Below are 72,089 nucleotides of genomic sequence, written 5' to 3' on the forward strand. Positions count from 1 at the left end.
CTTCGAGAGGAATGTCTCGGACGACTCCCTTGACTGTATAGTCGGGCGCAGTTTCATATGCCCGTATCTCGAACTGGTGTCCGTCGACCTCAAACCTGTCGAGTCGGCGGTACCGTTCTGCATTAGGAGAGTGAGGGGTACTCACAACGATGATATTTTGCTGAATATTTGGGCAGACAATGTCTTCCGTGGCGTCTTGTGGAGATACGTTTGCTGCCCTATATAGGGCCGAAGCGAGGCGGATGACCCCGACTTTTGCAACGTTCAAGCCGCCCCGTGGCCTGATAACTACTTTGTGGTGATCACGTGGAAGAGTGGGCATCTTCTCTGCCTTCAGAACTTGCTGCTTGTGAGTGCCCGGGCCTCGCTGCGCCTTGTTCGTGTCTCCAACGCCGGTTTAGGAGGGTGATGCAATGTTAGGGTTAGCGCGCTTGCCCCAAGGAGAAAGTCGTTCACGCGGGCCAATGGTGCACCATCCTGCTTCTTCGGAAATCTCGGTGGGGGAGATGTCAGTTCCTGCAACTTGTATTTCCATAGCGGCTTGAAGAAATTGGATGCGCAGCCGTAACTGCGGCTCACGTAGTGGCCGGAGCACTAAGCTTAGCAGTAAGCTTAGCTCGGCGGTGCAGCGGCTCGGCAGAAATGGTCCAATAAAGCGGTGAAAATGCAGTTCCCACCTTGAAGACGAATATCGGTGGAGTCGGGATAACTTGCGGGAGATGATGGTGCAAAATTACAGAGATATTTTGCATAAACACTGCGAAATCATTTACGAAAGACAGAGCCGGCGTGAAGTGCATCCGCTCCTTTCGGCTTCTTCTTCATCCCACCTCCCTGACCGCTGTTACGCTTTCCGGCAACCGCAGCTTTCCTGCGGATGCGCGGAGCCGAGGCAATGGTGTTGTAAGAAAATGAGCCGGCCGTGGCGCCTGGAAACGGGGTTTGTGTTTGAGTTTCCGCGCAACAGAATTATGTTTTATAATATTGTTGCGGGAAGAAAGCACGCCCACGAGTGTAAAATAACTTATATTTACAAATGATGGATATGGCGTTCAGGCAACCGCCAGACTTCGTCTTTCTCTAGTCCAATTCAACGTCTTCCTTCACTTCACCGTAACATCACCCTCCCGGTGGGGGAGCTCCGTCCCGGTGCAAGTTAAACAGCCTCACTTATTGGGGGGACATAGGGCTTGAGCCTGGTGACGTGAACAACATCACTGGTTAAGTTGGGAGGCACGGAAGGCTGACCGAGTGGGGCGATCTCGTAGGTCACGTCGGACAGTTGGCGTAAGATCTGGTACGGACCAGAAAAACGGGACAGTAATTTTTCCGACAAGCCGACACGACGTGAAGGCGTCCAGAGAAGGACAAGGGAACCAGGTGAAAAATGGTGGTCTCGGTGCCGAAGGTCGTAGCGTCGCTTTTGAGAAGCTTGCGAGACTGTGAGGCGATGACGGGCGACATCTCGGGCCTGGGCGGCTAAGTCAATAGCATCGCGAGCGTAAGCAGTGCTGGGTGACTGTACTGCGGAAGGTAGCAACGTGTCAAAAGGCAAGGTGGGGTCGCGGCCGTACAAAAGGAAAAATGGTGAAAATCCGGCAGTGTCGTGACGGGACGAGTTGTATGCGAAAGTGACGTATGGTAAAGCGACGTCCCAGTCGCGGTGATCGTTGGAAACGTACATGGCGAGCATTTCAGTGAGTGTGCGGTTGAGTCGCTCGGTGAGGCCGTTCGTTTGAGGGTGGTACGCGGTAGCAATCCGATGTTCTGTAGAACAGGAGCGGAGCAGATCATCAACGACCTTCGATAGAAAGTAGCGGCCGCGATCCGTCAGCAACTGGCGAGGGGCGCCGTGGTGCAGGATGACGTCTTTTAGTAAGAAGTCAGCGACATCTGTAGCGCAGCTGGTTGGCAGGGCTCGTGCGATGGCATATCTAGTGGCATAATCGGTTGCTACAGCAATCCATTTGTTTCCTTTGATGGAAAGTGGAAACGGACCAAGGAGGTCGAGGCCCACACGGAAGAAGGGCTCTGTAGGTATATCAATGGGTTGAAGCAAACCAGCGGGAGGCATAGCAGGCGTCTTCCGGCGCTGACACAGGTCGCAAGAAGCGACATAACGGCGCACAGAGCGATAAATGCCAGGCCAGAAGAAGCGGCGCCGCAGGTGGTCGTAAGTACGAGTGACGCCCAGATGTCCAGCAGTAGGAGCGTCATGAAGTTGCTGGAGCACGGTGAGTCGAAGGTGCTTGGGGACGACTAGGAGGAGCTCCGGGCCGTCAGGACGAACGCTACGACGGTATAAAGTTCCATCGCGCAAGGTGAACATCCGAAGGGACGGGTCATTGGGCGAGGAGCTTAGGCGGTCCATAAGTGTTCGAAGAACAGGATCCTTGCGCTGCTCGTCGCCAATGTGGAGGAAGCGGGAGAGGGACAGAATACTGATGTCCGAGTTTGCATCGGTATCGTCCGGTTGATCCACGGGATTGCGGGACAGGCAGTCAGCGTCTTTATGCAGGCGTCCTGACTTATATATAATAGAAAATGTATATTCTTGTAGGCGCAATGCCCAACGTGCAAGTCGTCCAGTTGGGTCCTTCAAAGAGGAGAGCCAGCAGAGGGCGTGATGGTCGGTGACAACGCAGAAGCTCCGACCGAAAAGGTACGGGCGAAATTTCGCGACCGCCCATACGAGCGCGAGACATTCTCTCTCAGTAATGGAGTAATTTCGCTCGGGCGTGGAAAGGCGGCGGCTAGCGTAAGCGATGACACGGTCTTGGCCCTGTTGACGCTGAGCGAGGACAGCGCCGATGCCATGACCACTCACGTCAGTTCGTACTTCAGTGGGCGCAGAAGGGTCAAAGTGGGAGAGAATCGGGGAAGTGGTAAGCCGCTCAATCAGGGTAGAGAAGGCTTTCTCCTGTAGCGGTCCCCAAGAGAAAGAGGCGTCTTTCTTAAGAAGGTCAGTGAGAGGGTGAGCGATGTCCGCAAAATTTTGCACAAATCGCCGAAAATAAGAGCATAAGCCCAGAAAACTACGGACATCGTTCGTTGAACAAGGTACAGGAAAATTTCGCACGGCGTGAACTTTCTGTGGATCAGGTTGGATTCCGGCGGCGTTGACGAGATGACCAAGCATGTTAATTTCACGGCGACCGAAATGGCACTTGGAGGAGTTTAGCTGAAGGCCAGCCCTGCGAAACACGGAGAGTATGGTTGTGAGGCGCCGCAGGTGGCTCTCAAAGTTCGGCGAAAACACAATCACATCGTCGAGGTAACACAGGCATGTAGACCACTTCAAGCCGCGCAAGAGAGAGTCCATCATGCGCTCGAATGTAGCTGGCGCATTGGATAATCCAAAGGGCATGACTTTAAATTGGTACAGACCGTCCGGTGTGACAAAGGCGGTTTTCTCGCGGTCCATCTCATCGACGCTAATCTGCCAATAGCCGGAGCGGAGGTCAATTGATGAAAAGTATTGGTATCCGTGAAGGCAGTCAAGAGCGTCATCAATGCGAGGCAAGGGATAAACATCCTTCTTTGTTATCCGGTTGAGGTGACGGTAGTCAACGCAGAAGCGCCACGAGTTATCTTTTTTCTTTACTAAGACAACCGGTGATGCCCACGGGCTACTGGAGGGTTCAATGATGTCCTTGTCCATCATCCTGTCTACTTCTTTCTGTATGATGGCCCTTTCTGTTGCCGAGACACGATATGGCCGCCTATGAATGGGGCTGGCGTCACCGGTGTTGATGCGATGCGTGACAACAGATGTCTGGCCAAGTGGACGGTCGTCCAAATCAAAGATGTCCCGATAAGATGACAGGAGATGACGAAGAGCTGTGGTTTGCTCGGAAGGAAGGTCGGGGGCGATCATCTTAGAAACATCGTCCGCAGGCGTCGAGTACGAAGGAGTGGATGACAAAGGTCCGTTCGTACTGAGGAAGGATTCAGAGGTCAAAAAAGAAATCTGAAATTCTTCCAAAGGAGTGATATGCGCTATGGCGATACCGTGTGGCAAAACATGTGACGAGAACCCAAAATTGAGGATGGGCACGCGAGCGCAGTTTTCGCGGATCCGAATTAAGGTGCTCGGTAGGGCAATATTACGCGACAAAACCACGTCAGTAAGCGGCGACAGGACGTACTCGCCATCAGGTACGGGAGGACAGGGCGTCAGCAGGACATTTGTAGCAGCCTGTGGAGACAGCCTTGCAAATTCAGCAGCACATAAGCGGTGTGGAGCACAAGTTGTTGCGTCGGCAGGAAGCGGCAGGTCCAACTGTACAACACCTGCGGAGCAGTCAATTTGGGCAGAGTGTTTCGAAAGGAAGTCGAGGCCGAGAATTAGGTCGTGTGGGCAGTGTTCAAGGACGATAAATAGAACAACGGTATAATGGCCCCCAATGGTCACACGTGCTGTGCACATTCCAAGGACAGGTGACGTACTCCCATCGGCGACTCGCACGGTGCACGGTACGGCGGGGGTCAGAACATTTTTGAGCCGGCGGCGGAGAGCAGCGCTCATAACTGAAAGCTGCGCTCCTGTATCAACGACAGATCTAACAGGAACGCCATCGACTTCAATGTCCAGCAGGTTTCCACATGTAGGCAGGGTCAATAGAGGATTTGTGGGCCGGGTCGGAGTTGCAGCTTCACCTCCGGGAGCTGCACCGCCTAGTTTCCCGAAGCGAAGCGACCGGTTGCAGAAGGGGACGAAGAGCGGTGAACGAGAGGCGAACGGGACCTACGACCTTGCGGAGACGGGGATCGGCTGGATCTTGGTGGAGCACTGTCGGCGTTGATGTTCCTAGTCGGCGTATAGGGCGAGAAAGTGCGATTGTCGGGTACTTGGCTGTAGTGACTCGGAGACGACCACCGAGGAGGCGACGACCAGTGGTTGCGGCAATGACGGGCGATGTGTCCAATACCGGAACAATTAAAACAGATGGGTTTATCATCCGCTGTGCGCCATTCAGCTGGGTTGCGACGGAGTGGTGGAAAGCTTTGCGTCCGGGAGCGAGCGGTCGGAGAAATTTGGTAGGTGTTGGTATGGCGGACTGAGCAGAGAGATGGAATGCCCAAACTTGCTATTTCCTCTCGAACGACCGCTTGTATAAGGGAGATAGCGGGTACGCTTTCCCGACAGTCTGAACGAACGGGAGCCGGGGCCATGGCCTCAAGCTCACGGCGAACGATGCGCGTTATTTCTTCTGGTCCTGCGGGCTGAACGAACCGCGGCGGGTCTTCGCAAGAAGATGTCGCGGCGGTATTGGGCAACCGGTCGAAAGTTTGAGTGACGCGGCGGCCCTTCGCTTGTTCGAAGCGCCGGCACTCCTTAATAATTGCATCCACAGTGGCACAATCCTTACACATCAAGAGATTGAAGGCATCGTCTGCAATACCTTTCAATATATGGCCAATCTTGTCTGCCTCGGTCATGTTGTCATCAGCCTTGCGACAGAGGGCCAGCACATCCTGTATGTACACGACATAGGATTCTGTGGACGTCTGAGCGCGGCACGCAAGTTCTTTTTTAGCTGCCAGTTGACGACCGACAGGTCTGCCGAACAGGTCTCGCATTTTTTCTTTGCAAACATCCCAGCTCGTTAGGTCAGCTTCATGTGTGTCATACCATTGCTTCGCAGTTCCTTTCAGATAAAATATTACGTTTGCAAGCATCATTGTAGGATCCCACCTGTTGTTGTCGCACACTCGCTCGTACATCGTAAGCCAGTCCTCGACGTCGACGTTGTCCGTGCCACAAAATGTTCCCGGGTCCCGTGGGTGAGTGAGGATGACCGTGGGCACGGGCTGCCGAGGCGTTGTCGCTTGTGTCGGTTGATTTGCCATTGTGGCAGCAGGTAGATGACGTCCGCTGCGAAGTTCCGTGGTGGTACCCCGCACCTTCCACCAAAATGTTGCGGGAAGAAAGCAGGCCCACGAGTGTAAAATAACTTATATTTACAAATGATGGATATGGCGTTCAGGCAACCGCCAGACTTCGTCTTTCTCTAGTCCAATTCAACGTCTTCCTTCACTTCACCGTAACAATATATTCAAATTAAACTCTGGCGCTATCATGTTTGCAGGTCATTTTAAAGTCGTACTTTACGATTTTTCAGAAGTATTTTACTTTGAGGAGTTCGATTAGTTCGGTAACGCATCTGCGCCACGCGGAGTGCCTGTGGGGTTGTGGTTCGGAATTGGATTTTTCGCCTGGCGAGGCGGCAACCGTCGCCGGCATCGGCATTTGCGCGACACGGGGCCCTTAACGCTATCGCGTTAATACGAATTCCATTGTTCCAGAATAGAATCGGGTGTATTATGAACATTATAAATGATTCTCTATTGAAAGCACAAAGGGAGCTTTAGGAAAAATAAGATGAGGAATTAGCAAACTAGAGGCTCCTCGGAAAATACGCGGTTGTGCATTATCATATAATGTTTATAAAGGCAGTCTTGTTGGCCACCTGATCAGAAATACGTGCTTCTGCGACGATTACAGAGTGAAAAGAAATCACCTTTTCCCTAGTTCAAATGGTCGCGGCAGATCAAACCACCTTTGTAGAAAGGAGGTTGGCATGAAACTTATTTTTAATGGGAAGATTAATAGAAATAGGTGCTGCCTCCATGGTCGTCATCATCGTACATTTTTATGTTGCGGAGAGAACGAAGGCACTTTAAGCGATCTCCAACTACCCCTGTCTTGCGCTGCACTTTTAAACAAAATTACACCCTTTGGGTCGTATCTTGCCACACAACAATAATCGTCATCTTTCTCTCATTTCCTTTAATGCTGAGATCCCGGTACTTCCAAGTTACGAACGCCATGCGCGTTATCAGCATGACAGAGCACTCTCGGCAAGAAAGTAGCGTGCGCACTGTTTTCAAGAAAGGAAACGCAAGCAAGGCAGATGACAATTATTGTTGTGTGGCCAATATACACCCTAAAGGGTGCAACTGTTTTTAGAATGCGTATAATTGTTGGAAGACTGTGTGCTGCTAGAAATACGCCTGACACTTTTAAATCCAACTGTGTGTGTGAAAACATTTATTGTAATGAGGTCCGGAGGCTCGACTTTTTAAACCAAGGCGGGCCTCTCCCACGTCGGCACTGTCAGGCCAAGCCCTTCAGCGACATCATGGGCCCTCTCGACAGCCCTTAATTGGTCTTTAAACAAATGAGCTTGGAATCCTTTATTCCCACTGAGTCCATTCTTCAACGATGTTGGGGAGAGTCGCGGGACACCCCACCAATACATGTTTGATTCCAATGATACCATTACAATCGTTGCATTCTATCTTAACCTCCCTCTGGATATATTTTATTAATGTGGTACGGCGAGGGATATGTACCTATTTGCAATAAGCGAAGTGAGACTGCCTGAGTCCTGTTCAGTTTTGAATGTGGCAATGGGAATTGCCTGCCTTCTGTTTTGAAGAAAGGAAACGCAAGCAAGGCAGATGACGATTATTGTTGTGTGGCTGATATACACCCCAAAGGGTGCAACTGTTTTTAGAATGTGTATAATTATTGGAAGACTGTGTGCTGCTAGAAATACGCCTGACACTTGTAAATCTATAAAATCTCATTGTATGTTAATAAATGATCTCTAGGTTCCCTGGCTTGATGGTGAACGGCTCAGTTGTGACTGTCACAGTTAGCAAGTCCTCGTGCGAAGTCATGAGCAACCTCATTGAGGTTTACCCGAGTCTCGTCCACTTCCCCATATGCGCAGGAAATCATCGGATTTCAGTTCTCATAATCCCTATGTTTTCAAAAATTTACCTGCAACTCCAGCTACATAGTCTTTATCAAAACACTTTATAGCGGATTTCGAATCACTCTAAATGCAGGCCCACTTATTAGTCCTGATGGCTAGAGCAATTGCCGCTTGTTCCGCCATCATGGGGTCCTTGGTAAAAATAGTTATAGCGTCTTGCACCTTCCCTTGACAATTTGATACAATGGCCGTATATGCTTGTTTACCTTTCAACCAGGTTGCATCAACTATAGCTGCCAGTTCGTTCTGCTGCTGTATTTCCTGCAAGAGTGCTTTAGCTTTTGCCTTTCTCCTTTTCATATTATATTCTGGATGCATGTTTCTAGGGATAGTGTTGGTTCTGATCTTGTTCCTAACTTCAGTTCTTAATTCTACTTCAGCCTCTATTGGGATCCTGGAACTATTCAGCTCTACACCTATTGCCTGTAATATGTTCCTGCCAGCTCGTGTTTTTGTCAATCTTTCGTGTTGCGCTCGCTGTTTAGCCTCTGTGATTTCTTCCATTGTGTTATGCACTCTAGACTCATGAGTTTGTCAGTTGCAGCTTTACTGGGTACCCCTAGCGCTACATTAACAAGCTTCTTCTTGAGCATCACATCAAGTTTGCTAAGTTCTGCCTGCTTCCATTTGAATAATACACCCACATAAGTGAAGTTATAGAGAGCAAATGCATGTGTTTGCCTCGAAGCGCTGTCTTCTCCAAACCTCTGTTTCTATTGGCGATTCTCCTTAGTAGCCTAATGACTTCATCTGTTTTATTCCAGATATGTTGTATTATTCTATAGTTCGCATTGTTTCCTTCTATGTGATAAACAAGAACTTTGATTTTTTCAACTAGCCTGATTGCGGAACCTTCATGAGGATATAAGCACACTCTTCGCTCCTCTTCCGGAATGTAACCTCTAGGTTTACGACCTTTTCTGCTATATTTGATATCCAAGAGTTCTGATTTGGCTGCCGAGCATTTCAGCTCCATATCGTTCAGTGTGTTCTTTACGACATATAAAATTTCCTGTAATCTGGTCTCTCTGTCCTACATTACCCTTGGCACTCCATACGGTTATGTCATCAGCATATACCACATAATGCATACCCTCAATTTTCTCCACATTTCTTGCTACCTTGGACATTGCTAAGTTGAAAAGCATGGATGAGAAGACAGCCCCTTCTGGAGTTCCCCTATTTCCCAAATTCTTAGCTTCTGATTTAAGCGCTCCCAGCATGAGTTGTGCAGTTCTGTTTCTAAGAAAGTCCTTAACCATGTTAAAAACTCTCTTACCTAACCTCATCTCCGAGAGAACGCCAAGTATTGCCTTATGCTTTATACGACCAAAACCATTTTCCACATCCAATCCCAAAAGAGCTTTCATATTTGCTGGGCTAGCCTGGATAAGTTCGTGCTTAATCAGTAGCATAGCATCCTGAGTTGACAGCCCGGGACGAAAGCCGATCAAGTTGTACAGGAGGATGTCATTCTGCTCAACGTATTTCGTGACCCGATTTAGGATGACGTGTTCCATAGCTTTACCTAGACATGACGTTGAGGAAATAGGACGGAGGTTGTCCAGAAGTAGTTGTTTGCCTGGCTTTGGTATGAGGATAGTATTCGCCACCCTCCATTCCTCTAAGTACACCCCTCTTCTCCAAAATTCATTGAAAAGTTCAGTTAGATAAGAAATTGATCATCATCTAGGTTTCTTAATGTTTTGTTAGTTATTCCGTCAGGTCCAGCCACTAATCTACCATTAGGACCGTGAAGAGCCGCCCTCACTTCACTCTCAGTGAAGTCTCGGTCAAGTTCTTCACATATGCCTCCCGTATATTCGGGGCTCTCGTCTCCTTCGTTTGGTTGTTTAAGTGGGAGATATTTGGCTGCGTGGCTATCCATGATATCCCTTTGTGTTTTATCATGGCTCTCCTGATGAACCAAGTTAGCTGTAGCTGTTCTCTTGCTTGTCCTTGTTTCATTATCGTTGAGCAAGTGCTTGAGGAGGTTCCAACTACCTCAACGTTTGAGTCTACCATCAACAGAGTTACAAATGTCATCCCACTATTGCTTCACGAGGGCAATCATCGATTTGTCTTTTTAATTGCGCTATTTTTTCTTTAGCCTTCTGTTAAATCTTTGCGTTTTCCATCTGTGCAATATAGCCTGTTCAGCCTCAATCAGAAACGACAGCCTGCCCATTGCCTCAATATTTTCCTCTGTCCTGAATTCTTTAGTGGCCTCTTTGATGTTCTCTCTGAGCTGCATGACGCATGTTTGAAGGGGCTGCTGCTCGGCATCTAAAGGCCCCACTTTCCTTCGGTTCGCCCTGATTTTCCTGAACTGATACCAATAAGTGAATTTGAAAGTGCTAGTTTCCTGTCTCGGTACGCGTATGGTTATGTGTATGATGTAATGATCGCTGCCGAGATCCATGTTTGAATTTTCCCAATTGGCTCCTCTTGAGTTGTTTACAAAAGTAAGATCTGGTGTGGAGTCCCTGCTTGTGGACGTGCCACAACGATTGGGATACGCCGGATCAGTAATCAAGCATAACCCCAGATCCATGGCGAGACTCCATGGCTCCTCTCCCTTCTTTGTGTTCCAAGTGCATCCCCATGTGTGTTAAGGAGCATTAAAGTCCCCTCCAATAATGAGCGGGGAGTTTTTGGCAACCGAAAGCACCGTGTTGGAGAGAGCTCTAAACCTATCTCTATTGTCGTTAAGACTGCCGTAAATATTCAAGCAGAAAATGCTTTGCGTCTTACTTCCGTTCCTTTTAAGTATTATCTGAACTAGAATAAATTGAAACCTGGAATGTTTACGATTAATAACATGCTCAATGTATGGCAACTTTTTGTCAATGAGGGTCGCCAACCGCGCCCCCCCCCCATTTTTTTTGGTCTCTACATATTGCTTTGTACCCAGTAAGCATAATTTCGTCCGCTAATGTTTCCTGAAGCATAATTACCTTTGTCCTGGCTCCAGATAACCTGATCACCTGTTGCAGTGCAGCTTTTTGGTGTAGGAACCCGCGACAATTCCATTGCCACACGTTAAATCCATGATTACTGTCCATTGTTATTAAGTGAGGCTGCCTTTTGATTACCCGCTATTTTTCTCTTTGTGATGGCCCCCGGCAATCCAGGAATGGACTTTTTACTCTCCTCCTCCGATGGCAGATACTCATCGTCGTCAACCCTCGCGCCTCAATCATCCTAAGTCTTTTTTCCCGCCGTTGGCCTCCATTTCCACAATTTGTCCACTTTAATGTTAGTCGTTTCCACTGTCTCTCTTATCGCTTTCATTGCCTCTTTTATTTCACCAAGGGTTGAGAAGACTGAATCGGCCTTGGAGCTCACCGCCCTCTTTTTAGGGGCAGGGGAGCTGCATTCCCCTGAATCGTTGCGTTTGCTTACAGGTCCATCTACCTCTACTCTAGCAGGGCTCAACTGCTCTTTTTTACGAAGCTCTACTACCTTCCTGGTCAATTCTTCATTAGCTTTTCTTAAAGAAGTTACTTCTTTAATTAATTGCTCTATCCTGGCATTATTGTCACCACACACAGCCGCCGAAGACGCCCCTAGCAGCACTGGCCATACTTTTCACTTTGTCCGCCCAGGTGGTTCCTGGCGTCTTCTTCTCGCCAGACATTGGGCCCCTTTGCACGAAGCGCACCTTCGCTTCCTTTGACTTGGAGCGCCTTCTCTCCCTGGGTAGTGAACGATGCCTGGATCTGGTGCGACCTGCGCTGCCCCTACATTTGTGCTGGTTAACGGCTGTATTGCTTAGAAAATTATGCAATGAAACGACGTGAGCTATTAAATATCGGTTATCAACGTCGGTGGTGATCGCAGTTTTTTTTTCTCGCCCTAACTTTTCACAGAAAAGCCTTTCGCTTAGACCTTTTCCGTTTCGTATGCTTTTTCTATACAGAGCATTGTATAGGTGGTTACATATAAGCCAGCCAAATTCGCCTCATTTCAATAAAACTCACTCTGTTTCTTTCTGTCTCTATCAGAAATGGCGGACATTTTCATTAGTGTGCCACATTTTGATGGCTGTTTATTTTTGTGCGTCCATGTGCGAACTTTTTTTAACCCACTCATCGTTTTCCGTTCTTTGTCTTGTCTCGTACTTACATCCGGAGTAGTGCGCGAAGGCCTAACATTTCGAGGTCTCATCACAGTCTAGTTCACTTGTTCTTGGTTGGGAAGCTGAAACTTCGTTGCTGATCTGGTCGCAACAAACGCTTCCAGTATACCCTACGCTCATGTATCTTGTAAACATCCAAGTTTCTTTATTTTTCAGTCTGCCTGTCAAACGAAGGATGTGGAACGAGAGCCCGTAGAAAGAACGCGCGTGGCGCGCTGCTCATAACACTTGCAAGGCGTCAGAACATGACCTCCTAGAGGAGTGCGCGCCTGTTATGTGCACATGGTTCGAATATAAAATGAAACATAAACGAGAGACAAATAAGCGTTGAAGTGACTCGCGGAGTCTGCCCCAGCGCACTCGTTCTATTACGTTGTGCTCAACTCTGGGGAAACCCTGACCTCCGCGCCCCTGTCAGCCAGGAGGTTTATTTTTCCCTACGCTTGCTCGGCGGCGCCGGCGCTGTCTCACTCTGGATTTCGGTTGCAGACTTCGTACCCCGGAATCCACACGTCCGGGCTAAACACGAGAGAAAAAAAAAAGTTTGCTCGAAACGGGACGGCTGAGGTTTGCGCTGCATTCGCGGCTTTTAAATTCGGCATACATTTAATTTTAGCTTAAGACGGTGGCACTTTGCAATGGCATCCACCTTGGCAGCTGAGTTTGGTTTGTGCAAGGAAGAATGGAACGTCAAGGAAGGGTGCAACGTGATTTATCGGGCTACCATGCGACTATCCACACACTGCGATGGTGGCTGTCATTGCAAAGTGCCATCGTCTTAAGCTAAAATTAAATATGTGCTCAATTTAAAAGCCGGGAGTGCAACGCAAACCTCATTGCGCAAACTTTTTGAGAGCGAAATGAAAATTTGGAGGACGCTTAAGCTTCGCCTTTAAGAGTGTAACGCGATGGATTTCAAAGTTACGTGACTACTGTTACGCTTCCCGACAACCGCAGCTTTCTTGCGGATGCGCGGAGTCGAGGCAATGGTGTTGTTGGAAGAAAACGAGCCGGCCGCGCCGCCTGGAAACAGGGTTTGTGTTTGCGTTTTCGCGCAGCAGAATTATGTTTTCTGGTATATTCAAATTAAACTCCGACGCTATCATGTCTGCAGGTCATGTTAATGTTGTACTTTACGATTTTTCACACGTATTTTACTTCGAGGAGTTCGATTAGTTCGGCAACGCATCTGCGCCACGCAGAGGGCCTGCGTGGTTGTGGTTCGGAATTGATATTAGCCCTGGCCAGGCGACACCCTACGCGTCCTTCAACCGTATTTCACGTCCTTTGAACCGTCCTTTGAACGTTCTTTGGCGATGCAGACGTAATCCGTGTGCACACCCCGAAGTTCTGCGCTTTTCAAGAAACTCGCTTTTTAGACAGCCGAATGCATTCGGTTCTGCGGCCCCAAGAGCACTTCCTGTTACACCACCTCCCACACGTGATTATTCGCTCTTTGTAACGCATTTTGAAAACATGGCGCGTACGACCATGCAAATAGATTCTGGCTCTCAAGGACTTCATACTTTGCTTAGTGGGCTGCCTCAGGTTCCACCTGAGGTAGCTAACCGTCTTTGTGCACGACCATCAGCCGAGGAAGTGAAGGCAGCATTATCTTCAATGAAGCGTGGCTCGGCCCCAGGGCCGGACGGGTTACCCGTGGAGTTTTATCTAACGTTCTGGGAAGATATTGGTGCCACTTTCGTATCGGTTATCAGCCAATGCTTTGAGAACTTTGATTTCCCGTTCAGTTTTCGGGACGGTCGTATTGTGCTGATACCTAAGCACGATCCGTCATCAGTTCGTCCAGAGGAATGGAGGCCAATCACGCTTCTCAACGTTGACTACAAAACCTTCACAGCTGTTCTCACCCGGCGCTTGAGAAGCCTGATGCCTTCCCTAATAGGACACCATCAGGCATGCTCAGTCCCTGGCAGAGAGATACACAGTCTTTCGTTCGTTACTCGTGACATAATGACATACACGCTGACCAGGTCGGCACGTGGTCTCTTAGTTTCACTGGATCAAGAAAAGGCATTCGATCGCCTTGAACATAACTACATTTTTAATGTACTGACCTCGTTCGGCTTCTCGTCAAATTTTGTTCAACTTATTAAGAATACCTATTCAAATATCCGAAGTACATTGTTCCTTGATGGTCGAGAAAGTGCACCGTTTGCCGTTACTCGTGGCGTTCGACAAGGGTGCCCTCTATCCCCAGTACTTTTTGTGCTCAGTCTTGAACCATTTCTGCGCTCAATAGTGAGAGACCCTTACGTACGTGGTCTCCCACTGCCTGGTAGCGGTGTTGTAAAGGTGACAGCCTTCGCCGATGACATCACATTATATCTCAGCAACGAAGATAGCTTAACCCGTAGCCTTCGAATTTTCACTGAGTACGGAAATATTTCAGGTGCTGCGCTAAATTTTTCAAAATGTCGTTATTTGTTCATTGGTTCACCACAGACACGCCTAAGTCCCCTTTTCCGTCTTCAAAAGAGCAATTCTCTTCGCATTTTAGGCCTTGACTACACCTCTAATGGCATATCAGACTCTGTGTGGCTCTCAATTCTTGAAGATGTAAGGCTAAATATTGAAGATGTTCAAGGTTATGATTTACCCCTATCAGAAAGAAGGTACTTAGCGCAGTCTGTATTTTGCGGCCGAGTGTGGTACGTTTGTCACGTCGTACAGCCACCATTACGGGTTACTAGGCCCTTGCAGTCCCTTCTTGGTGCCTTCTTCTGGTCGGGCCGTACAGAACTAGTCTGTCGCGCGGCGCTTGGGCAACCACGCTCTCGCGGTGGGTTCGCCTTCCCATCCGTGTCTGTCCGCTGCCGGCTGCTTGCTCTGCGATTTCTGCTCCGTCTGTTACAGCATGATCAGTGTCCAGCGCGTGAACTCGCTTGCTATTTCCTTGGCACGAAAATTCGCTACATGTTACCGGGCGTACACTTAAATCGCGGCCCACAAGTGTTAAACGCGCCTACATTTTACTGTACGACCGTGGCATTTTATCGACACATACAACAGGTATGTCCTGATGTAGACGTTCTCCAAAACCGTGTAGTAGATACTATGTCAGCCTTACTGCTTCCTCTAGTTCCCCCAGCGCGCCTCGCACGTTCCAGTAATGTGTCGTGGGATGCGATAACGGCGTCATTTTTGCCTGGCCACCTACGCGACTTCATGTGGCGTCTAGGGTGGCAAGTGCTTCCAACTCGGGACAGGCTTGAGCGGTGGGGCGTTGTCCCATCTTCGCAGTGTCCCAATTGCCCCCTTCAAGAATCCAACAAACATGTACTGCTGCAATGCGTCGTTGCCAGGATATTTTGGAGGGCCGTGCATACTGGATTTCGTGACCTTGGAGTTAACCGCTTTATTACATCTGGTCGCTGCTCACGTGGCCGCTTCGCGCGACTTTTAATTGCTGCGGGGGCCTTCTGTCTATGGCGTAACCGGTGCGAGGCAGTTGCCATGGGACGTCGTCACCGCGCTCTGTTTCCACTTATGGGGAGGCTCTACTCTGAGCTACTGTCGTTTCTGTCGGAGGAGTTGTTCTTCCTTGGAGAAGAAGAGTTCCTTCGACAGTGGTCATGTCGTTTCCTGTCGGTGGCTAATGGACGCGTATGGCTGAATTTTCGTCCAGCCTGGTTCTTGTAGCCAGACCATCAGAATTATTCATTTAATGCACATAGAATGCAGGTGCCCGTGATTTTTGTGTGTGTGTCCTCTCGTATACATGATCATTTTTGTATATACACATCTAGTGCACATCACTTCAAAATTGTGTAAAGTGTTCTATCACATCATCATTGTATATAACAATTGTGCACACTGTATATATTGAAAATCATTTTGTACATGTGGCATTTAGTTTATGTGTAACTGTGCCTTTCCGTGGGTATACGTGTTTATATGTTGGTGCGTGAGGACTCGGACACTACTCGCGTTGACAACGCGCTGTGTTTCGTGTCTTACATGTTATCGTCCGCGTGGAACTGTACCGCGATTATGACTCAGTGTTCGTATCGTCTCTTGTCGAAATAAACTTTTTCTAAACACAACCGTTTGCTCGAACGCTTCACAGTGGCCAATGAAATGCAATGTTCAACGCACACGGCAGTGATACGGCGAATAATTTCTTTTTGGGAAATACCTTCAGCTGTCAAAAACCTCACGACACCACGTTGTTCAACTTTAGGAGTGTCCTTTATTTCACAAAACCAAGTTCAACCCAGTGTATGAGAGTACTAAAGAACCTTTATTCTCACACCTGCGTGTCACTTCTGTAAATGAGAGATGCCTGTTTGCTACATGCATGCCTCGCAGATAATGAACCGAAAAATTATTGCGCAAGGTGGGTAGGCTCGCTTTCCTTTGACTTGTACTCATACATTACAAATGCGAAGATAAAATGCAATACACAAATATGAAGATACAGCGTGATAAAGGGCAAAAAGTGTCACTGGAAATAAAGTTCACTGCACGTATACACACAATACCACGCAACAAGATATACAAATATACGTATCCGTATGGGCCGATGTACGACTTTAGAAAAGTCAATGCCCCTTTGGCGTCGAAGGTTTATAAGAACATTAAACACATAAAGTTCTGGAATTGAAAACTTGAAGCATGGAAATGTCAATGCACCTTTCGCGTCAAAAGTTTCTCAAACATTGTGCTCATAATGTTTCGGAATTGAAATCCATGCGCTCCGTAAACTCCGCGGTCTCTGCGAGATGCCGCGACGAGCTCAGTCGCCATTAAAACGCTCTTGAAACTAGCGCGTCGTATTCTAGTACAGTCTACTTGAAACTTTGCGCTTGGATTAGGCTCCTTGCGTTATGTGACTCTCGGTGTATGGGCGTAGCCGCGAAATCCAGCCCGAGTTAGCAATGCTCGTGCTGAAATGTCTGTTCGAGAGCAAAAAAAAAAGCATTCTAAACAAAATCCAGAATGATTTCCGGCGCCGGGGGTTGTTTGGGTCGGCGGTGCATGACAGCACAAAAATATGTCGGGGGGGGGGGGTCTGAGGTTCCATAAGCCGCACCCCCCCCCACCCCCCGCCCCGGCTACGCCCCTGATGGCAGCCGCCGCTGGTGCTTCTAATGCGCTGGTCCTCCTATTGTGAGGATTTGCAGAAATAAAGCGAATGTATTAAAAGCGAAGCATGGCCACGAGGCTTACCCCGACGTGTATCGCGACGACGCCTGCCCATCCTACGGCCAGACCTCCACTCTACCTCACATGCTCTGGGAGTGCGGGTCGACATACCCCAAGTTCATCAAGGAGGAGTGGGACTCGCTTTTGCGTAGCCCCGCTCTAGAAAAGCAAATCCTGGCCGTCCGGCGTGCCCGCGACCGGGCTGGTGGGCTAGACCTGCCGGTCCCGACGTGGGATTAGCCGGCTGCGCGACGAGTTCGCGTCCTCGCCGGACCTACAATAAAGTTTATTCACTCACTCACTCACTCAAGCATGGCCGCGCCAGCGATGATGGAGTAAGCTATTACACAACAAAAATTTAAGTGAAAAGGTGGAAGCAAGTGAAAAAAAAAACCTCGAATGATGTGGATGAAAAAGCTCTAGTAATGACACTTTAGGTGTGTGTGGGAGGGGGTCGGAGCTTCGGCATCGCCTGGGGGGAGGCCCCCCGGAAAATCTGGAGGGGGCTCGAGCCTTGTTCTGCTCACTTCAAAGCGGTCAGGAGAGGCCCGATTTTGCCTGGTTGAAGCCGCCCGTGTAGCTCTACGATTCCCTTCTTCAGCAGCAGTTCGTAAATTGCGAGGATGCGCCATAACGTGTAACAAAGGGTAAAAGGTATCCGGACTACGTGGAGCACATCTCACATATCTTTACCCGTGGCACGGTACGCTGCTTTCGATTATTATGATTATGATGATGGTCTATTGGCATCCCCTTCTATAGAGCATGGTGAAAAATAGTCGCCTAGCCTGCCTGAGTTAACCAGGTCCAGCTACAAGCAGCGTGCTTGTGCTATATGCAACTGTTACATGTTGGCACACCTGGCGGAATATAACAGAACTGCAATGCAAAGTTTCTACGTATCGACGTTACGTGGCGCGCATATTACGTCGCGTGTCAAATGGTACGATACGGTGGTAATGATGATGATTTAATGACATCGCCTTTGAAGCGGAACGGGGACAGTCACCTACCCTACTTGAATTAATCAGGTATGCCATACATGTTTTTGCTTACATCAATATTTATAAATCTCCATAATATTGTTTTCCTTACTCAATACTTATCTACGTTGTACCGAAGGAGGTTTAAAAACCCCTTGCTTGCAGCACTAACTATGCAACTGCTAATTGGCGTGCCACCTGATGTAATAATATGCAATGGCAATGCAAATGGCGCACGTATAGACGCTACGCGGCGCGCATCTCACATCGCAAAGCAAGTGGCAGGATACGACGCTAATGATGATGATGATTTACTGGCATCTCTTTGAAAAGCCGCTCTGACATAGTCGACTAGTCACCCTGATTTGACAAGTGGCACGATATGAAACGAACGATGGTGATGATTTTTTGCCCTTCCCTTTGTACTGATGCATTTTATTTATTTTTATTTTTTAAAAATCTTCTCTTGTTTTCGGATTTGTTTCTGCCGTGGGCTGAGTAGCCAACACGACACTTAATCTGGTTAACATATCTGTCCTTCACCTCTTGTTTTCCTTCCTTCCTCTTCGGAAATGCCAAAGAAGTCGTCCTCGTCGGATGCTACGTAGGCGTCCTCAATACTTCAAATGACGTCGTTGGTGCCGTCAAGTGCGCTGAATATGCAGCATTTCGCAAAGCCAGCCTGGATAATTTCAAGAGTAGATTTACGTTGGGCACGACGGAGAGACTCCGTTAGCTCCGCACTTTTGGTAGCTTTGTTCAGAAAAACATGTCGATATTCTCTGGTCAATGATATAGTAGATAGCTCACGTTAGGTGACCTTTGCAAAAGAAAAAGAAATGAAGAAACAAAGCTCGACCTATATCCGAATAAATACGGTAGTTGGTTTCGCAGCAGCAAATTTTTGAGCGATGTACTGTACCGCTAGAAGCACTGGGTAGGTATAATTTAACAATCCACTTTGCTCGATGGTGTTCCTTTTATATCATACACCCATCGCGACCAACCAATGCTGCTGAAAACATACCGCTCCGAGAAATTATAGGAGTAGCTGGAAAGCAAAAAAAAAAGACTGAAATAGAACCTTTTATTCCTCCAGCCGACGTCTATCGTCAGAGAAAGAAGCCGGCGTGAGCCCCAGCAAGTAGAAGTGTGTGTTCGCATTTCAGGGCGAAATTCAAATCGAAATCTCTGTATGTTATTTCGGCGCAAAGTACATCAAGTCAAACGCTTCGAAGAAGCAAGTATTTTCCACGTCTTTATGCGCAAGACATATTCAAACAATGTTGTTTGTTCTGTAGGACAAGCAGTGGTTCCTTGTGCTGTGAAAAAATTGAATTTTATTGTCGCACGCTGAATAATTATCAATAAAAATATATATGCCAGGCACAGCGAATCGCAGCAGCAAAACAAGGTTGCCACAGTGCTGAACGAAGCGTTGGGCTTATGATGATGGCGTCGAAAAATGATGACGATGACGATGGTGGTCACAGGAAGTGCTGGTTTTGGTGAATTCGTCATGACACTGTGATAATAGGTACACCGGAACATTAGTTACGTAGAGCATAATTCGCGATCATGCAAACGATCCCATGTGACGGAATCTTAGATGTTTAACGACTAATATTTATTTTATTTGGGAGAATTTGTCAAAGACATACGGGGAATAAAGTAAACTCGAGGCTAAGTTTCCAAATTTGCCTTTTGCTGGAACTGCAGAAATGTCTGTGCAATCCTATTGTCCATCACCAAGCGGTTCTAGTTTGTGCCTACTCTCGCGAAAATTTGTGGCGTCAGGTGAAGTTAGCATTCAAGGAGTTCAATACCAAAGCGGAAACAGAAGCAAATACGGAGAACGCGGAGCATAAAAGCATGTGACCGATCCGTAAATATCGCTTTTTCGCAATATATCGAATGCTGCTGTAGCACTTCGTTCAAAAAGGAGCTTAGGTACCAGTGTATGCAAATCACAAAGACAAGCAGTGAGCACGTAATGGTGGACGGACTAAGTGAAATTTGACTTGGAGGCTATAAGGCGGGGCACTGATTGACCACAGGCAATTCCAGGGGATGTGGTACCTGCGTGAAAAAAATCAAGATGAAATAAATTAGCGTTCCCTGGCACAACAGCCTAACATTTCACCGTGTCGTGCACTTATAGAAGACTGATTGACCACAGGCAAGACTAGAGGGAGCGTCTTGCGGCACGAATATATGACAGCTTGTTTAGTATGTGAAACATGCGTGATATAGTTAAAGGAAACATGTTTGTTTAAGGCGGAATCACGGTACCTCGACTTTAGGCGACGGCGGAGAGTGTGGCTTGATGATCTTCACAAGTCCACAGTGGAGGTTATCCTGGTGAGAAAGATGTTAGAAAAAAACAATGTGCTGTTTGGAATGGGACGTTTAGACATGTAGACGTTGTGCGGCATTGATCACTACAAGAACACAAAACAATTGGCTGCCGCCATAGTTCCCAGCACAGGCTAATAAGTATGAAGAATATGAATACGACGCAGAGAACACCTAAACGCGTAAAGCATGATGTACATTGCAGTAAATTTTAACAGCTGGAAATTTACAGCCTCAATTAGTGCTTGACGTCACGGGGGGGGGGGGGGTTCTCACCTCCAGCTCCTCTTCAAAGCATTGCCAAGAGTAGTTCCGCCGCATCTTAGGCTTCTTGGGGCAATTTTCGCTATGTTTCTGCAAGAGAATAGATGGATGGGTTTAGTAATACAAAAGAATAAATCACACCTATGAACAAGGCCGCCAACGAGATTAGTTATTAGTAAATGATTGACAAGCAAAATAATTAAGGAAGAAGCTATCTTTGATAATTATTTGTCATGCGAAGCATTTATTAAAGGTGTAGGCGACGCAAGTATGGCAAAGACGAGGGAAGATGGTATGACGACGATGGTGTGACGAAGGCCACAGGATCACCACGTGAGGACGGTGCCAGATTGAAAACGGCATGAAGACGATGTTGTGACGACCATGTGCTGGCGTTGTTGGAGTGACGCCGATCGCATATCGACGTTAAAATGATAGCATTCATGTGACGAGGATGACGTGTCGACAATGGCATGACGAGAAAGGGATGGCGAAAGTCAACCCACGACGATGGCAAGACGTCTAAGCTATGAGGGCGATGGGTTGACGACAGCGCACTTTTACTGCAAGATGGCGATGGAACGACTGTGGCGCCATAACGGCGATTTCGTCGTTGCGACGCGACGTCATCAATGGCATGACAATCACGCAGTGATGACGACGGTATGACGTCGACGTGTGGCGTCGTCCATTAATTTATCGTTTCCTTATTGCGTTTATTAAGCACAAGTAATTTCCCCTATGTTGTTCTCCGGGTCACTGCTTGTTGGCTTCTTGTGATATGACTAATACAGATCGGACCCCTCGGTTAACCCCCTTTCTTCTCGTTTACTACATAAGGAGGGTCTCGAATCCGGCACCAATGATGCCTTCAGGTAGTATGTGTGGGTTTATGTGTGGGTTGCCTTCACCCAAAGAGACCACGTTCTCGTGACGCCTGTGGCAGAAAGGATGTTCCACATCAGCCGCCAAGGTCTGTGAGTGGTGGCGCTGGCCAACACTCACAACACTAGGGTTCTACTCCCAGGGTTCTCCCAGGGTTCACTCCCAGGGTTCTACTAATTGGTAGAGCATCGCACGCGAAATGCGAAGGCTGTGGGATCATTCCCCACTTGCGGCAAATTGGTTTTTCATCCACTTTCATTTCCAATATTTATCGTTTCTTTATTTCATTTATTAAGCACAAGTAATTTCCCCTATGCTGTACTTTGGTGTCAGTGTTTGTTGTCTTCCTACGATATGATTATATATAGATATACATTATTTTTGCCAGTTTTCTTTTGTTGAGTAGCACGCGAAAATCGCGCTTACGGAGCAGCTTGAATTATTTCAACCTCGGCAAGGGCAAATGACAAGACAGCAAAGTAGCCGAAATTTCAACGTTGTGCTGAACGTGGTGCCGTTCAGTTGCATTTTCTTGTCAGTTTTCAAGCGTGAATTTCCCGATGCATCTTGAAAGGTTATCTTGCCTGACTCAATAAATTTGACAGAGCAAAAGTATAGGCTATCGTAATGAATTTCCTACAATAGCATAAAATCCGTGGCTTGAATAAACAGCGTCGTTAATTCCTTTTTGAATATTACATGCAGGTTAAGTTGCACCTCTTCTCTGGAAAAAATTTTTTTTCTTGCACAGGAACCGATAAAGATTGATTACGTTGCGGACTTTGTATCCTTACTGCACCTATAATAGCATTTGCTTTAAAGGTTATTAACTCTACAGCTAATAAATTAAGTAAATTATTCGCTTGCTATAGGGGCACAGTGACAACGTAACCTCCTGCACCGTCATTTAATACTCGTGCAACAATGCGAAAAGCCGGCAAACAGCCAGTTATTGTGGGAATAAAACAGCAGAAAACGACACGTTGAATAAAAGTAAAACAAAACTGTGCAGTGAAGTCAGCCAGTTCAAGCAGTTCTTGCGCGTTCACAGCTGACCAAGTGTGCAGAAACAGTCATGCCTTACATGTTTCTAATAAGCTCCTAATGAGTTTGTGATCACATATATTAGTGCGTAAACCCATATAGCGATATGCGCTGTGATTACTCTGTATAAGTAATGAAATACCACGCCACTTGCAAGGACATATCACCCGAGGATTTTAGAAGAAATTTCTCCATTTCAACTATGGTATACACAATATGTGGTTTATTCAATAAAGGACCACACACGGGACTTTTTTGCAGTGACAAACTTATACAAAATTTTACTTACATACAGGCAAGAATAAAATATATAAGCAAAAATACTGTTCTTTACTTTATTCACCTGCCACTGTGGCTATAACATTCTGCTGCTAACACAAGGCGAGGGCTTGATTTGCCATCCATGGAAGTCGCATTTCGATGGGAGTCATAGGTAAAAAAAAGCTCTTGCACTTAGATTTAGTTCATCACCTTTTATTGAACGCTTAAACTTCAATATACTATTGCATAGGGGGGCATGCTTATGCAAAATCTAACACCAATCGAAAGCAAAGTGCACAATTGTAAAACAACCATCTTTCGTGATAATTCGAGTGTGTAAACATTCATTGCATCGATATGTATTGTTCAACAACACTGCACAAATAAGCATAATCAGGTATAGCAAGTACCCTTGTTAGGATGCTTGTTCTACAGATGCATAAATGTCAAGACATGAATGCTCATACTACGTCGCACACATAGCACAAAGAAAACCTTTTTTAAGAGTTGTCCGTTCTGGCAGATATGAGTGGGTCATAAGCAGCAGAAACTTTATTGCAGCGCATTATGTAATACTGCTTATGAAATAATGTAGAAAGCGAAGATGCTTTTTTGAAGTAACTATCTGAAAGACAGAAAATTCCAGCTGAGAGTTGGAGGTACATTTGGCCCACCCACACTAACAACACAAGTATACTACAAGAAATACTACAGCCCGTGGTGTATTACAGCCTATGGGAGAGCTATCTTATACAGAATTCAAGAATGATGCAACAAGCCCTCGACAACACCGCAGACTGTCATGGCGAGTCTGGCCTCTCGCTTTCTGATAAGTCAGCTTACATCGACGTCGCAAAAAAAGGCTAGAATCAAGAACTACTCCAGATTGCATATTGTGCTCCCAATAGCTGGAGAAACATACCTGCAAGTCAACATCCACAAATCCTCAGCCAGTCTAAGACCATAACGGTAGAGCCAGCACGTGGGTGAAACAATTATGCCATGCCTGTACGCAAATTCTTCAACTAGTGAAAAGAATAATCTTGAAATCATGGGGGGTGGACGAGTGGATACTATGGAAAATCGCAGATGCTGTGCTTGTGTCCAAGGTATGGTACGGTACGAATTACCAGCAGCACACAAGATACACAACTCATCGAATACAGGCATCGTATAATAAGAGATATTTCCGACTTTACCATGCTTGAAGACCTCTATGGGAAAGAGCAAACGAACAAGCACCTAGACAGAGTAGAGTTGCAGCCTGCAGCACAAATTATTTGGCTCAAGAGCTCAGAACCTGGTCCCATGGTACTATGCCAGCTAGCATATGAGATGCAAAGACGACTACCCCTGCCTTCACAAACAACCTCGGGAGCACCTGAACTTGAAACACAACAGGCCCATACCATGCAATATGGGGGCAAACAATTAGGCCAGGAGTCTATATGCTACTGTCAAACACACTGAGGAGGTTGCTAATCATGAATATGCAAGCAAACATCAGGCACACATAGTACACTGATGTGGCAGTAGCAGTGTAACAGTAGTATGGCACTACATAAAACTACATAAAACTACATAAACTACATAAAACTAAACCCCATATAAGTGAGGACCATTCCAGGTCATCCTACACATAGAAAAGCTGAACTGAAAGCAATCAAAGCAGCACTTGTAGTGCAGATTACACCCTGCACATCCCACGATATTGTCAGAAAAATCAGGAGATTGACTCGCGACTTGCAAGCACATGTCGAGAAATTATATTACAGGATACATAGCCATGCAGATATTCCAGGACACAAGCGGGTTTATAAGCCCGACATAGTAATTGAAGACTGGACGAGTTGGTGTGTATTCATTACTAACTAAAGCGCAACAGATAGACAACGGAAGAGAACGAAGCACTCTGTGTGTTCACTTCACTTTTGTCCATCGTATTTTTGTTTGCACTAGAGTTAATGAATTCAGAAGGCTGCACAGGAGAAGAATGATACCTCCGCCCAAGGGCCTGATTTCACATCCAAATCCACGCGTGGACACACACACACACACACACACACACACACACACACACACACACACACACACACACACACACACACACACACACACACACACACACACACACACACACGCACACACACACACACACGCACGCACAAATGTTGCAAGGGTGCATAGCATGAAGCAGTATTAACAGGATGACACTAGAGATGGATGAGGACTAACTTTCAACTGAAGTTCAATGTACAAATGTGGCGAGTTATACAAATTACGAGAAAAGAAAGACGATGAGCAAAACGAGAACAAGGTGAAAACAGGAGCCAACGTTTCGACAAGTGGACTTGTGTTCTTCAAGGTCCACTTGTCGAAACGTTGGCTCCTGCTTTCAGCTTGTTCTCGTTTGGCTCATCGTCTTGAATTTCCGTCTCCCGCTTTCCCCGTGTTTTCCCCAGAAAAAGAAGGACATCTTTGAAGGCTAGATAAAAAATTGGTGCTTGATACAGCCAAACATAAATAAAAATGCTACAGAAAGAAAATACAGAAAAATTGCAAGTGCAGGAAAAATATAATTACAATTGCCAATCCTGCATGCCAGCACCTTTCAAGAAACACTGTTGTTATTCCGATAGACGGACTGACGGCTTGCTTATGCAAGCACATTCTTCCAGTTCCATGCCATTGGAAAAAAATGAGTTTCTTGGAACGTAGCCACATGCACACATGGTGATCACAATGTTTTTTTTCCCTGGACTTGTACATTTATATGTATTTCCTCCGTTTCCCGCTTTTATGTTTTTTATCAGTTTTATCAGTATTTATCAGGTTTTATTGCTGTACTACTTTCTGGTAACCTTTATAGATCACTGCATTTTCACACTAAACCTTTTAATTAGAAGTTAGCGTACCCTGTTCTTACTGCTTCACACTATACACTCTTGCTACATTGGCCAAATAAAAGACTTTATAAGGTATACAGAAGCATCACAAGGGACACTAAAGTGACTTGTTGCAGTCTAAAAAAATAATTAATAGCCTGGCTGCAAATGGCACCAGAGAACACAAAGGACGAACAAGAAAACCGAGACGATCTAAGAACCAAATGTTTAATGTACACACCGAGTAAATGCTGGCTGACAAGCAATAAAACAAACATACACAAAAAGGAGAAGCAAAAATTCATGTGTGTTTCCTGACAGGAAATGCCTCCATTTTTAACGGAGGCTATGCTGACAAGATTCTCCCAGGATATTTAAATCTACAGCTTCCGTAATTTCTCTAGACAGCTGATTTGCACAGAATGCTAGCTTCTTCATCTACAATGCACGCTCAGATGTCGAGAGTGCATTGTAGTGGAGGAAGCTAGCATCGTGTGGAGATCGGCTGTCTAGAGGAATTATGGAAGCTGTAGATGCGAAGACACTGGGAGAATCTTGTAAGCATGGCCTATGTTACACTTTCTGAGACGGATATGTTTTGTGTTGGGATCTGTACGGATACACACTAGTTTTTGCTTCTGCTTTTTGTGTGACTTCGATTTATTGCTTGTCAAACAGCATTTACTCAGCATGTTCATTAAACTTTCATTTGTTAGTACGCCTCATGATCGTCTTGGTCTCTAGCAGAAAGGTGGTCATTCATTTTACAGTGAAGCTGTATATGCCTAGGCAAAACACTCGTGGTCCGATCACAAAAACCCTAGTTGAGGGGTATGAGTCATTGTTTAGGGGGGTGTGAGCTATTATTCGTCTTACATGACGGGCGGAGAAATTTCTTGTTGGGTATACATAGAAATGCTTATGCATTTCAAACATACATATATCTACGTATTATTGCAGGGAAGGTACACAGAGGGGGACGGGGTTAAGACAAGATCATGATGTCATAATTATCTCGCAGCAAAGGTGTGGTGGGCCATTGGCTACACCGATAGTGACGTTGTTTCTCTCTTGCAGCAGAGCGCACGTGCAGCAGTCTCTCTCCGACTTCCCAGTAGCTTCAAAAATGTGTCCCTCTACTTAATTAAATGAAATGTGCAGCCACGGTGTGTCACTTGGTAACTACAGTGCATAACCGAGTCATAAATACTATGATTAACGCATTACAAAACACAAATGCGTAACATAATTCAAAAAGACTTGGATGGACCCGCTGGATTAACACAATGAACCACTCATTGCACCTTCGATGATGGTGATCTTGCAAAGCGCGATGTGTGTCATTCCAAATAAGCAATGTGATAAACCCAAGCCAAACGTGTGCATAACCTCATCAAGAAACACAGACATAACCAATAATATAGAAAGACTTGAATAAACCATCGGAATTAACCCAGTGATAAACACCGGGGCCGCACATTTCAGCTTCGCTGGTTTACCATCTGTACAGGGTGCATGGGCAGTAATTTCTTCTGGTATTGTGTGTAAGTATTCTATAATGTTTTGCCAGTAAAACATGTTGGGCTAGTTGGTGCATTTATTGGTACTGCTTTTTTGCTGGTTTTTTCTTAATGTTGTGCCCTTCTTCCTTCAGTAATTACTTTTTTATTCCCCCTCACATAATACTCCAACCTTGCAGCCTGCGAGGTATATAAATAAATCAGTACATAAGCGCATGTCATTTATTCATCTGCATACACCTCGCACCATTCCTTGCTCAACAAATGTCACTGTGTTGATGTCTCGCAGTGTGCATCTACATTAACTGCCGTTTGCATTTCGGTATAGTTTGTGAATAGTGTAATGCCTAAAGATTGCATGACATTAAGGTTGTGACCAATGCAGTGCATAAGCAAGCCTTCCAAAAGATGATATGTTGGATTGTTGAAAATAAGACAAATTGTATATATCGTAGTTGCTTTAACAGCATTTAATTGACCACTTGACAAAAACTTCACTTCGCATAGATTCCAACACATACATTGAACCTGCAGTTTTTTTTTTGCTTAATAATGTGGTCGTTACTGCAGGGCCACATTGTAGATTTGAAAACAAAGTTCAATAAATTCGTTTCTTGCAATATAACAATATGCGTAGATCACTGCGACTGCAACACCAGAAGTTGATACAAACATGCACACTATAAGATGCAGACAAATGCACAGGACAAGCTCCAGAATGTTTGCATCCTGATACTTCTAAAAGTGAACAGTTTCATTCCATGGCAGTCAATGAGAGGGCGAAAGAAAACTTAATTGTCTTCGTGGAACAAAAACTCATTGATAAGCTTAGAGATATAGTCATTGCTTAACACTTCCGAAATGAATAATTATGGCTTGCTATCGACATTGAGGCAGCCTTTCGACAGCAAGAAAAGGAATCAGTTTTTCCAGCTCTGAACATTGAATTGCAGGCAATACAAGCAGGCATAAAATTCTACCAATATAATCCGTTTAGGAATACCAAATTGGTATTAACATTGAGACTTGCATTTTTACTATCTCTGGCTGAGTAATCTAGTTTGAAATGACTTCCATAAGCATGTAGTAACAATGTTGATCTAATATAGCTTAAATACGTGACTAGTTTAAGAAATATGGATGATTACTATAAATTAGGGAAGAAACTATAATATCTAATAACATTATTATTCTAATAATAATATTTATTTCCACAAAACAGGCTAACGGTGAGCGACGTTCGAGGCTGAGCAGAAAGCTGAAAAATGATACGGCAAGTGCGCCTGCCATGGGCCTACGATTCTGCATTATGGATAGCGCGTATTGATGTGGTATTCTTGTTAAAAGTTCTGAGTATGCTACCAGCGCGAGAAACAGGACAACAAAGTGGATGAGAAGCGTGTCTTTTAGAATGCTAAGTTGCAACGTACAGGTTCCTACAAAAGTGACGGTAACTGCTCAAAACATTTGATGCGTTGCCTTTTGCGCCTTTAGAAATATTCAGGGAGGACTCCCATATGTATATTCACAGCACACGCATGGCGATGCACGAACCAGACTAGCGCTAAGGTTGAATTTCACAACACAATTTTCATTCCACGTCCAGTAATCACACAGATCATTTGCGGCTTCGTTCAGGGGCACACAAGGACTTTCGGGTTGGTGCTTGTTGTTGCGTTTAGCGCAAGAATGTGGCTAGGAGCAGGCACCGCATATGCGCAATCACGAACAATGTACACACATCATTTCTCCAGAAGCTGACGCCGAGCGCGGGTAGCGTGAGGATCTTGTTGGGCTTTCACGACGACTTCGTGGCAGCCGAATTCCGAATACTGCATATGTGCTGAGGGAAGTTATATGAACTTGTCGGTAGGTCATCTTGTAGATTGTTGTAGCGCAGGCAGAACGAAACAGTCATAGAAGGCAGATGAGAAAACACACAGCCTCGAACCACCTGCGAACGGCTGTTTACGTGAGCCTTGTCGCACTGAACTTCTCAAACCGCCGTTGCGCACTCCAAAACAAATCTGAACTTCAACGCATTTTAGAATCATAAAACACGCATATTAGTTGCTCCTAATAAAGAAAAGTCCACAATATTATAATGTAAACGTTTTATTCAATAGTTTAATATAATTATGCAGCGTGTGTCACGAAACCTGGCAGTAAGCAACCCTTGGAGTCGCACCAATCGCATTGTTGAAATCGCAATCATGTGAAATGGGCTCTCTAAAAATTGCATTGCGACGCGTGCGACTGCACCGATTTTCGTCGTTCCAGTCGCAGCATGTGAAATAGCGTTTACGAGGCGAGGTTGCATCGGCGACAGTGAGTGATGGAGAGGATGGAATGGTGGGTAGAAGACATCAGGCGCAATGTCAGTGACATAGCCGACGGGGTCGTAATATGGACGGTTGGGCTGGCTTGTCGCGGGTGGTGCGGCGCTAGGCGGCTGCACGCGATTACAATAACGTGCAATACGACTTCATAGCGGGCTGTAGTCGGGTCCTCGCCATAACGGAGACGCATACTTGGAGATAGCGGTTGGGTAGTGGCAACGACTTCAGCGTAACTGAGAGCTGCATCCGCAGGAAGATGTTGGCGTTGGTCTGGCATGACCTCGGTGATTTCTCGCTTGATCGCGTGATCGAGCGAAAGCATAATATTAGAGGCAGGCTGTTGTATATGCGGTGGCTGAGCGGAGGACGTCAAGTAGAGCTGGTGTGCAAATTCCTCCCGGAAGAATGCTTTCATTTCTGGAGGCAGCGCTGACTCGTCGGATATGATAGCCAAACCAGCAATGAGGTCGTCGCGCGATAAAGGGCAATGTGTCAACGTGCGATGCCTACGTAGCTCCTCGTAGCTTTGGCAAAGTGACGATGTCAGTCACGGACTGAGGATTTTTTGCAAGTAGCATGGTAGAAGCATTGTCCGCTATCTCTTTCATCACATTTCAGATTTCGCCAGACTCCGACATCGTCGCGTTGACTCTCTTGCACAAGTCCTGAACATCTTAAATGTAGCTGGGGAATGATTCACCCGGTTGCAGCGTACGGCCTCGCAGACATGACTCCGCAAGCAGCGTGCGCACAGCAGGGCGACCAAACACAGTCATTAAAGAGGGCTTGAACGAGGACCACGTCCGAAAGCTGGTCTCATGGTTGTTGTACCAGAGACTAGTGACACCCGCGAGATAGTAGAGTACGTTGCTCAGCTTTGCGAGATCGTCTCATTTGTTGTGGACCCTGACACTCTCAGGTGTCGCCAGCAAGTCCTCCACGTCACTATCATCCGCGAGGCTGGAAATGGCAGAGCCGATGTTGCGAGGCACACCAGAGCACATGAATGATTGAGGAGGCGCTTGCTGGGATGCGTTTTCAGGCATGGTTGAGCGTAGGGTACCGGATCGAAGATACGCAACTGACGTTGAAGCCCTCTCCCCCACTTGTAAAGGTGTTTATTAGTCACCAGCGTTTGGGCCGACCGTCTGAGCAGGGTTACGGACTCTAAGCACGAGCCGCGTTTCTCGAGCAAAGCATGGAGAAATTGAGCCACTAGAAAGCGCTGGAGAGCATGGCCCACTACAGCGTTCCTCTTCTTCGCTATAATTTATATACAGGGTATTCAAACTAAGCTGTATGGTTTTCTGAAAGTTAGGCACTGGGAGGCAAGCGGAGACCATGTGTGCAAATAAGTTATGTGTAAACACACACACATATATAAATGTATATATATATATATATATATATATATATATATATATATATATATATATGTATGCGCGTGTGTGTATGATTATTTTGCCGAGTGTAATACTTGTTACGGCCGCAATAGGGACAAATAATTAACCAGCGAGCCTAACGGCGGTCTAACCTTCGGTCACCGCAAAGCAAGCTCACCGAACACGGCCAGTTCTGTCTCGCCAATACTGTAGAGTTGGGGTTTCGCAGATACAGTTGTATCAAGAAAACAAATACATCCTTCTCATTAAACTAAATGATTCAATCAATACTTGTTAAACACATTAATAAGTATTTTTGGTACCTGGCTCTTACGCGGCTAATGTCCATTGAATAAATTAAGGTGTGAATGTATCTTCGTCATTGAAAAAAGGAAATTTTCAGAAGCCTTGAATTGCGAGAAAAAAAAGGGGGGGGGCGAGAGCCATGGTAGGTTTGGTACTGCTAAATGTTGGCACGTAGTGGGAAAATTTAGAAACTGCACTTAGTCAGTGCTCAAGACAATTGTGCAAGTTTGTCCATCTCAAAAATCGTACCAATGCTTTGGCAGCCGTCTGCTGCTTAGTATTACCGGAGTGCCATGCACCTAGCAGGCCAGCAGCCCCTACAATCAAATGGGGCCTACACGAGGCAAGCAGCGCGCCAACCCTGTCGTTGCTTTCGCCCGCAAGTCTTAGCAGCTGAAAGCGTGATCCAGTCATATACAAACGTTGCAGCTAGAAGCACACAGAAGTAGATTATGCAAGTTAGCATTGAGGCCCAGTAATTGGGGGAATCAGTACTTGAAGACTACTGCGTTAATGTTACGTGACTATTTTCGATACACATGCACTCTTATTTTTCTCATCGCCATCTTTCATTGTTCTTTTTTGTTCCTTTGACTCCTCCTTTGAAGAGTAGCAGGACAGAGGCGTACTATAGCCAAGACAGACTTGCCTGCTTTTCTTTCTATCTGTCCTGTTCAAACAATTACACTGAGCACACTCTGGGTGTATTTAGTACCCATTCCCGTCTTCGTTTTCCTTGTCATTTTATGTGCTCTGCACTATGCTCACGAAGTCACTCAAGTCTTGCGCTCTCTGCATGCGAAAGCCGGCTACGTCATGAAAGGGAACACAGAACCAAACTGAAAAGTCATGTTCAGTGCTCTACAATTTTGCTTACCTTCCCGAATAGAAGGAGTGTTAAAGCGACACTTTCTTTGATCAGATCCTGTGGTTTGGCGTACGTCGGATGGTTGCCGTGCATATCTTTTGTTATCTTTTGTGATGCATTGTTTGTTGCATGTTCAACTAGCTCTGAATACACTGTTTACATTAGTGCTCAAGATCTGCATAGCAACACACCTACACACACATACGTATATATTGAACGAGAACAATGGGCGGCAGCCAAGGGGCACGATTTTTATTAATAATATCAAGAGAAGAAAACGGATACCAAGGACGGCGTAAGGCAAATTACTTGTAGTTACTAACTGAATTAAAGAAATTATAAATTCATGAAATTGGAAGTATATATATATATATATATATATATATATATATATATATATATATATATATATATATATATATATATATATATATATAATGCAGAAGGGTCGGTTGTTCGACTTTTGATTTAGTTTTTTTGTCATCAAACGGTTGTCGCATTTTCAAGCAGCAAAAACTAGCACTGACGGAATGTTTCTTAATCTGTGGCAGCGCAAGAAGCTGCTTCGAAAATTCAAAGACGGTTTCGCCCTCCGTGTTTCGATAATGCTTCATATTGCGACAAATAAAGCTGTAGTTGGCAAGAACGAGCTACTTTCCAATTCGCAAACGTACTCGATCAATAGCCCTTGATTTTTTTCTGTATGTCTCGTTAAGTTGTTGCCGTGGTGACTTAGTGGCTATTGGGTCTTGATAATGAGGACGAGGTGGCAGGTTCATTTCCTGGCCACAGCAGCTGCATTTATTTGATGAAGGAGAAATGCGAATCGGATTTCGGTGGATGTTAAAAACGCAGATGGTCAACAATAATCTTTATCCCTCCGCTAGGGCTGCCCTCGTCGCCAAGCGCAGTTTTAAACTCCCCAATTTAATTTATGGAAATGGGTGAAGCGTTTACCAGGATGGACTGCAGGCTTCCCCACTCGGTGCAGCCGTTCCACGCACAGCCTGCTGGAAATTCCTTGGTCTCCTGAAGACCTTGGTCCGTCCGCTTGAGCTGCAAAGATGAAAACGCTCAGTCGAGGCGTGTCGTACGACTACCGCGCTGACTGCTATACAACTTCGCTGTCTGTTTAGCGCATGCGTGCAGCCTGTGACACCCTTACGACAACACGTCTTCGCCTTTAAAAAAAGAAAAAAAAACACTCTTCGCGAAATGTTGGCATCAGAACATGGCCTTCCTCCTCGTTCGTCGTACCATGCATTTCTGCAAGGTAGGTAATTCTTCGCCATTTGCTAGACTTATCGCAGGTGGCAACGTCTCTGTGGTTCTTGCATGGGTGAAGCGTGAAGTGATCTCTTTGACACTTACTGCCACAGAAACGTGCTGCTTATGAGGGTAAGGCGTGACCAGAACACCTTCACCACGCCTTCAGCGTAATTAACCTTTGAGTGATAGGTGGTGAAGCTATCCATTTGAAGAGTGGTTGTTCTTGGTGAATGTTTCTATAAGTACACAGAATAACAAAATACGCAGTGTCGCTCGGAAGGCGACATATCGATTCCGACAGTAAACTAGTACACAGTTATACAAAGTAAGCATATCTGTTTTATCCGCCGTATAAACTTGAAAACATTTGCTTACTAATTAAATTAACAAGCATGATGTCAGCGCTCACAAGCAAACACGAACACGTCACACTCGATGAGCGCGGACAGTCGCTGCGGGTCATAACGCTGGTGTGAGCAAGCGTGGTAGACACAGCGATCGAAATCACCTAGCTTCGTGTGGTCTTTCGCTTCAACACAAGAGCGGCGAGAACACAGCGCGCACAAAGTTATGAGCCGTTTGGAGATCCCCTTCAAAATACGGCCCGCGCGGCCGTGCTAACTATGCACTTGCTGGCGGAGTTAAAGTCGGCCCTCCTGCCCCCCACGCTGCCTCCCCGCTTTGTTCCATATATGGCGCGAGAGAGTGGGCCGCGATAGCCAGCTCCCCTGCGCCAGACGGACTCCGTACACGTCGCAGGCGGTTTTCAGGGCACAGCGTCCCGGACCGGTGCGCACGGCCGACTGCGCACTGCCTCCGTAGCGACGGCGGATCTTGTCCCCGTCGCAGATGGCTTTCAGGACACAGCGGCCCTTCCTACCCTCCGTCCGAAGCCCTGCGCGTGACAGCGCGTGACGGAGACGGCTCGCTTCCTCTCTTTAGTGCGCGAGATTGAGCTGCCATCGCCGGCTCACCTTCGCAAGTTTTCGCTCACACATACAGCATACGGCGCGCGGCGCCGATTTTATCGTCTTTGGACTATATGCTAAGCTTCACGACGACGGCGACGCCGACGGCAGAAATGCGCTTGAAGCGTCCATATAATTGCTATCGCAATAAAAAAAAATATCTATTTCCGCTTCTTGGTGACGTTTGGAATAGCCGAACCATCTTCGTATAAGGAGTGCTCAAAGGGAATGTTCTGGCAATGTGCCTACCTGTCTTCGTCCCCTAGCTCACCGTTTGAGGAAGACCTCCGCATAAGTCTTTAAAAAGGGGAATTACCTTCCCAGTCAAGCTCGCTTCCACTTCCCTTAACCCTACCGCGCCCGGCAGCAGTGGACCGGCTGTGCCGGTGCCGACAAAATGCGCGGCACGTTCATGAGAGAGAGAGAGAGAGATACGACACATAGCGCGCAGTCAGTGTGCCCACTAACCATGGCCTTGGGTGTCTTCATGAAGTGCACGGGGCAAGTGAGCACGTGCGCCCGCGAGAGGACGTCCTTGCAGTCGTTACAGAAGCAGTGCCCGCACACGGCGCGCCACGCCAGTCCCGTGAGGTCGCCGCAGCGCAGGCACAGCGACCCTTCGGGAGGCCGCTGTGCGAGGAGGATGCGCGTGCGGTCCTTGAGGTCGGGGAAGTCGCGCGCCGTCACCGTAAGTGTGGCCATTTGCTTCCTTTTCCGCTCCGCCCGCGGGGCTCTACTTCACTGGAACTCAGTATCTGGATTGAGAAATTGATGAATCGATTTATTTATTCAGAAAAAGGAAGGACCGAATGTCGGTGGTAGCGGATGAAGGAGGTAACAAACGAATTGTATCTTATGCGTTGCTCGTAGGCACGGAAGCTTTGTACAGCTACGCGAGAATGAAAAAGCGAGAGCGAACAATAAAGGTTGATTTCGTTTTCTACATTTGCTAACGTGCCTGACACCGGGGTTATTCATTTACACAGGCTTAGATTTAGGGACATAGCGAGTTACAATCCCCAGCCCCTTTCTTGAAAGGAGAAACAGTCATTTAACGAGAGTATAGCACGAACCTAACTTGGTTCTTCATTTTTACCTTCAACGTAAAGGTATATATGCAAAGTGAAAAAAAAAACACACGTTCTTCTAACAGGCGGCTACTGCGCGGAAAAAGTCGCGTCACTGAAGCGTTGCCATTTTTCCTTTGCACTTGTTGAACTTTTGTTTCCAGAGTTAAACGTACGGTTGTGTGTGCAAATGCCCTGAAAGATGGTTCTCGTTCCCAGCCGGTATGTCAACTACTCGATGATCCGCTGCTGGGAGCGGGGCCACGTTGAAATAGCCAGTAGTACGGTAACCGGCGTAAACTGGCCGTAAAAATGGACAAATACGAAAAAAAAATGCGTTGACATCCTTCACGTAACACCGACGTACCGGCGCTGGGCTTTCGGTGCGAAATTCGAGAAATTGAGTTCTTGACCCTAATTTTTGCTTGTAATAATGAAGCTATAAGGGTGAAATTAACTAAAATACGGTTTAGAAAGAGCACTTTGCCGTATTAAGTGATGTAACGTTTTTCTTAAGTGCTCTTCTAAGAAAAGCGGAATGTTGCAGTTCGTGAAGAAAAGGACTAGTAGCCTCCAACACATCATCTGATGTTCTGCAAATAAGAGTTAGGAGCCTTAGGTTTGCGACGTTGAGAAAGATACAGCCCAACGTTCGTTCGCGCGGAACTGAAAGCTGAACGAGTCGGTACCGATTCATAGTTGTGGGTTGCGCAAAAAAGACACAAACTAGAGGACAAAGTAGAGTCGACACGAGCGAGAATTCTCAACAGGTAGTTTTATTGAAGGAACGCTAATTTACACAAGAAAGCAGCTTTTGCAACCGCCACATGGTAGGGGAACCAATTTCGCAACGAACAAATATCTAAGCTATTCAAACAGCGCAACGGGCCTTTCGTACCTGTCAATCGCGCGACTAATGCTGGGCAGGTACGCGCATTCTTTATCTGCCTGCAAAGTAGATGGCTGACTGACAGGAGTGTGCCCCATCATTTTAATTCGGAATGCATAAATTATGTCTCTGTTAATCTGGTGTCCGTACGTCGCTTGATCAAATGCGGTTGTCCGTGAGCGCTCGTCTGCAACGACAAGTATGACTGTGACCTACCAAGTGGGAGTGTGCGAAGTTAGCACCACACTTGTACACGTTGCAGAAAAAAGCTAACTGATTACAATTAATTCAATCAGAACTGTAATTATTTGCAGTTACCAATTACTGCCCCGCCAAAGTAACTGATCAATTATTAAAGAACTACTAGAGAATTCACGCAGACTCCTCTCGGAGGGGGGGGGGGGGAGGAAAGGCAGGGAGGCTAACCAGATAGAGTCGAGTTTGCTACCCTACACGTAGGGAGCTGAATGGGGAGTGAAACAGAGAGAGAGAGAGAGAGAAAACATGAGTCTGCACCGCACTTTCACATGGACTAATTTAGGTGCAGGATGTCTATAGTCGGGCACTCAAGTCTGTTGCCTTCAGGCAGTGAAAAAGCGCTCGACCTGCTTTCTGGGCTAATGAACTGTGAGGCCAGGCTCCAGAGATCTTTGTTTCTGTAAATGGCCTCTCGTCCAGTCTATTTAAGGTACACTGGAGAGTCTGAGGTTGGCTGTCAAAGCGAGAACAGTGGCACAGAAGATGACTGATGATGAGTGCAAGTGTGAAGAGACTCCTCTCGGAGTTGCTTAAGTATGCTTAAGCATTCTGCCACTTTCTCATCTCCACGCAGCCCCGTGTCATTATCAATGTTATGAAACTTGATCGGACCAGTATAAGCGACAGCACTGCGGCCAGAGGAACTGCTGCCGACGGCGGCGCAAGGAGAATTGATGACGCAAGCAAACTACTGCACTGGCGGCGCCAGGTGCGCTGATGACGTTTCGATAATTATAAGCCGTTATCGCTTTAGCGGGTTACCCATCCTCGTCGAACCATTAATAATATTTGGGGTTTTACGTGCCAAAACCACTTTCTGATTATGAGGCACGCCGTAGTGGAGGACTCCAAAAATTTTGACCACCTGGGGTTCTTTAACGTGCACCTAAATCTAAGCACACGGGTGTTTTCGCATTTCGCCCCCATCGAAATGCGGCCGCCGTGGCCGGGATTCGATCCCGCGACCTCGTGCTCAGCAGCCCAACACCATAGCCACTGAGCAACCACGGCGGGTTCGTCGAACCATTATCAGCCGGGATGAACTGTAGTGCGGCGGCGGCTGCGTATGGCACGGCCGCGCGAGGGAGGAAAGCGGGGAGGGAACGCGCCGGTCTCCCTCTATCGTGGCCAAGGCTACAGGTGGGAGGAGGAAGGAGGGTGAGTGTTCTACTCCGGCGTAGAGATGTAAGGGGGTGTAAAAAGAAAAACATTGAAAATTGCAAAAAAAGATAGGCTTTTTCGTTATCGTTTTCAACCAGAATAAAATTGAAAAATAAAAAAAATGTTTCAGTGCCATTGCACTCTGTAAAGAAGGATGACCAGCGAAGCTGTGTATGTGGGCCCCTTAATGGCTAACTGCACTTCCACCGCGGGTCGGCCAGGTATTTCACTGTTTTCGGGATTGGTACATGTATGAGGAGTGCTTAACGCCTGCGTCGCCTCCCCGCAGGTCGGCCCGGCATTACACTATCTTCGTGATATTTTTCTACACGCGGACACGATACAGTGATTAAAGCAGCCCTTAACAGCTTCGCTGCAGAAAAAACGGAGCTTTCCCGCTGAATTTTCCTATTGCGATGCGACATCTTTCGACGTATCTAAATGTTCGGTCAAAAAAAAGGAGTTGGGCGTCTGCGAAGCAGCTGGATGCCTCCATGTGGTAGCAAGGACTTTGCTTCAACCAACGCTCCAGCCCTCTCGCCTGTCACGTACCGCAGATTTCCCCTTCTTCTGCGACATGTGAAAGAAACTGGTCCGAATTTGGTATTTTGCACACGAAGCTACACAATAGGCTCGCAGGAGATCGCGTGCAAAAACTTGTGTACGTACACTCGAACCTCAATGTCAAGAAGGCTTCGTTCGTTGCACAACGAAGGGTTGACGCGCCAACTGTGAATTAATCGGACACACATTGATACAAATGTTGGCTTTGACGCTATGATGTGAAACCAATGCCTTGAATTGAAATCGCGCCATGGCTTTGAACCCGGAAGCTCTTCTGGGACTTCTGTGATGCAATAATTCTATTATTGTTAGAGTGAGACAAATACCTGTGTCGATTTTATAGCCATTTGAGCAATCATGTATTTTTTTCAAATTTTCCGTATTTTCTAAAAGAAAAACAAACATGAAGGAAACCAGTTTCTATCAGGCCCCTCAAAACTTCCTGAAATTTGACACCTCTACTCCGGCGGCGGGTGCGTATGGTGCGGCTGCGCGTGCCCTATTTTGAAAGCGATGTGCGAGGGGGACAGAGCGAAGTAAATGCCGATGGCTTCGTCAGCGCTGTGTTCTCGCCGCTTAGTTCGCGTTGAGCGAGAGGCAGCACGAAGGTCAATTCGCTCGCAGCTGCGGGTGCTATCTTGAAACCGATCGTCTAGCGTGACGGACGGACGGAGGGACGCACGGACGGGCTATTTTCCTCGTTGGATAAGCAAGGAAATTCTGACGCATTTAACAGCAATCGATGACTTTTACGTTACTTTCCTTCCTACATTTATTAATGTGGCACTAACACAGTAAATATATAAAACAAGCTGGCATGGCTCTTTCAGTGCAGACCTTCACGCGTTAACTTCACTAACGTTTGTTTTTCAAACTTTTCATCGCTCATTCTCCTTCATTTTCTTCTAAAGAAATCAGCAGCGACAATGGAAACTCGCTCGATGTGCGTGCTGGAGGAATGACAGTGTTTTACTGTAGAACACATTGCGCACGAGATCACGGTTGTACAACGCTGCAATTCTCGCTTCTGGATTCTTTATGAAGTGCAGCGCTTCATTGATCTTATAGTTTGAAGACTTTCCTGGCAGGCAAAAGCTCAAAAGATCGTCTGTAAGTGATGTGCTGCCAACAACTGGTGAAGTGGTCATCGGTGTATAGTCATAGCAAAGCTGGTTAAATTTGACGGCCAACATCTGCTGGAGCTCTTGCCAGCCCCCTTCACTCGTTTGCTATTTCACTTAAACCAAGAATTATAAGCGAAACCAGCAGAAGTTCACGTGCCTCGCGAAGGTAACTAAACCTGTAGTGTAATTTAAAATATAACTGTTCATCATTAAGCCCTCAAAAAACTCTTTGTGTTACAATCGTAAAGTGTATTTGAGTCACGTGTCACACAGACAGACAAGAACATGTACAGTCGCGTGTAATACGAGCTGTACCACGGTGCACGTGTCCAGAAGAGGCCCTAGCTAGCCTGCAGCGTGGCGCCAACATACGACTAATTGGAGTACTAAACATCGCTACAAATACTGGTATTTATTGCACCAATTGTTCGTATGTTGGCGGTGCAGTGTACTGTTCGGGCCGTTCAGAAAATGAGCATGATGTTGCAGCTCATGTTGCACGCGACTGTACCTTTTCTGGTCCCAAATTGTCTATGTGAGAGAGACCATAGACTGCGCTACGCGAAAAATTAAGTAGCCGCTCTTAGCACCTATGAATGCCGATAAAAAGCGCCTCTAAATGAGTTGTGCAAAAGTGTTTGCCAGCCTGAATCTGCGCATTCACAAGGCGTCCGCGTTGGACTACCCGCGAAGATAATGCGCTAAACCTTGCGTCTTTCCTTCCACTTCGTTCGGCCAGTAAAGCAACTGGTTACGTGTAATCTGTTACTGAAAAATGCAATTGAATTACAGTGACCGTTACCGAGCTAAAAAATAAATTACAAAATTACCACCAAATGTAATTGAATACAGAGAATTCATTAGATGTAATTCGTTACATATAAGTAGGCTTAGTACATGCTGCTTTGGTTGACGTATGACTTGTCACAGGTAAATAGGAGTTAGTGCACTACTGCGGTCGTCCACAAAGTCTAGCGCTCCCTGAGCTTTAGTAAACAACCGCCTTCACTGCGGGCAACAGGGGCTTCTATTTTTTCCTACCCGCCAGCACAACTGTGAAACCCTGTTTGGCGCGATAAATGCTGTCGTGACTCTGTAGCGTGCCACGGCATTACCTAGACTGTGCCACAGCTCAGTGTGGATGTAGGAAAAGGTTGCAACCTTTTTATTGCGATAACAATTATACAGACACCCCAAGCGCATGTACGCCGTCGGCGTCGCCGTGATGTTCCGTATAAAGTCGAAGGGCGATAAAACCGTCGCCGCGCACCCTATCAACACCACCTAGATAGCACAAGGCCTTTTTACTCCGATCCATGAAGTCATGCCACCTGGCCCGACTGCCATAGAATCTAATGGGGATGCTCCCGAGTTGGCAACAGTGATTTTGACGTTACCGCTTTCATCACGCCAGCCTTGTCAATAGTACCCGCCGTGGTTGCTCAGTGGCTATGGTGTTAGGCTGCTGAGCACGAGGTCGCGGGATCGAATCCCGGCCACGGCGGCCGCATTTTGATGGGGGCGAAATGCGAAAACACCGGTGTACTTAGATTTAGGTGCACGTTAAAGAACCCCAGGTGGTCGAAATTTCCGGAGTCCCCCACTACGGCGTGCCTCATAATCAGAAAGTGGTTTTGGCACTTAACCCCCCCCCAGCCTTGTCAATAGAAATTTCGGGCCAGGTAGCGTGACGTCATGGATCGGAGTTAACAGGCCTTGTGCTATCTAGGTGGTGTTGGCCCTATACGCTGCATGTGCGAGTGAAGCTGTGCGAGGGGAGCCGCAGATCCCGGCTCAATTCAATCAATCGCGCCCGCGCGAAAGACGAAAGCGGGCAAGTGCGCCGTTGCCCGTCTTGCGAGGGGGAGCCAACGTTGCGAGGCACACGGAGGAGGGGAGAGAGGCGGGCTGCGTTCTACTACGGCTGCAGCTGTGCGCACGCGGCGGCTGCTCGCGGCAGCCCGGCGCTACTATATTGAGTGCGACCTGCGTGGGGGCATTGTCTACGTGCGTTGGCAGCTCGTAGCTTTGTGCATGCTGTGTTTTCTTGGCGCTCGCTGTTTGTTGAGGCGATAGACAGCACGAATGTCACTTCGTTCGCAGCTATACTGCCGCGTTTCCTGGCGCCAGCGTTTTCACAGAGAGTTTCCGCGCTCATCGAGTCTGATGCGTTCGTGCTTGCTTCTGCGCGCGTGACACCATGCTTGTTGATTTCGTTAGTGTGCCTACGTTTACAAGTTTTTACAGCCGATAAGACTGCTTTCCCTTACTTCGTATAGCGGTCCAATAATTTGCTATCACAACCGATGCTTCACCTTTCGGGCCAAAGTGCCCGAGTATGTCTGCGACTCCTCTTTCCATTTCCTGCTACATATAGGTGAGCTGCAGGCAATGCTAATATGTGACTGGGGACTTTGGTTTACCCTACCCGAACAATCTTATCGAGAAAGGTGGTTTCAAGCTCATGGGGCCAAGGCGTCAGTAGTGAGGAGCGCAAAGAATAAATAGGCAATGTCATTTTTACTACTTTAGGATGGAAAGACAAAAATTTAAGGGGGACATATTCGTTTGTGGGTTGTACCGCCGACATACGTGACCAAGCTCAAGGTAAGCCTAGTGTCCAAAAACGTTGTCCTGAACCAGCTCCGCGGCCAACCTTAAACCGAACCCGCAGTCTCGGAAAAGCTCTAAAACGGCATCAGAGAGTTTTAGAATTTAGCGAGAGCCCCAAAAGTTGCCCCAAAAGATTTGAGTAAACAAGCATGGCGGCATCCATCGTAGCGACGGCTCTAGCCTTGCACGGGTTCGATTCGTGGTAGCGCGTGAAGTTCACTAGCTAGGAGAAGTGTCTGCGGTTACCGCTTTCTTTCAACAAGCGTGTGGTATGAAGATTTATTCATTAGACGCCGCTGGTTCCGAATTCGATTGTGGATTTTACGGCTCGTAGGCCTAACACGGCTTAGCTTAGCTGGTGAAGGCACGTAATGTTTGTTACTCAAAACCACGAACTACTATCAAAACTAAGCGCAACTAATTGTTTGCTGCTTACAGAATAACTTCTAAATTCTAATTAAACGGGAATACACAAAAGTCAAAATTACTATTCTTATCATAAAATGGTATATTTTATTTAAATATTTCTAATAGATTTTGTTTGATGCCGTAGTGGCGCTGCCAGCGTCATACGCTATCCGCAAACGCAAAGCGCTATTCTAAAACTCTTCATTGCTGCGTGCCCCAACGCTAAGACCCGCAAAGCTCTTTTGCAGCCCGAAACATTCTAAAGCTCTCTAACGACCCCTTTGGGTGTATGTCTCCTTACGAGCAAAGAGCAGATATACGCCAACGTAACGAAATATGACTCCGGTTGTCCCGCCCATTTGCTCCAATATTATGTTTTCGCGGCCGAGGAAGACTTGGAACAGATGGCACACAAGAGCATGGCCTCTGAACCCATAATCTTTGATGCCACTGACATATATGTACACTAAAAATCGCTCTTTATTTTCAGTAAATGTATGTTGATGCTGGTACAGAACTATACGACCAGAGGACGGGTACATGAATAGGCTCTAGTTTGGCGCAATTCGCTGCATCCACAGCTGCGAAACTGTTCATGTAACACACCAAAAGAGCGGTACCAATGAATTTACAATAAACTCGTTTATAAGAAATGAAAAGAATTACAGCAGTGAAATCCTCACGAATCTCGGCTCCGGAAACCAAAATCGCAAAGAATTTCGCTCTGACTTGGGACCAAGATCACGCGGCACAATTTCATAATTTCTATATGCAAGTTTTCCAATTAGATACGGCATTTTTATACACAAGCTCACTGCGCTGTGCGTTTTTTGTAAATGCTCGTTTGTCCTGAGGCACCAAATTTGCGACACGTAATTTGAAGCCTCGTCTCTCGCATAAAGTGCATAAATCGATATGTGGTCCATCAGTCCCGTTGAGCAAGTAGCCCATTTATAACGTCAGATCCCTCAATTCAAGCTACATCATGAACACGTGAAACGAACATACTCTAGGCTCAACACGAGCGCCCTTCATTTGATGCTAGCTCGGGATTATGTTTCGTGAACATGCGTAAACGGACTGCTTCGAGCACATATCCGTGGCATTTGGTGAAATAATGAGTTCTTGAAGTCTAATAGTCCAGGCAGTAGTAACAATTGATATCTTACTCGAGTTTCATTGTGAAAACGCTCACGAGGAGCCCGCAGAACGTCTATTCACAGATATTACTAACGAGGCTAACTCTCTAATAATAATAATAATAATAATAATAATAATAATAATAATAATAATAATAATAATAATAATAATAATAATAATAATAATAATAATAATAATAATGATGATGATGATGATGATGATGATGATGATGATGGTGATAAACAACCATCTAGGAATCTGGTAGAGAATCTTCAATAGGCGCGGAGTCGAGAAAGTCTTCAATACTGAAAATTACATCACCGAAAAAAACCCATAGGCTCCAAAACTCCCATACTTAATAATCCCACACGGTATATGGAAACACAAGCTTACTTTTGTGGAATCCAGTACGTTTCATATGGGCTGTGAAAGTTACAGGGCATATGGTTCGCTGCATCTTGGTTATCAATGTGGAACATAGATAACTTGAGCTACAGCAAAGTGCAGTTCATATGCGGTTGGTGCGCTGCAAAACTTACTTTTCGATTGCGATGGACGTCGTTTCTTTGAGCACGACACGCGGCGTCTTCGTAAGCACGAGGCAAGAAAGAAAGGCTGGTGCAAGTATCGTGACTTCATGTAAGCCGTTTACGCCCAACGCGATCCCGAGAAATGTCTACGCAGCTGCGTGAACACAATGACGCCAATGCGAACCAAGATGATTCGTTTGACTCCTGCATAAGCGAAAATAGCTCGTGCCGTACGTGAAGGAGTGAGTGCTCGCTGTGGGCTTGACTTATTTGCTGCTGGTCTAAACGTAAAACAAGCCATAAGGGAAGAAAAGCCAAACAACACAAAAGTTTCATACGCAAACACATTTTTCGCTCACTTGCACATGCGTCAGCACCGCCTTGTTTGCACGTCTACGCTGAAGGTCTCGCGGAAGGATTGTATGAATGCCTATGCAGCGGATATCTTTGTGACGTACGAGCAGCTTTCCGTCCCTCTTCGTGGGGTATGCTCTGAGTGGACGAAATCTGGCCGACTTTGCAAATTTTTTTTTGGGACACTAAAGGGAAAAATGATTTCTTTGGCATAAGTAAAAAACCGTTCTACAAGACCAGAAACACCACTCTTACAACAATAAGACGTTGGGTAAGCCAGAAAAAGTGCAAGAACGAAATACGGGTGGCGACGCCTACTTAAGTTCCCGCACCTGGGGGCTGTGACGTCTTGGATTTTGATAGCATCTTCTAGGGCCTGCTAATTATATATAGCGGTACAGATTGACTACATTGTGTTCTAAAGGAACCAAATATTAAACATGGCAAGTTTCGGGAACCTTCACTCAGCCAACGCGGCCCAAATGCGAAAACATACTTTGGAATCCCTGACGTCACGCTGACGTACCGGCGCTTGGGTTTCGGTGCGAAATTCAAATACTGATACTTGGACCTTCATTTTCTCATCTAATAATCAAAGTATTCTTTTGAAATGACTGCCTGCAGGGTTCTCAAACGAGGCTTCATTAGTTTAAACTGATTTATTGTTTCGCTTTAGTCTCCCTTTAAGAGGCGAAATGCACCAGGGGCTGTGAAGTCAAAAACCTTTTCGTTCGTAAGTGCTTAATTCCATAGGTCGGCCGCCTTCGCTTAGGTTATTTATGTACGGCGTCTACTTTTGTGAATGCGGGAGCCGGTGCTATTAGGTAACATTAATGGGGCTCTGGAACCGTTCCCTAACTAATCATAAAACAGCCTCGCTATAGAGGACGCCGTCTCACGAATCTCATGGCCAAAGTTTTGCGTATCCTTCAGGTACAAGCGCAAAAGACAAGAGGGGCAAAGTCCCGGCCAAAAGTGGTGTCGCGGTGGCGAAAGGGCTCCTCGCGGCACCCCGTGGAGGCGTCGGTAGACTACGCAACGCAGCGCGCTGCTCATCTCGGAGGCCAGAAGCAGAAGACGCAGCTACGCGCAGTACACAGATAGAGTACTGATCAGAACGTATTTGGGGCATGTGAGGTGACGTCTTCGATTTTGCTGTCGTTGTGACATGCGTCGTCTTCGAGCGAGCGCGCGTTCGTTGCGCGGACACTGGCAGACGCTCAGTTTTTCGCGCAGAAAGTCTGTTGTTACGTTTCGCCTATGACGCGCGGTGTAGCCGGCGCGTATTGAACGGATGCCGGGGCTTCGTTCAAAGCGGCGGACATTTTGGCCCGTTCGGAGCAGCCGCGACGCATCCCCGCCGAGCGCGTCCCGGCATGTTTCAGTGCCACGTGTCTTCGTGTGTGCGTGTGTGTGTGTGTGCCCACGCTTGTCAAAGCGCGGCAGCTGGGGAGAGGAGCTCCCCCAGTGTGAAGCGAGGAGGTCTGACCGGCGCCGGCCCGGCTGATGCGTCACCTCCTTGTCTCTACATGTCTCTCAGTCCGTCCGTGCCTCGCTGTCACGTGGTGTCATCTCGTGACCTTCCTTCTTGCCCGCGACGCCAAGAGTATAAGAGCAGCTGCTCCCGGACGCCTAGAGAGAGGCTCCGATTTCTTCTGTTGTGTAACGTGCCCTCCCGTCTCTCCACTTCGGTCGACCTGACCGCCCGCTCTTTGCGATGCTAGAATAAACAAGTTGTTCTGTTAGCAGTCGACTCATGCTTTGCCGGGACCTTCGGATGCTTCCAGTGTGCCCCAGGCCGCCAGGCCAACGCTACCCTTGGGGCTTGCGACCCATTTGCAACAACGGGCGTCAGCACTGAGGTTCCAACAGCCGGTGCCATCGTTGAGGTTCCAACAGCTGGTGGCAGCGCTGAGATTCCAACAACCGGTGCTATCGGTGAGGTTCCAACAGCTGGTGGCAGCGCTGAGATTCCAACAATCGGTGCCATCAGTGGGATTCAAACAGCTGGTTGCCAGCGGTGAGATCGCGACAACGGAGGCCAGCAGCGAAGATATGCGGTTGACTGTATGCTGAGCAGCACAACGACCATCCGGGAGCAGTGCAACGAGCCCTGTGTGATGACTGGTTGCCTGCAGCGGAACGACTGCGCTGAATTCTTGGCTGCGAGGTTTGGTGAGTGCGGGACTTTCTTCTTCTGAGTTTTGCCAGGCTTTTGTTAGTGTCAGAAACAGAGCTGGTAATTGTGGTTGTCGTTGCTGCCGGGTTAGTTTGCGGCAAGACAATAGTAGGCAGTAGAGAAAGCAGCATTCACAGCAGCCATGCATTTGAAGTCGTTGCGCAAACCGAAATTGTTGGAGCTTACAAGAGAGTTGGGTCTGGATGTCTCAGACAAACTCAGAAAACCAGAACTGCTAAGGGCTATTCTTGAGTTAGGAGCTGAGGATGACAAGCTGTCGGAATGCCTTGAGACCATTGAGGAGAGGGAGACGGCAAAAAGACAGGAGCGCGAACTAAAAGAACGAAAAGAGAAAGATGAGCTTGAACGGAAAGAACGAAAAGAGAAAGAAAAAGAACAGCGCGACCACGCTTTGGAAATGAAGCGTCTCGAGGTAGAGATGGAACGCGCTCGTAATGGAAGTCAGGCACACGGTGCAGGAGAACGAGTATTGTTTAAAATGACTGACCTGATGCGGCCGTTTAAGCTTGGAGAGGACATTGGTTTGTTCCTGGTTAAGTTTGAGCGAACGTGCGAGAAGCAGGGGTTCTCTCGGGAAACGTGGCCACAGCGCTTGCTCACTTTGTTACCCGGCGAGGCGGCCGACGTAGTCGCTCGCTTGGATAGAGAGGAGGCAGAGCATTTCGACCAAGTGAAATCGAGTCTGCTAAAAAAGTACAGGCTGTCAGCGGAGGCGTTCCGTCGGAAGTTTCAAGAAAATGAGAAAGGCAAAAGTGAGTCATATACAGAGTTTGCCTACAGGCTAATGTCAAACATGCAGGAGTGGCTCAAAGAAGAGAAAGCGTTTGGTGACCACGAGAAAGTTCTGCAGTGTTTCGGGCTGGAACAGTTTTATAGTCGGTTACCTAAGAACGTGAGGTACTGGGTCTTGGATAGGCCAGATGTTAGTACGGTGGCTAGAGCCGCTGAGCTAGCCGAAGAGTTTGTGACGCGTCGGGCTCGCGGAGCTAAGGACGGTCAAAAGGGTGAATTTGGCTCCAAGTTTGAGAGGCCGAAGTTCACGCCCATGAGAGCAAAGGGGGACACACGTAGTGCGGACGCGAGTGAAAGCAGTCCGACCGAACGTAAGGAGACGGCGGCAGCCGAAGCCGAACGCAGAAAGCGGTTCGAGACGAGGCAAGTGCGCGTGTGTTATACGTGTCAGAAGCCGGGTCACTTTTCGGCGCAGTGTCCAGAAACAAAAACAAAAGTCGTGTTTTTGTCATTATGCAGCACTGACGAGAACATGAAGCTTCTCGAGCCTTACATGAGAGACCTCCTCGTGAACGGGAAAGAGTGCCGAGTGCTTCGCGATTCCGCAGCTACGATGGATGTAGTTCACCCCTCTTACGTAGAACCCGATATGTTCACGGGCGAGTGCGCATGGATCAAGCAAGCCGTGGAAGCTCACAGCGTGTGTCTGCCCGTAGCAAAAGTGCTTATTGAAGGTCCTTTCGGAGCACTTGAGACGGAGGCGGCAGTGTCATCTATGCTGCCCGCCCAGTACCCGTACCTATTTTCGAACAGGTCCGATCACCTCCTGCGCGAGAAGGGGCTTTTGTTTGGTGAGGCTAGCGTTCAGGCCTTAACCAGATCGAAGGTTCGGGAGCTCGCTGCAAAGGCGGTAGTTGCGGGGCCGACGTTGTCGAACGATGAGAAAGGGTCAGAGGCGCAGCAAGCTGATATTCAGAGCACGCCCGAACTGAATAAAATTGAGCCTGTAGCGTTAGAGGCACCAGATACTGGAGAGGAAATTCTCGATGCGGGAAAGTTAGAAGAGCTATCTGTAGATTTGCTCGTCGCGCCTACGTCAGACGGACTTAATAGGTTGCTAAAAGTCAGCCGGTCGGCTTTGATAGCCGAGCAAAAGAAGGATGGCAGCCTAGAAAACATACGCTGCATTGTCAAGGAAGGTGTCGCCAAGAAAAATGCTCGCTTTGTGGAAAGAGGTGGGGTCCTGTACCGGAAGTATCTAGACCGCAGGGGAGTGGAGTTCGATCAGCTGATCGTGCCTCAGTGCTATCGTCAGGATCTGTTGCGCTTGTCGCATGGGGGTTCGTGGTCCGGACACCTAGGAGTTAAGAAAACTAAGGACCGTCTCTTGCAAGAGTACTATTGGCCAGGGTGTTTTCGGGACGCAGACCACTTTGTGAAAACATGTGACACCTGTCAGCGGGTGGGCAAACCAGGGGACAAATCGAGGGCGCCGTTGAAGTTGGTACCTATCATTACGGAGCCTTTTAGACGGCTCGTTATTGATACAGGGGGACCTCTGCCGGTAACAGCCACGGGGTACAGACACATTTTGACTGTGATCTGCCCAGCCACAAAGTTCCCTGAAGCAGTGCCGCTTAAAGAACTCAGCTCAGTTGAGATAGTCAATGCACTACTGTCCATATTTGCGCGAGTTGGTTTTCCTGCGGAAATCCCATCAGATCAGGGCACAGTGTTTACCAGCGCTATGACGACAACTTTTCTCGAAAGGTGTGGGGTAAAGCTGTTACACAGCTCAGTGTACCACCCACAGTCGAATTCCCTTGAGAAGCTCCTCTCCGTCATGAAGCGCGTGTTGAGAGCATTGTGGTTTGAACAACAAACTGACTGGGAGCTGTTTCTGCCTGGGGTGATGTTTGCATTGGGGACCGCGCCGCATGCGGCTACGGGGTGTTCGCCAGCTGAGCTCGTGTACGGTCGCTCGCTGCGATCTCCGCTTCGCATGTTTCGAGACGGATCACTGCCCTCTCCAATGGCTGCAGACCATCTCTTTCACAAATGGCCACCTCCTGCACTGGAGCCTCGCTTTGCAACAGTATTCTTTTGAGGTGCGTTACAAAAAGGGGAGTCTCAACGGTAACGCCGATGGCTTAAGTCGAAGCCCCTAACGTGGGAATCAGCCTCAAAATTGTTTGTTATTGATGTTTTTCTTCCTGAGGCAGGATTTTTAACATATTGCTTTTGTGTAGTGTTTCAAAGTGATCATGTGCTTTCTAGTGCAATTTTCCGATTTGTGGACGCGTTCTGAGTGCTGCTAGACTACTGTAAGGAACTAGGCAGTAGTATAAAAGGGGAAAGAGCCTGGCATGGCTTAGTGAGGGTTGTGCCGTGCTTGCTGACTGAGCGGCTGAGTTTCGGAGTAGTTCTAACGCTTGCTGGGAACGAGAGAAAAATGAGAACTCTCCCGAAGTCACTTTGCAGTGTCCTGTGTGAACCTGAACGTGAGAACGAGGCCTTCTCGGTGCGCTACGCTCAAGAAACGCCGAGGGACGACCGACTTCGGTTTGAGCATCATCGAGCGACATCCCTCCGGACAGCGGATGCAGTTCCCTGACCATCGGGATCTCCTTCCCCCGGCGGGGCGGTCTGTTACGTTTCGCCTATGACGCGCGGTGTAGCCGGCGCGTATTCAACGGACGCCGGGGCTTCGTTCAAAGCGGCGGACATTTTGGCCCGTTCGGAGCGGCCGCGACGCATCCCCGCCGAGCGCGTCCCGGCATGTTTCAGTGCCACGTGTCTTCGTGTGTGCGTGTGTGTGTGTGTGCCCACGCTTGTCAAAGCGCGGCAGCTGGGGAGAGGAGCTCCCCCAGTGTGAAGCGAGGAGGTCTGACCGGCGCCGGCCCGGCTGATGCGTCACCTCCTTGTCTCTACATGTCTCTCAGTCCGTCCGTGCCTCGCTGTCACGTGGTGTCATCTCGTGACCTTCCTTCTTGCCCGCGACGCCAAGAGTATAAGAGCAGCTGCTCCCGGACGCCAAGAGAGAGGCTCCGATTTCTTCTGTTGTGTAACGTGCCCTCCCGTCTCTCCACTTCGGTCGACCTGACCGCCCGCTCTTTGCGATGCTAGAATAAACAAGTTGTTCTGTTAGCAGTCGACTCATGCTTTGCCGGGACCTTCGGATGCTTCCAGTGTGCCCCAGGCCGCCAGGCCAACGCTACCCTTGGGGCTTGCGACCCATTTGCAACAACGGGCGTCAGCACTGAGGTTCCAACAGCTGGTGCCATCGTTGGGATTACAACACTGTGCAGTCCACTTTTTTTGGTTTTGCTTGCTTTGGAGCACCCGCGACTCCCGCCGACAGATAACAATTGCAGTTTTAGCCTGGTGCTAACACGTAATTTTTGCCACAGAAACCGGCTATCTGCAACATGAGGCTGCGTAAGAAAATTTTATTGATATCGCGTTATTTTACGCGTGCTTCTTGTCAGCGGAATATTGATCAGGGACAATGATCAAAGCTAACAATAATAAAGTTAAATAAATCAACTTGCTAATATTTGGCTCACATGTTCTTCGACAAATCGTCAACATTTTGATACTATGTTCAAAAAGCGTTTCAGGACCCCTTTAATTGCTTTAAAAAGCACAACAGAACTGTGTAACCTTGCAGAATTGCAGCCCAGTTTTCAGAGAAGCTGTTTCTTTCGATAAAGTGCGTTAATTTTCTCGTGCTTGTAGCTAATCCAAACATTTTCAAACTTTGTCCGCACATGTCGAATAAACATAGCCGGAAGTTCCTGCAAGTTTAAGCTCGGTGTTACATTTAGTTGTCCCAGAATAACGTAAAAACATACCTATATAATGGTTCTGTAACGCTTTCAAGCAGGGTAGCTAGTACTTTATTGAAAAGCCACGATTAACCGGCACACGTTACACATTGAACAACCATCAGCCGTAAGGTAGTCCTATGTTCCACTAACATGGAACTTGGTGTCACAGTTAGTCTTCCCAGGACCCCGCAAAAACAACATTCAACGGGGTTCGTAAAATATGCGTATAAGGTACGCATAATGTGGAGCGCTTGTAAACATAATTTAATAAGACCACAGTTATAACACACACTTAATACCTAACAAGCACATGACCCATAGCATGCTCCACATTCCCTGAAAATTAAATTCGGTGCCTTTTCACGCGGCGCAAACAAGAACACCTTACGTGTAACAGCTAGGTAGCGCATACGATTGCTCGAATTAGCGTGTTTATTGAAAATGCAGTCTCTCACTTACACACCTTAAACTTAGTATGCGTATCCCCCGTTACATGTCCGCTATTTTGACCGAATTCAAACTAGGTGGCTAATTTAGTTCACTGAGGACACAGGGAGGGGACTGTATGCCTCCCGAAAATAGGGAGAAGGCGAATCCTAACAAAGTGCGTGGGATTTCCGAAGAAAATCACACGCCAACTCTAAAATATGGCCACATATGACTCCTAACATGGTCACCATTCCCACTCAAACGGGAGCCCGGTTGCATGTATTGTTGTCCGAGAACACTGGAATACATTGCGTATAACGGCTCCATAGTGCATAAGTGACTTCAAACAAACGCGGTAACCACCTTGTGCACTGCCAACATCCATTTATATCACCTGTAATATGCCCCCAGATTCTCTACAAGTTGAATCTCGATGCCGCGTATTTTCTCTGTTACATTGTCCGGCTCACATTTTGCCCGGTATTCCGACTGAGCCTATAGGTGGCTTAGTCAGAACACGAAACAAATGTGCAGTTGGAGTACTGGCTTTTCCGCATAGACAATTACCTTTCCGCGATTTGCTCGGTTATGTGATCGTAAAAACAAGCAGCCGAATTGGTGGCGCCACGTTGTGGCGCGTGGATATAGCGCGAGGGCAGCCTGTAAAAGTTCTTGCGAGTACGCGCTGTTTCGGCAAAGTGTTATGCCGCTTTTTTCCCTTGCCGCTACAGCCTCGTCCGCAAGCTACGTTCGCGCCCATTCTACCAAATCGAAACAGAGGTTAACCCCGCGCATGGGCCTGTTACTGATTAAACTCCCTTTCGCTCTTGGTACGACACGCTTCCAAAGGCGCGCTAGTAGCGCGATCACCGAATTAGGCCTCGTTACGCGTGTTTAGCAGTGCGGTTGTCTCGCTTCTGCGACAGTTTCTGCAGAATAACTACCTACATATTACAATTAGAAATTGTGGACACGAGGTTAAGTCAGATGCCGCATCACTTGGGCACATTCGTGCGCTGCATTAACGATGAAAACCGGGGAAAAACCGGAACTTTTGTTGTTAAGCAGCCCAATGTTTCATCTTTTTCTGGTAACTAGAGCACAAACGATTAACGCAAGTAATGATCTTCCTTAAAAAAAAAAACGTTCTGTTTAAACGAGTTCAATCACCCGCACGAATATGCTATGACAAATAGCTTAAGCTGCTTGCAAATGAAGTGACGAGCTCATCTCTACAAACCCTGTCAGTCGATACTAACAGTTTTATAAGAAACCATATTAACCAAAACAACAAATAGGAACGGGTTTGGCCATCCTTTGTTTACTTTGTTGGCTGCATTCCCTATTGCAAAAACCAGCGTCTCCCAGCGTCTTCCAGCGTAAAACCAGCGCGCTTTTTGGCGCTGGGTCGCACTGGGTACGCTGGCACTCGCTGGGACTCACTGGGACACCAGTGAGAACGCTGGATAAGAGCTGGGTCACACTGGAAGAGACGCTGGTTCCACTGCCATGACGCTGGGGCGCACTGGTTTGTGCTGTACAGGCGCTGGTTCTCGCTGCAGTGCGCTGGTTCGCACTGGAAACTGCGCTGGTTGTGTTTGTGCCGCGCTGGTTCCATACGCATGGACGAGCGCTGCTGAATATTTAATACTTAATTTATACAATTTTATCGCTTGATACTAGTCTCTTGTCCCAAATAACGCTATATCTTGGGGTTATAAAACCCTATTTCGTGTCCCAGCTTGGAATAACGGTGCGTGAGCTGCCCATGTTTATTCATGCGCACTTGAAACTGAAAATCACTTTCGCTTTTTTTTATTTTCCCTTTGGACTTGGCGGATAGCTAAATTCTTGAACGAAACCACGTAAACGCAGAGGACGCCGCGTTTTTAAGTAGTTCGCACGTAACGTATGACTGGGAATTGTCGCAGTGTTGTGGAGTGGACATGAAATGCAGAAGTCGTTCAGACGCGCGACGGACCCCGAGTTCGAAGCTTATCGCTGAATGATATTATCGCACCGATAACAAAGCTGAAGTGATTCGTGCGCTTCCACTTTCCCTATTGTACTGAAAAAAGTTTTGAGGCTAAAATACGCACTTCTTAGCTTTCGCTAGCTACCCGCGCCGAGATCGGTCCCCACCGAAGCTTAGGCCTAGCGTATCAGCCAAGTCCGTCCTCACGCTATCGGCGCGTCTAGGCTCAGGTATCAAGAAATATAACAAGGATAAATCACTCTATATTTAAGCTTTCGCATCGGTGTTCTTAAATAAACAATTTTTTAATGTGTACAGTGTCAGCACAAGAAGCGATGACCGCTGATGTGACGCGTCATAAACACAGGTATATGCGCTATCGCCGAAGGCTCCCAGCACTAGCCTGCGCTTCTCTGACGAAGATATATGACTAGACAGGCGTGTTGACTGAAAGGCATCACTGAACTAAGGAAACGTTGCACATCCTTTGCGTGAAGAACAAGAAACGGCTATCGAAATCGGCAGAAACAGCCCATACACCGTCCCGGGTCGGCGGTTCATTTAGGACTTTTTTCGAAGTTAAAATAGCAATCGCAAGTGAAAATCGATGTTCTGGCACTTCCAAGCATACTGCTGAATACGGACAGCAACCTTTTCTTTCTGGTACAGGCGTGAGTTTTAGTTGCTGGGCGATAGCGCATCAACCATGCCTGTACAAGACGTAGCTTTGCGAAACAAACTGCTTCTCGGCTTTGACATGGTAAATTACGCTCGTATTTCCGTCTGCTGGCGTGGCGTAGTGGAAAGGTGTCGGGCTTCGGATCTGTAGGTCGGACGTTCGAATCCTGGTCGTAGCGGTTTTATTTTTGGCGTTTTTTTTTCCTTTTTTTTATTGCACTAAAACGCTCCTTGTTGCTTTCTATATTCAAAAATATATATACGGCGTCCAGGCATCGCATATTTAACGCGCTAGAGCTGTTTTTCGCGCGAGTAGCCAGTGCCTCCCAGCACGCTGCGCGATCCCAGCGCCCCAGCATCCAGCGCGCTGCACTGGGCCCATAATCAGGCGCACTGGGTCCCAGTGGCACTGGGTTTTGCAATAGGGTTGTATTAACAAATGAAACAAATTAACAAATGCGAAGAATACTGCGCACGGGCATGCTTCGCCGCAGGTGCGATGCTTTCCTGATTTTACAACCTTTGTTGACCGACATTATCGTATGCATTGGAAGCATTTCCGCGTTCGTCCTAGATCTGTAGGGCCTTTCGTTGTTGTTTGTTGTCTTGTTTTACTAGTCGTTCTCAAATGTGCTTTTCCTAAAAAAAAAAAATCAAGTGAGCACTAACTAGACGAGTAAGCAAAAACGTATTAGTGTAATGCATATGGTTAAACATCAACTCAACATCACAGCTACCGTTCGCAATGGAGAGCAACGTCGGCGCCGCGTTAATTCGCTTCCTAGCGCGTTACACTTCATTACATGTAAGCAGCTTGGGGGAAATGGGATGTAATGCGCCATTAATACATTCATGCAAACGCCACTACAAAAGAAGCCACGAGCTTTCGTGCACTCAATGGTGGCAGGCACTAAATACTACATGTTATGTATATGCCAGTTTTCGCTTGAGTGTTCAGAGAAAACGAGGCACATACCATGTTGATATTATTAACAACGTTATGATGCATCTTGACCGTGGGCTGACAAAACATGGGCAGCGTTAATGGTTTGTGACGTCTGCCTGCATTTATTATTGCCTCTTACGAAAGGAAAAACTTCCAGGATATACCTGTCTTAACCCACTTTTCGCAAATTTTGCTAGGGGAGCGAAAACTAGGTATTATCGGTTTTTATGCAGACACGAAGGGCCCTATGCCCAGGCGTGGAAATACCGCAGGTGGCGCAGAGGGCAGCCGTGACGGTAGAGCAGAAGCGGCAGTCGAAAACGCTCCACTGAAAACGTTATTTGGAATACCGAGGGCAGACTCTCGAAATTCGCCGCTTCAGAACAGATTCGTCGCCAGAGCACAGAGAATTGACCATCGCACACGTGCTCACCTCTATCGGCTCCTCCGGAATGCTGTTCGCGCTCCCGAAATCGTTGCAGCGTCGCTACGCTGCGCGCGTACCAGTTGTGCGCGTCTGGTCGTTTGGCGTGGCAGCCGCGCGCCCGAGAATGCAGCCACGCGCGTCTTGTCACCGCGCGTGACTCGCAAGATTGTGGTATTTCCGGGCCTATCTTATCTGTCACGAGCGCGCGACGTGCTGCCCAGGAGTGCACGACGCGCCGCCATAAAACGCTCCCTTTGGAAGCCTCTTACGACGTCGCCTTGGTGGCCTTGCTCGTATTACGTGCGGCTCCGTAACCTCCGCTCGCTGCATTGGGTGAGAGAGACCGCGCGCGCGTGCCCTGACGCGTATATATACCTCGCCGGAGTGTTCGCGCTCAGAACCGCAGAAATCATCAGTCTGGTTACCAGGCACGCCTAAGTGGGGGACTCCGAAATAATTTCGACCACCTGGGGTTCTTTAGCGTGCACCCAATACACGGTTGTTTACATTTCGCCCCCCTCGATTCTTGCATGTCGCCCACACCTCCACCTCATGCTTAGCAGCGTAACGGCAAAGCCCCTAAGCAAGCACTCCGGGTACGTGCTTAAAGGCGTAAAAGCAATGGCGAATAGGATATCAAACTATGATATACGTATACAGGTGAGTAATAGAAACGCCTCCAAGTCAGTGCTCGTTAGTTAGTTCGCCTATTTGTCACCCGCCAAAATATAGAGTCAATGAAATAGAACTATGCGGAGTAGAGAAAGTATACGAAATTACGTTTCGCAAACAAATGAGGAGATTCCACAATAACGATATCTCTAGGACGAAAGCGGTAATATACCGATTAACAAGGTTACCAGGCTATCAAAAAAATCCTTTGCAATTCTATGCACTGGATGCTTGGAAGGAGTACTTTAATTCTTAGTTTCGGAATGAATACGTGTGAGGCCAAACCTTTAATATGTCGTCAATATATTGTTTGCAGATGACAGCAACGCGGCCGCAGACACAAAGGCATAGAACGAGAGGAAGCGCAGGAAAGGGGTCCACCAGGGAAACGTTTCTGGTTTGCTACCCTGCACTAGGGTGAAGGAGGGGGGGGGGCTGAAAAGAGGATAGAAATACCAAGGTAGTAAAAAAAAATCAAATGGCAGGATGTTAGGGCGATCCTCTGGCCTATAGTGGATAGGCTGTAGTAAAGAAAAAGAAAGCCACATGCCCCGTAACCTCCCTATCAAACATCCCTACATAAACACACGGGGCGGGGACCCTGTATTAAAACACCGCATTTTAAGTACACCATATGAAAATATTTAATATGGCAACAGAAAAAAATAAATTGTGAGAGTTTATGTCTCAAAACTATGATGGGATTTTGAGGCATGCACTAGTGGGGGACTGGGGATTAATTCGGACTACCTGGCGTTCCTTAACGTGAACCTAAATCTAAATACTCATCATTTTCTTGCATTTTGCACTTATCAAAACGCGGCTGCCACGGTCAGGATTGAAACGACGACCTGAATCTCATTAGCGCAATTCCTTGGTCATTGTACGGTGGCGGGTGCAGTAAAGAATAGCATGTATTTTTTTCTCGGTAGGGTGGGGATGGGTTTACAAACAAATAGTCGAAGACTTTAAACGGTACACTGTAAGCAAAAGTTAGCCGACATTGGGGTTTTTGCGGCTCATGAGCTTTGAAGACAACCTTGCACCAGAAAATTACTCTGGCATGAGGCAGTAAAATGCGTTACATTACATCGTTTTACTACCATCTCTGAGAAACGTAGTAAAAGGATGTCATGAGCCGGCTTTACGACGTACAGAGTTTTAGATCACGTGACCAAAAACCATCTGTTGAGAGTTTAAAACCACGTGATCTGGAATCAACCTGAAGATCACGTGATTAAATACTACCACTTTACTCCCCAAGGTTGCAAGCTCCGCCCAATCCAGTTAAGCCTACGCTCGGCGACAGGCACGGCCGCGGCAGGAATGGCAAAGATCGATGCCGTGGCGGTGCATCCACCAGCGGAACGGCAGAACGTTGGAAACTTGGAACGTATGTACTACATACGTCGCGTAAGATGTGTCTCAAGTGGACGCGGCTTCCTGCCGGCGCGCCGCCCGTTGCACGACTGACGAGCCGATCGACTGCATTGCGTCAGTGCGAACTCATCGAAAAATAATGTTCCGATTCCGCTCTGCACGGCGAACCGTCGTGGCCATGCTCGCATTCAGCGACAAAAATCGCCTCAAGAATCGTTCCTGGACCGATCCTCTCTACGGCAGGTAAATATCTTGCCGTTCGCGAGGGTTACCGCCATCGGCCGGCAGCCTACAAACGGCGAGTTGTCGCGTTTGCTGCTCCGGCCGGAAGCAAGCGTGTCGGTCAAAGTTCATTGCCAAGCACAAGCCCACTTTTTCATGCTTCTACGAGCGAGAAAATGACTGTCTCTTGTCCACTTTGAAGCTGTGAACGGAATCGTCACGACCCACTGTAGCACAAAATAAACAAAACGTTGGTTAGTTGTAGTGACAGTCAATGGAAAGCCTCACGCACTAGAAATAGATGCGATCATGTCGAGCGGGCTCACCAATTCAAGGTGAGGGCACATAATCTCGTAAACACGACAGCTAGCGCTGTAGGAAGCGTGTATACGAGCGGTAATCATGAATTTGTGCTCAGTAGGCGTCAAAGAAGCCCGTAGGCCATCCACCATTGCAAGCAGATGGAGGTGCACGGACGGCGCGCTGATGGGCTCGTGTTCGCCAACTAAAGTGGGAGACACACGGTCCGATTCGGTGTCCGATCCGGCGTCCGACGCGCCTGAACGGCAGCCGGAATCGAGGTGTTTTGCCGTGCCGAAGCGCCGGATCGGACGTCCGGCGTGCGACAAACCGGGCAAATTTTCATCGTCCGATGTGTCCGACAACCGCACACTCCGCACCGTCGTTTGGCCGCAGCTGATGTGACGTTCTCTGACGTTCCCTCCACGGAGGCGGCGCTGGCAGGCCGGTTTCTCGCCGTCTTTTTTTTTTTCCCCCTTGCCTGCTGCAGTTTGTTGCCGACACGAAATAGTTACCAGTTCAATAAAGTTATCTCGAACATGTGCTTATGATGCAAAACAGCGCCTAGTACACTAGCACTAAGCTACCGTCGAAATCGGGAGCCGCGACGCGAGGGCCTTTCCGCGGACAAACAGCACACACCGATCTCTGTGCACCGACCGTCCGAGCGAGGCTGCTCGCTTCGCTTGCACGCTTGCCCTTCGCAACGACTGAGTCGAGTAAACCAATTGTATTTGATTACGGGCTACCTAAGTGCACAGCGTTAATTGTTTTGGCAAAAATAAGCCCTCTTCATCGAGCTCGAGCTGAATCAAGCGCCGCCGGCCGCAGCGTCCGCCTAGCTATGCCTGCCGGCCGTATTGCTGGCTGTTACCGGAGCCGTCAGTGGACAACGCGCCGTCGTGAAGTGTTCTGTCACTTGCAGGGGCATAATGTTATTGACAGTGTTCACGTAAAGCGAAGCAGGGTTGTGCAGAGTTTTTATATTGCGTTTCTCGACGTGAATCTAAACTCAAGCTGGGGAGGGGGGACGGGGGCTGGATCTGGGCGGAGCTTACGCGCCGCTCGACCGTTCGGATACACGCACGTTGGATCGGACGCCGAATCGTACCGTGTGTCCCCTGCTTAAAGCTCGCTCATGGTTCGGCGTTAGTCCCTGTATATTCTTTATAAATAAGGAAGCCTACCTAGGCACTGTAAACCCAACAATTGGGGCCTAAATGCCTGCCCTCCTCCCAGCTACAGTTTCGTTTGAGCGACAAAGTCTGATTTCGAAGGCCGTGCTTTTGCAAACTGCATGCGACTGAAGCGGTTACGAATCTTGAAGGCGACATCCGCTTCGTTTTTTTTTATACATTTACAGTACATTTTCTTGAACTTCGTATAAAAAAGTGCATATTTATACAAAGTTAACACTTTTGGACTCAAGAAATTTGTTAAAGTGTCCTTACCGATTGTTGTTAGGAAAAAACACGTAATTTTCTCATTTACGACACATTTTTCTAAAAACCGCAGAGTGGCGCCACTGCAGTATTCGTTTGGTCGACGTACCACGTTGGTTCTGGTGAAATTAGGCGGTATTTGAGTTATATTTTAGAAGTGCCTAGACAAAATGTGCTCCTTGTCGTGTGCAGTAACCATCGCAAACCCTCCGGACTCGTGTAACGCCGTTAGTTCGCCGTGTGTTTCGTGCGATCTATCAGTGTCGACAGTGAGTGTCTTACTACAGCGCCCGTCCGAGCTGCCTTTGTTCTGCCCACGACCGGCTTGGTTCTGCCGAGCTGCCTGCCCGCGCTCTCGTGAAAAGTCTGGTACTGGAGCTTCGAATCGTAGTGTATGGAAGGCTGTTGAAGGTTGTGCTTTTGTGGAGCTGGAGTTCATCGGAAGTTCTACAGTGCTTGCGCCAGAAAGACGTCGGTGCCTCGGTACCTTTGAGACGAAGGAGCGTTGGCCAAGTCTTTTTGAAAGGTAAGCAAGTTTGGCCCTTGCGCGCATTCTTGAACTTATGATTTACGTAATGAACGTTGTGTAACTATCTAGAGCAAAGCGCTTTCTGATCGTAGGTTGGCCGTCTTGCTGTGCACATTTAGCAAGCAATTTCACGAAGGCTTCCTCTGATGTTACAGCGTACTTGCATTCTGCTGTAAAATATATGCTACCCGCCTTGATTGCTATGCCTGAATGGGCACACAATTATGAAAAAACTGAAAGTTGCTGTTCGTTCGGTAGTTTTCTGGCAAGAAGTTATTCGTTATATATGCATTCCCGCAAATACAGTACATGTGTAATGTATCCCTCGATGTATCATGGGCTTCGCGCGTTGGCACACGATTCCTATGTTTGACGCTTAAGCGGATAGAAGCTTGTATGAAGATTTTTGTATTTATACAGTTTGGTTTGGAGGACCACGTCGCGAGAACCTGTGTATTGTTTATGTTCTTGAGTGTCTTCGCGTATTTGTCTTCTATGTTGCAAACCCGACATAGGCCGATATTACAGTAACGAAGTTTATTTTTAATCCAGACATTTCAGACACCGGCCTTTAAGAAAGACATAGACCAACCAATTCTTACGAACGGGATGCCAGCTCTTGCAATCGTAGGTTATACGGTAGTGCGTAATAAAGCAAGGACTGCGATTTTGTAGCGATACTTACCCCTCGATTCTATACCACTCTTGTCGCCCACCGCAAACGGCCGGCTGTTCCAGTACGTAGCACGGGCCGGGGCGGCGGTCAGACCACTAACGAATAACGAAAAGGAATAGCATCGCTACAAAATCGCGATCTAGCTTTCAGAATGCTTTTCATGTGCTCAATATTTTTGTTTAATCCAATGCGCCACGTTTTACTGCATTATGAGTTTTGTTTTTGATTGTCCTGGTACCCTGTTGTTGCTGATTTCGTTCCTTCCTGAAACTTCACTTGTTACAAAATATCAGTGTAACTTCCTTAGATATAACAAAAAGACATTTGTGCAACCAGGCGCAAATTCATGCAGCTGGCTGTGTGAGGCTCTCTTTGCAATTCCACATGACACTGGTAAATCACAAATTCCCAGGTTCACAGCACAATAAATTAAACATTTCTTACTTTTGAAGGCTATGCGGATTCTGGAGGCATCCCTGCCTCGAGCAGGAACCTGCTGGAAGCTGGACAGCACGACAATAAAGCACGTGATCTGTGCGCTTTCTCAAAGGTGCGTACAAAACTGGTGCTGCCTTTCGAGTTGTAGGATACATTTGTGTTATATGCAATCATTTTACTGTATTGCCATTTTCAGGATTTCTAGTGGCTGATCACGAATTTTATGTTTTGGTAGAGTGCCCTCAGTTTAATGAATTTACCTAAAGTAGCCTCCTCTGAGTTAAATATAATTGGGTGCTTGAGTAATTATGCCTTATATACTCCATATAGACTATATTAATCTAGCCAAAATGCCTTTTTAAGGACCATGAATTGAGGTTTCGTGCCTTGAATAATGTGCTCTAGAGTGTCTAGAAAAATGCGTTGTACCACAAGACATGGTTTACAAAAAAGTGCCTTAAGCAATGCTTTCGCACAATAGTTGTATCATCAAGAGTTTCAGAGAAGCCTGTGTGGTCGGTATGAAACATGACAAAGACAGACATAGAACAACCAAATACAACATTAAAAGCAATACATTTTGGCTTCCATATGGAAGCCTTGTTCACAATAAGGCTAAAAAAAGTGGATGTGCATATTTAATTAAGTAAGTTTTAGCATAAGATGGGCGTGGGCTCCTTGGTTTCAGAAAAACGTGTGTCCTGTTGATTGCATCTCCAGGGAATCCGGGTACAGGCATGGCTTCCAATTTCTTTCCTGGCCGATTATGCTAGACACTATCCAGTCACTATTGTGTTTAGTCATTGCTGCATGCTCCGCCAAAGCATTTGATGCCACTCTTTTCTCATCCCCATCGTTCTGATGTTGGCGTAGCCATTGCTTAAAGTTGCCCATTGCTCTAATGTAGATAGTATTCATATACACATGTTATGTTTCAAAGGTCAGAATTCATGTCAGTAAAATTTTTGATACGGTTTGTTACTGAGATGGCTACCTCGTTGGTTTAACATGGCTTGTCACTGGGATTGCTCTCTTGTTTGTTTAGCTTCTTGTCGGGTTCTTATGGATTTGATTTTGTGCACAATGAGATGTTACACACACACCGTGCATATACATGAAAAAAAGGTTTACAACAGAGATAACATATATGCATGGACATATATATGTGTCAATAAAATACTCGAGCCTCATTTCTGCCTACAGAAAAAGAAGTTATTTCTCCTCGAGGGCATGACTGCTTGCAATAATGAACCTCCTAGAAAAGGTTTTCTCTAATCCGTATTTTTGATATTTAAATGCTTATGTGGCATGTACAAACTGCTTGCATCAATTTCTCATTGGGATGAGTGGTCTAAATTTTAAATTTGAGTAATAATTTCAATAAATAACTGATTTCACCTGTCTTCTAATGACTCTAAAATTCTATGCTTCTACCTTGCCAAACCTTTTATGAAATTAGTTTGATGAAGCCCAATACACAGGGCTTTCTAAATTGAAGGTATCAGTACCTATTAAAGACTGTGCTAACTAAGAAAATGATGCTTGTGTATGTGGTTTATTCATTTCTCAGACAGAAGCTTTACACCCAAGTGCAGTCAGTAAATCGAAAACAATTGCGTCTTGTTCAATAGTTCTCGAGCACTTGTGCGTCACTATAGTCGGATACAAATTTAGAAAAAAGGGGAGGCCCCGCCCAGATCAATGAAGCGCGACGTCCGATTGCCTCCGCGACTAAAATAATCCCGCTCAAAAAATCATGCTTAGGAAACGCGCAATTCCCAGTATAAATAAAGACTTTGATGACTGGTTTAGTGGAGCTCTCATGTGCTACAGCACATGCCAGATCGCAACAGAAAAATAACCCCGTGCCTTCCACAACGCTGCCCGTCGTCTGCTCTTTAGCTTCATTGCAAGTGGCAAAAGTAGAAAGAGCAACTCTGCATGGCATTTGTGCTTGTTTACATGTACACGGCACATTTACTACTCCTGTTCCGAGCTTCAAATGAATCAGTTGCTACTGAACAAGTACTTATATAAAACAATGTATTTATCGCAACCATTACAAACCCAAGATGCTCAGTGTCAGCGAAAGCACCGTGTTAAAGATATATATATTTTGGGTGGCAAACTATCGACGCCCTCACGAAAACGCCCACAAAATGTGGAGAAAAGAAGAAGCAGCACGAAGTAGGACACGTGTGCGCTGAGGTCGTGTGCACGATTTCTTTCACCACAACGAGATACCGACGATCGAGAAGATCACTAACGAGTTCTCGAAGCGTATATTGTGTTATGTTTGTGCCCTGGGATTTGCCTGACGGAAGGCCAGTGCTATGGTTTGTCGACCGTCGAGGCAGCATTCATCCCCGCATGGTGCCTGCCTGCTTCGGACACGACTACGTGCACGGCGCGAGTTTCCTCGCGGCTGCACGGCGTCCACGATGGAAGCAGCCACCGGATCACGGACTGCTATTCGGCCCCTCCCTGTCCCGGCAGCAATGCAACCCCCCCTCCTTTCTCCGGCGGCGCCCACACCACAAACGACTCCCGCTGTGTTTGGGATAGTTTCCAAAGGAGGGCTGTGTTTCGACCCGGTGCCTTGCAGTTGGTTCCCTTTGTCCTATGCGGGCCATAAAACTTGCCCGGCGCACCATTCTGACCAACTGCCAAATCGTCCTGACGCCGCAGCGCGGTTCAAGGAAGCGCCGGCCACCGAGAGCGGCGTTAGGACCCCGGAGGCTGCCCAGACCCTCTCTCTCACGACCTTGTTTCGTCCTTGGGGACTGTCTGGGAGATCTTTGGACTGAGGGGTGTTATTTAAGCAGCTTGCAGCTGCTCTGTTGTCTCTGTCCTGATAACGACGACAACATGTAAACATTGTATAAAGAATTATTCGCAGAGAAAACTCACCTCGTCTCTGACTCTGCGTGAAGTGAGGTCCAGACCTCCTGCCAGCCACACATACCTCGGCAAACGCAACAATGGATCTCCCATCACTGAAGCGGTGTACTGTGTGTCAAGCACAGCAGCCAAGCATTCTCCCGTGACCTCTCAAATAAATAAGCGGTTCATTTGATGAAATATTCCTTCTAATGGAAGCCCAATTCTGAAAAAGCAACGTCCTGCACAGATCATGCTCAATATAAGCGTTGGCATGGAAACGTGCTGAAATGCCGGAAAATCTGAATGCAAATGCAGTTATTAACTCTGAATAACTATGTGGGGCCCGAAATGCTCATTCGGGCAGCCACTGTCCAGCTTCACACGAAAAAGCAGTAGTCAACCTGAATGAAATTGACAGCCACTCTTAGCAGCCTGCACGCCAAAGCACATTGTGCTTTGCGTGCAGTTGTGCTGCCCCTACTGTTTTTTCCAGCCCGTTGAGATGAATAATGCCAATGTCAGAAGGCCCAAAATACTCTAGTGGGCAGCCACCTATGAGCATGACGGGCCCTGTGATGAAATAACAGTCATCAGGGCACGCTTCAAAGGCACCTTTAGCAGTCTGCACGTCAAAGCCCAGTCAAGCCGTCACCACTGTTGGTGAAACGGCAGCAACCAATGCGACAGTGACAGCCACTGTTGGCAGCTTGCATGCAAACACACATTCATGTGGTGGCATTGTTTATTTTGGTTACCTGGCCTAGGCAAGTAATGCGAATAAGAACAATTATCAAACATCATTAGCTTAGTTAGGCCCAATATACTCAGTCGGGCAGCTATTAATAGCAGTAGTCGAGGGCACGCTTGAAAGGCACCATTAGCAGTCTGCACGTCAAATCACAGTCATACCGCAGTCATTGTTGTATTTATTTATCTGACCGGGCAAGTAACACCAATGTAAGCACAATTATTCACCCTGAATAGCTCTGCTAGCATTGTGCTAAAAAATGCTGAGTGAAGTTGAATTTGTTTTATTGAGGCAATTATTTAATTTACAAGCCATCGGCATGTCGATCAACGGCCAGGTTCAGACAATGTCATTTGTGAAGTAATAAATGGTGAAAGTTGCAAAAGCTCTCAGTGCACTGCTTTGCTAGGCTCCATTCACTGAAGAATGTCTTTGCAACGGCGAAAGCGTCAGACAGAAATCACACCCCGCTGCACATTGTTATTCGTGCTGAAAATTTTCGCCATCATATGTGATAGGCAGCGAAACCGTTTGTTTACTAAGACTGAATGCATGAAAAATGCAACAGCATAGCAAGGTGTTTCACAATATGCAGCCTTTCATGTGCACTTCTGGCTAGCTGCCACATGCACTGATGCATAAACGTGAGCAGAGGTAAGAGGCAAAGTTGCTGTGCAACCCACATGACGCTTTTAAGAAAATGTATCTCTAAACCTTTCTGTTTTGATAGGCGATCAAAATATGTTTTGAGCAAGTTGGTTAATCACATTGCAGCAACAATACAAGAAACGGACAGAAAATGCAGCGAGTAGGCAGGTTGAGAAGACGAGGTACACCAGTGAGAAAGGTTTTAATGAGATGGAAGAGGCCAGTCCTGCAGTGTACAGGAGTTAGTGCTTTGAATGAGATTGGCTAATGAAAATGTGTAAGGACTTTGCTGAACGAAAACTATCAAAAACAAATGCTAATATAAAATAAAAGGACAAATATGAGTAAGTGCAAACACGCATGGAAGCAGGAACGCTGGCAACACAACTTATGCGTGACTGTGCCACAGCACGCATTCTACAGCTTGCGTGCGCGGTGAGCACTGGTGGAAAGAAATCAATCGACGGTGCTATACACAACGCTCGAACACCGCCATTAGACGCTCGGCTATCTCACTGTTGACAACGATCACTCACGCTAAGTTGACGGCGACAAATCTTTGCATTGGAGGCTTCTTTGTCAAATATTTTCTGTTGAGACGCTCGTAGGTTTGTTTTACGCGCGCACACTTTTCTAATTTCTCCTCAGAATGGTTTTGCTCCATCACTTTACCCCGTCCGACGAAAAATGCAGCGACACGGTACACGAACTCACCCGCCGCTGACAGCAGGCACCAGACTTTGGCAAACTTTTCTTGTCTTAACTTCACTCAGGAGCGAAATAAAAAAGACATGAAACAAACAGGCAGGATGTGTGTGCAGCAATCACCGAGGCATTCTATTTTCAGACAAAGCGTAGCGCAGCATCAGCGATGCTCGCTGCAATGTTTCTTCGCCGGATCACGGCTTAGAATAAACTCACGCGGCACAGATGCCGCATTGTAAGCTCGCAGTAATATTTCCGGCATGATAGACAATGACAAACAGATTGGGAATTCACTGTGACGAGGCATTGACATGCACAGCTGACGCGACTTGGCCCAGTTCGAAGCCCGGGCGGCCATCTTCGACGGCGGGCCACCGGCCGTCCGGCGCATGACGTCAGTCCAGAGTGCGCACCCATTAGTGGATGCTCGTGTGCATCCGCCTCGGAGGAGTAAAGGCCCCTGTTTTTCTAAAGTTGTATCCGACTATAATCGAGCACAGCTTAACCCTTGGCCTAATACTAAATTAGGCTTGAAGCTTTCAATGTGTGCTAACCGCTAGAACAGCACCAGATTTCATTCTGTGCCAAGCGGTGGAACGCATTTGCTTAGAGCTAGGCAGATGAATGTCTTTCTTTTGCATTGAAGTTCCCAATACTTTCTAGTCTTAGGTGAAAGTACACAGCTCAGCACAACGCATGTATGGTATACGTAAGGGTACTTTGTTCTTTAAACCGTATCAACAAGAAGCAGCTACTTCCGTTTTTGCAAACCTTACCTTATTTCCTAAACTTTCCTTGATCAAAAGTGTAGAAAATTAATCTGTGCTTGTTCTGTTGTTTCACAGGTAGACATTGGCGACGGTGTATATGTTGAAAAGGGCCTGCTGAAGAGGCTGCGCCTGGATGCTAACAACTCGGGCTTTCAGTTTGCGGGCGGCCTCCTTAAGGCTCCTTTTACAAAAGAAGAGGTTGAAGGGAGGCGCTACACATGGATGCGCAGCGATTGTTTGTGACAGCGTCACTGCTGGCAGGCCTGGCCTGCCTTTTCGCTTTGTTCTGGGTCTTCCACATTATCTACTCGAAAAAGACCCACAGGATTTTGACATTTATTGAGCACTGCTTTCTGGATTTTTGCTACACAAAGCCGCAGGTGAAAGCATTGGATTTAGTCAATTTTTACAAGAACTATTGCTAGGCAAAAAAATTTTCAGATGCATATCCTCAAGAAAGTTTCTGTCAAAATTATTTTGCCTAACAAAAGCACTCGTGGGTTCTGTGGCTGACAGGTTGCCCAAGCCATGTAGCACAGTGCTTGCTTTAAAGGGACACGAAAAAGAAAATTTATTTGAGCTTTATTAAATCATTCTTCTACAACACCGAAAAAACAACTCCCACCATGAGAATTGGCTTGATAAGCCAGATAACTTACAAAAACGAAAACTGGTGTCGCCACCACCACCTAGTTCCTGCACCAGCTCGCTGTGATATGGAATTTGACGGTGTCTGTTCGGGTGTAGCTAATGTTCTACTGGCCAATATTGATGAATTCTGTTGTAAAGGTGTCAAAGAATATACTTAGTTGAAGTATGACTCCACACTGATGTGCGGGCACTGCATAAAACTTGAAAAATGAAAGTTAAATCTTCATTTTCTCATCTAATAATCCGCTTATTGCCACAATATTCATGAATATAGTTCTGAAAGATTGTTTTATTAGTCTAAAATGATTTACTGTTTCACTTTAGTATTTCTGTAATGGACCTTCAGCAACAAAATGTGTGTTAGTATTCCACAGGTATTCTCAGCGGGGGCAAAAGCACCAGCAGCATGCTCAATGATTCTGTACCAACTGATAACTTGAAGGATATCCTGTGCCACTAGGGTTAGGCCAACGTGGCTCTGTGTTAATCACCACAAGTGTATTATGCAAAACTTAATGGCTCAGAAATTGGTAATTCAGGAGGGAGTTGAATTAGCTATTTTTTTTCTTTATCATGGACTTCTCACATTACAATTTGTCACAACGCATTCACTTTAAAGTAACTGTGGAGAATAAGGTGGTTTGGTATTCAGACATGCCTTCTGTGTGTAAACAGTGTTAGATGAGCAATACAAAGATACACGATAGATGCTGACTGGCAACATGAAGGGGTTTGAGGGCAGCTACAAATATACATCCTTGTAGTCGTACCTATAGCACCATGTTCAATTTGTCACACAAGCATATGGCATCCATCACAACTGCATGCCTAGAAACGGACAAGGGCAACAGACTCAATTCCCTTTTAGTCTATCTAAGAAGCACTACAATTTTTAGGCAATGAAATTGAAATCTGGCTTGTACCCATAAGTACTGCAATACAGTTGTGCAACGTGTTCCTCTTGTGTGGAAAAAGGGCTGCATATGTTTTCTTTGAGCACAAGGGGGAGTGGTATCAGTTAGAACCCCTCCATCCACGTGCCACTGCCGCTTTCTTAAGTAGCGACAACCTTTGTTGTGCGCCGCCTTTTCCCCTCACACCAAATCCGGTTCCAGCATTTCCAGTTTAAAAGTTTCCGGTTCCGGCGTTACCACTTCCTGAAGTTGTGCTGCGGGAATTTCCGCTTTGACTGCCAATGGTGAGACACCCACGCTTGCTTAGCAGAGCTGTGGGAGTCACCATGAGAAGAATGCAAAGGCGACAAGCTGTTGTATTCCGCTGAAGTAGTAATTCGTGGTCGCTGTTTTCTGAATGCACGAAAAACGGCAGTGGTCTCCAAGCGCCCAGGCACTACATTCCACTGTACGTTGTCTCTCGTGGCACAACCCGTCGCAGGTTGACGCGAAACAGCGAACACGATCAGATCACTGATTGCAAAAGGCGTGGTACTTGAATGGAATCGCATTCACAGTTTAAACCGCAGCTGGTGCAATTAAAGCCTCTCCATCGACGCGAAAGTAAACAACGTTAAGAAAAACATAGCGTTACTTCCACTCGGAACAGGAAGCTGCAGCTACGGAAATTCCGCTTGACACCGGAAGCTAAGAGGGTGAGTGGCAGAGGAGCGTGGAGGAAGTGGGTAGGTTGGCGGTACTTATCCTGGTCGGCAGAAACGTGTATGGAGGGGCTTTAATATCAGTTAATGGCTGTTTTCACATATATGTTTTGTCGTGTGTATTAGCAATCACCATTTTCCTTATCTGAGTGAGGTCATTTTTTAGAAAGTTTGAAAGTTTATAGAACATGTTGCTCATGGTTGTTGCAGTTTTCTTCCTAACTATCCATTCATTGCACTGTGCACCCATGTCTTGGGCAACTAGCTGTTTGAAGGTCAGTATGCTATCGATGGGTCTAATGGTAATCTCTAGTGCCCTCTCATTTGCTTGTTGCAATACTGAAGAGTTTTGTATATTGTGTCACTTGTTTATTTTCACTGTACTTTAGTTTCACTACATCTTGAATGTGTTGTGATAGTTTTTCTTTTGCAATGAAAGATATGGTGGACAGTTGCCAACACTAATGTGATAGTATGAATGCTTGCTGTATTTATCACGATTGTTTCATTTCGCTGGGGCACTAATGGTCATTAGCAGCAGATGCTAGCTCCCCGTAAGTGCAATGTTTTTATGTTGCATAGTATTGTTCATGATCCATTGAATGCACTGCAGGCGCATGTTGTGGACAACTGCCTGTTTGAAGAAATTGTCTGCATATTCAGTGGGTCTAATGTGAACATCTCTACTACTGACTTAGCTTCACAACATCTTGAATGTGTTGTGATAGTTTTTATTTTGCCGTGACAGATGTGGTGGGCAGTTGCCGGCACTAATGTGATAGTACGAATGCTTGCTGTATTTACCACATGGTTGTTTCATTTCGTCTGAGGCACTAGTGGCCGTTAGCAGCAGATGTCATGTGGCCTTATGTGCAATATTTTTATGTTGCATAGTTTTGTCCATAATCATCCATTGAATGCACTGCAGACCCATGTTCTGGACAACTGCCTGTTTGAAGGAATGATCCGCATATTCAGTGTGTCTAATGTGAACATCTCTAGTACTGCCTCTGTATTTGTGAGTTAGATTTTGTATTGTGTGTCATTTTGTTTTCACTGTGCTTTAGTTTCACTACATCGTGAATGCGTTGATAGTTTTCCTTTTGCAGTGAGAGATATGGTGGGCAGTGGCCGGCACTAATATGATAGTACGAATGCTTGCTGTATTTACCACATGGTTGTTTCATTTTGTCTAGCGCAGTAATGGCCATTAGCAGCAGATGCCATTTGGCCTTAAGTGCAATATTTTTATGTTGCATAGTTATGTTCATACTAATCCATTGAATGCCCTGCACACCCATGTTCTGGACAACTGCCTGTTTGAAGGAATGACCTGCATATGCAGTGAGTTTATGTGAACGTCTCTAGTACTGACTGTATATTTATCAGTTAGATTTTATATTGTATGTTGCTTGTTTTCACTGTACTTTAGTGGGATTGCACATTGAATGTGTTGTGATCTATTTTATTTTGCTATGAGAGATCTAATGGGCAGTTACCAGCCCCCAGTCTGTGTGTTAGTACAAATATTTATTATGCTTATCACAGCATCTTATAAGGCTATAGTTTTGTGATGATTAACTCATGCCTGACTTTTTTATGAGAAACATGTCAGAACTAATAAACAATCCCTCATGCTTGGGATCCATGAAATCATCTTTGTAATCTTTCAATTGTCTTCGAAATATTTCCACATCAGGCCCAAGAAACTCCAGAACGGGCTTGAAAAATTACTCTCGGAAAGAACCGAGAAAACCTGATGAACGAGGTAAAAAAATACTCCGAGATCAGCTCCAACAAACCACAGAATGGGCTTGAAAAATTACTCTCAGGCAGAGCTACGAAACCTTGATAACGAGGTAAGAAAATACCCCGACATCAGTACCAACAAACTCGAGAATAGGCCTAAAAATAACTCCCAGGAATAGCCTAGAAAACTGGATGAATGAGGTAAAAAAATACTCCCACATCAGACCCAAGAAACTCGCGAATGGGCTTGAAAAATAACTCTCAGGAATAGCCTCTAGAACTTCGTGATGGCAGTAAAAATATAGTCCCACTATCGTCCCTAAAAACCTTCCCACAGATTAAAAAATTACTCTCGTTTCTACATACAAAAACCTTGGTCAGCATGGTAGTAAATTTTTACCTCGACTGGTACGTAGTAAAAAAAAACCCAGAAACGGGAATGCAATACAGGACGAGCGGTTTACTCCCGTTTCGCGTTATTTTTGTTTAGTGTGTAGGAAGGTAGAATTTCTTGACAGGAAAGGCAGATAGGTCGACCTGAGCAAAGTCTGAGTGTATAGGTATGTGGATAAATATGGAAATATGGATGTTCAGTAGAATGGCAAGAGGATAAGAATTCGTACTCAAGCTTCTTGAAGCCGTGCAAAGGGCATACTTAACAGCAAGGCGAGATCGACTGGCTGGCACGTCTTGGCAATATAGCTGATTTCAACTGCACGGCACACTACACAAAAGCAACAAAGAAGCTCTACGTTGCTATCGTTCCTTCCGTGTCCAGTTTCACGCTGTAAAAATGCACACTTTACCAAGTCTGCAGTAGTATAGACAGATTAGTCACGGCTGATTGTGATCACGATAAAAAAATTTCAAACGAATCGAAACGGGCTGGAGCGCAAATGGCGAACAAGTT

The 72,089-nt window shown here is 46.8% G+C and overlaps 1 protein-coding gene across 3 annotated transcripts; it reads right to left on the reverse strand.

Annotated features, from left to right (window-relative positions):
• Window positions 1-19,321: 19,321 nt before the first annotated feature.
• Window positions 19,322-55,978, reverse strand: LOC139054847 (uncharacterized). 3 transcript variants are annotated; one of them, XM_070532504.1, is made up of 6 exons: window positions 55,758-55,978; window positions 34,895-35,181; window positions 33,147-33,245; window positions 20,712-20,789; window positions 20,373-20,438; window positions 19,322-20,159 (listed from the first exon to the last, which is right to left on the reverse strand). In XM_070532504.1, exons 2-6 carry the CDS (start codon window positions 35,126-35,128, stop codon window positions 20,109-20,111), a joined length of 528 nt encoding a protein of 175 aa, XP_070388605.1. In that variant the 5' UTR covers window positions 35,129-35,181; window positions 55,758-55,978; the 3' UTR covers window positions 19,322-20,108. The 3 variants fall into 3 exon arrangements, with proteins under 3 accessions (XP_070388605.1, XP_070388606.1, XP_070388607.1); XM_070532505.1 differs by lacking the exon at window positions 55,758-55,978 and adding an exon at window positions 44,190-44,395; XM_070532506.1 differs by lacking the exon at window positions 55,758-55,978 and adding an exon at window positions 44,044-44,183.
• Between the last annotated feature and the right edge of the window lie 16,111 nt (window positions 55,979-72,089).

The sequence above is a fragment of the Dermacentor albipictus genome, chromosome 1, assembly GCF_038994185.2.
Source record: "Dermacentor albipictus isolate Rhodes 1998 colony chromosome 1, USDA_Dalb.pri_finalv2, whole genome shotgun sequence".
Taxonomy (NCBI): domain Eukaryota; kingdom Metazoa; phylum Arthropoda; class Arachnida; order Ixodida; family Ixodidae; genus Dermacentor; species Dermacentor albipictus.

Excerpts from the sequence above, each read along its gene's own strand:
- LOC139054847 (XM_070532504.1), bottom strand. The coding sequence starts at position 35,128 with ATGGCCACACTTACGGTGACGGCGCGCGACTTCCCCGACCTCAAGGAC. Across the intron at positions 33,246-34,894 it reads TGAAGACACCCAAGGCCATG|CTCAAGCGGACGGACCAAGG; the intron begins GTTAGTGGGCAC and ends TCATCTTTGCAG. Across the intron at positions 20,439-20,711 it reads GCTTTGAAGAGGAGCTGGAG|GATAACCTCCACTGTGGACT; the intron begins GTGAGAACCCCC and ends CTTTCTCACCAG.